The sequence below is a fragment of the Phaseolus vulgaris genome, chromosome 7, assembly GCF_051622355.1.
Source record: "Phaseolus vulgaris cultivar YP4 chromosome 7, ASM5162235v1, whole genome shotgun sequence".
NCBI lineage: Eukaryota > Viridiplantae > Streptophyta > Magnoliopsida > Fabales > Fabaceae > Phaseolus > Phaseolus vulgaris.
Genome location: NC_143504.1, coordinates 3,811,808 through 3,869,566, shown reverse-complemented (window position 1 = coordinate 3,869,566; position 57,759 = coordinate 3,811,808). Strand labels below are relative to the sequence as shown.

Here is a 57,759-nt window from a genome sequence, read left to right as displayed (position 1 = left end):
ATATGAAAGGGTAGTTTGTGGTGCTTCTTGAACTTTGTGTTGCCCTGTTAATTACAAGAGGCGATTGTTTTTGAAGCTGAAACGTGGAACATTGAATGTAACAGGAAAAATGCGTTTTCAATCATCAAAGCATTTATGCTAGATTCTATCGTTATCTATCTCAGAGTAGATTTCTTGCAGTGTATAGTAAAGAAAACAGAAGATGATTCACTTATTACACTCATTTTTTAGAGGTTGGTGTAGTTGGTTTTTTTCTTTAAACTTTAGTTGGAACATCATTTCAATGGTTAAATTAAATTTATTTATTTTATTCTCTATTTTTTATTCGAAAGAGTATAAGGAGCACAGGATAATTTACTTATATTAGTTTTTATTTTATTTTTCAAAAGGGTTCTGGGAGGCAAGAAAATGGCCATTTCTTGTAAGATGACAAATCAGTTTATTTAACTTGTCATTTCAATTAGAAACAGATTATTTAATCTTATTATAAGTGTTTTGTAAACAAGCTTTCAGTATAAATTTAACTTTATGCCACTTTATATTTTGATTACTAAATTATTCATTTTTCAAATTTGAGGATGAACTACATATAAATACTGTAAAAAAAAAAAAAAAACCTTCTCTTTCCAAATACATTAAAGAATAGTTATTGAACGTCAATAATCTAATCATATTGACCATGTTCGCATATAATATCCATATTAAAGTCTCTTTATAATCACACATCATTATTTATTTATTTTTTACGTTCACTTGATTGGGAGGTTTTTTATTGACTTTTATTTTAGTTTTAGGAGAATGTCTCAATCTTCTAAAGATTTGTATATATTTTTCTTCTTCACTTATTCATCTTCATCCATTTTTTTAGTTCATAACTCTGCAACCAAATTGACTTATTTTAAGAAAATATTAGTCGTAGATTCAACTATATCTATTGTCAAGATAGTCGGACATGACGCATGAACCTCTTGATCATCACTTAAAAGAGATTGAAAACAATTTTGTAAGACCAAATCATTACAAACAGTTTTAGAAGTAATTTGTTTAACAACAACAAATTTAGGAAGCGTTGCATGCATATTTGAGTTGAGAGAATCATTCAAGATGTCCTGAATTATCTTCAGACAAAGAGTTCTTTTATTTTAAAAAATCAACAAAAATATTAACATGGGACCTTTACTCATCTCTGTATCATCAACTATAACAATAAAATTATCAACAAATGATAAATCTTCGAAAGATTTATTTAATTTTTAACCTACAAAATATTCTTCTAAAATTTATCCCTTTTGATAAACTAACATCTTCAAATTTAGTTTCGTTTTAAACCGTTGTTGACTTTTAGTTTTTTTTTTATCAAATACATAACTCAAACTTTATTTTTAACCCAAATTATTCTTATGCGTAATAACTTTTTTTTATGCATAGAAACTTCAATTTCATATTTAACTCATGATCAATATCTCTATTTACCAACATTATTGGTTGTTTCAAGTCTTTTAATGAAGTTGTATAAAATTTGATTTTTAATAATGTTAAAACCAAACATGTTATAGAAAAAAAAAACTTATATTACATAGTTTTTAAAAATCTATTTATAAAAAAACTCTTATTTTTATGATAATTAATCCGTACAAAAATGGTATAAAACATCCTATATATATTATATTTCTAAATACGACTCTCCAATGTACTACCTACGCTATTTGCTATAACAATTTTATTATCGAAGAAAATACAAATAAAAAAAATAAAATACTTGTATTAAAATAAAACATTCTATATTGAATATACCTTTTAAAATATTAATATTGTATATTTATTTTCAAAACTAATTCTTATTCTAAAAACGAATTATTAGTCTCTACTCTGTTGGCAAGTTTCATGCAATTGATCTTTCAGTCATGATCAATGCCATAAATTTCTTTTCTTATATTTTATAAAAAAAATTAAAGAAATTAAGAGTTAAGAGTCAATTTTGCTATCTCTTTCGTCAACTGCAAAAGCTATTTAATTAATTAAAGTATAAAATATTTAACTCCACGTGATGGTGTGATAACACCAACTCTGACGATAGTTATCTTTATTTATAAGATAAAGAGTTTATTTTATTTTTTTCCCTTTGTTTTTATAATTTACCACAACAGCCTAAATATATTGATGCCGCATAGGATTTTTAAATATTAAAAGTATACAATAAAATAATTGTATACATAAATCAAGCAAGAAACATAACTAATTGAATACTAAATAACTATTTGATATCCGAAACATATTCTAATTATATTAAAAAAGAGAAAGAAAATTGTGTACTCAAACAATTAACCGTCAATTACTTAAATCAAGCAAATCACATTTTCTTATATCTTATTAAAACAAAATAAAACTTGTACTCAAAGCCTCACTCTAAAACCATGCCAAAAATGTACCATTTTAGAATATAATATTGAAGCATCAAGTTAGCTAATTTTAAACATATCAATATCCATTCGAAAGTGAAGGTTTGAATTAAACATATCTTATTATACATGGAAATCAAACAACAATTTCCAGCCATTTCAATTTCCCTTATATAATAACATTCTAAATTTTGTAACAATTTTTAACAAGATAAAAAAAACTCATTCCAAAACCAAATTAAGCTTTATCTTATAATTTTGTTAAAAATCTCACATCAACTAGAGACAAAAACAATTTATAATATATAAGTAAGTGCAATATAAACCGGTTTTATGAGGTTGAATTAGACTTAAAGTTCATATTTTATTATGACATTATAGTCATTTAAAACTTATTCTAGTAAGAGTTTGTTGGGTCTATCGTGTCCTGCAAACCTCACTTTCTAAACTGATTTTGAGGTAGCGAGAGTTTGTAAACCTATTATGTCGTGTAAACCTAATCTTATAAATCGATTTTATGAGATTTAGTTAGACTTTATATTTACTTCTTAATAAATTTATAACACAACTTTCTCCTTATCTGACCATTGACCACAATATGAATTTGATTTCCACATTAACTGCATGCATGAATATTATACATGTGTAAATGAGTGTCACCTAAAACCTAAATTGAAATATAACAGAAAAAAAAAGTTAACTTTCTTTACAGGTTAAAGAATAATAGATGGAGGAGAGGAACCAAAAACACTCATAGTTTGTTGAATACCGTCAAGTTAAGCTTAAACTCAAAATTTCACTCAAACCTCACATATACACATGAAACAAAAATAAGAAATGAAAGAAACTAACCAAAATGCTACTTAAATTTATTTAATTTAAAACTTTCTCTTCATTGCTATGCAAATGCAAATTACAATGCAAGGAAACAGATGGTATAACAGTTAGCTTTGGGAGGAAAGAAGAAAAGAGACTTAAAAAAGAAAATGAAAGAAAAAATTATATTTTAGTGTGGAGAAATAAATAAAAAAATTATATTTAGACACATGCCTACCAAGTTCATCCCTTCTCTCTATATTTCTTTGGGTTGTTTCTTCTTGCAGCTCCATAGTTTTTTTTGCACCCCATAGATTAGGTCAACCATTTTGTTCTTAAAAAAATACATTTTGATTCTACAATTTAGAAATGTTTTTTTTTCTATTTACACCTCTCTTTGAATCTGGAAGGTATTTCTAAACTAAAAAAACCTTTCAATTTTTACAATCTAAAATATTTTATTTTTAAAAATAAATATACATTATGAATTACAAAATCTAAAAGGTATTTTTAGATCTATAAATATTTTATCCATTTTGTAATCCAAAAGTATATTATGGATTTCATAATATATAATGTATTGTTTTAAAAAATACATTATAAATTATAAAGTATTTCCAATCTGAAAATACCTTTTGAATTTTATAATCAATAATTTTTTCGAATTATTTATTTTTCATATAAAAAATATCAATAGAATAAAAGATATTTTTGACATTTTGAGTAGTATGGAGGTGCCACAAAAAACTATGAAAATACAATAAGAAACAACCAATTTTTTACACAGTTAAAAAGGAAGAAGCAAGCCCGTATTTCAATACTATTTTCACCCACTATTGTTTCCATTCTCACCCCTAACTCCTAAACACAACTCTGGTCCCCATGAACAGTATAAAGATAGCTCACTTATATTACATACACATTGAAATACATGATTAATTAATTAAAACATAAATACATTATGTCTTAATTTATTATTTTTTAAACTATGTCTTTCACTTATTTATCATACAAAAGCACAAATCCTTATATGAACCTTCTCATAGTTAATTATTTACCACTCTTCTTTGGCTATTGTATTATTTAACTTCTCCCTATTTACACATAATATTAATATTTAAAAAATTAATATTAAATAGTAATACTGTAAAGAATAAAATAAATAATAGTGACACAATTAGAACAAAATAAGTGATAACATTGTGTCTTAGACTAAATAATTTTACAACATTAACTTTTTTTATTTTTATTTTTCAACTAACAACATTTACTTCTAATTAATATCTTACTTTTTTTAATTTTCTTTATCATTTATTTTCTACCAAACACATCATTTATTTTTTGCGAGGAAAAAAAATGATGTGTTGTTGAAACTTGAAACTTTATGTTATGAAATATTCGAAATTGCATGGTCCATTCGTAGTGTCATATCAGGCCAATATTTCCGACACGCAGCACAGAGTTTCAGAGAATTTCTCGTGTTTTTGACTAAAATAGGCATCCAAAGTGATGAAGACTCGTAAATAATGGCAACCTTTGCTACACTTATCTTCTAATAAAATATCTACAATCTTATCCTTTTCGTCCACGCAGAAAAATAATATATAAAAAATAAAAATATTTTATAATATATAAATATATATAAATTTCATCTAATAAATTAATTTTATTAGATTAACTTAACCTTAAACTCTACTTCTAAATATATTCATTAAATTTTTCACAAATTTAACTCTCATTTTATTTTTATTATTGTTTGCACAGTATATTATATTATTCATATTCAACTTTCACATTTGATTTGTGGTTTCAATTTTTAATTGTACATAAAATAACAAAAAAATAATTTATGTAATATTATATAAAAAAAATATAAATAGTAAAATTATTAAACTAAAATTTTATTTTATATTTATTTTTTCTGAATTTTTTTATATTTTTATATGTATTGTCGGTGCTAATAGTTTGTAATTTTTTCTATTTGGAATGTAGTAACTATAAATAATGTTTAATATTTATTAGGTTCTAAATTTTTATACCAATTTGATATTTTATTCAGTTTAATTTTGGTTAAAAAATTTATAATTATTGTTATTCAATTTTTTTTTTATCAAACTCCATTTTAATAATTTTAATATAACAAAAAAATCTCTTTGTTAATATAAATATAAAATGATAAAGTAAACGTGTAAAAAAAAACACGAGTAAAATCTTCAATATAGAAGATAGATATCTACAGATATATAGATTAAATATAAATACCAGTAACATGTTATAATTAGTAAAAAATTAAATTAATTTGATATAATAGTATTTCTATAATACTTTGTAATTATCAATCATTTTCATTTTTTTCAATCACACCAAATCTTAACAATAACAATATCTGAGTGTCTGAAAAGTTACAATAAATACACAAAATCATTAAAATACTATTTTTTTTTTCATTTTCTGGATTTAATCGACCGTTTTATTTTTTCTGTAATTTGTTTTAGCCTCTTCGAACTTTCTTGGAAAAAAGATTGGTGAGCGAAGAATCGCAGATGGTTCCGCTTCTTCATCGAACTTGCCATTGCCTTTGACCTTTAAAATCTTTTCCTTTCCTTTTTCTCCATCGCTCGTAACTCTTCATTCTTCATTCGCTCGCCCAAATAGGAACACTGAATCGTGATTTAGCTGTGTATGACGAGCGCTTCGGAGCTATTCCACACCAGAAGACATCGATTGGGACGAAATTCTCTCGATCTAGGGTTCGACACAGAACTCCAAGCCGCCGATTCTTTCCGCCGTCACTACCACGCCCGCCGCCTCCGTCACCACCCGGTATATACATTTTCCTTTTTTCTTGCCCTATTCCGCAATTCAATTACCGCAATTGAAGGTTGAAATTCCTGAAGGTTTGTATGCGTAGTATGTATTGAAGTATTATCAGGAGCGGAAAGTTGATATGATATTAGAATTGTGGTTTTGACGATTAGATTTTTGATGAGGTGAATTTTGTGGTCGTTAGGAGCGTGCATCTGATAGAATCAGTGCGAGGTCTCGGCGGACTTTCGTAAGTGATAGCGTTGATTCTGAAGAAAATGTAAGAGGCAGTCTTGTAGGGAGTGTCAGTGAGAGATTACCAGTGGGTGTGATTCTTGCACGGACCAGACTCCTTCAGAGGTTGAGAGGGGAACCTCTTTCTAGAAACAGGTGTGCTTTTTGCCTCTATATGCCATTGTATCTACATTATTTTAGTGTCCCCACCCTGGAATAAATATACTAATTGTTTGGGGCGGAATTTTTCCATTTAAGTAAGATTTTTTTCTATTTGAAAGTTTTTAAAATGGGGCATTATCATGTAATCTTGTAAGCATCATTTTCATCTATTTACCGATATGAATATTGGATGACATTGTATTACTCTCTCTTCATTAATAGTTGTCATGATTTACTTGTTAATTGAGTTCTATTATCCTTGTGACACAAAGATCAATTTAAATTATGTGTTGAGATGCCTAATCTCTTTAACAAACATGATCTGATTATTTAGTATTGGTAAGTGCGGCTATGGTGTTAATGTGACAATTCTTTCTTGATGCCGATGCTTCAATGTCCAGTTATCAACCGCTTGAGCATACATTAACTTATTTCCTTTTTGCAAAGCAACCTTTTGGAAAAAAATGGAAAATCCTGGACATTTGATTTTGTTGTCTTTGATGCATTGTTGTGATGTGTGTGCAGCCATGTTCAACTTAGTATTTGCTATAATATTGAAACATGTGGAGACTACTTTTTTGTCAATGTGTTGATGCCTACTTTGCACACAGAACCGATTACTCTGGATTCAATTTTATCTGTAGGGACCTAATTAATTTTACTATTCAAATGAATTACATGCAATTATTTGTCTCTTGGTTATTAGTTTAGGGTTTGGCATTTGTTAAGCTTGTCATAGCACACACTTGATTCATGTAGAACTTATATACCCCTGAAAGAGATGCTGCTCTAGTAGTAGCTAATAATAATAAAAAAAACTTCTTTCATGGAATAAATGCTCTAACTGATGTCGCGGTCGAAGTTCTTTGTTTATTCTTGGTTAAAAAGATCAGCCGTTACCCTTTGATAAGCTAATGGAATTTATGTTTGTTTTATTTCCTTAGGCAACATGGTAGAGATTCTGTAGGTGAGGATCGGGAAAGTGAATCACCAAATGAAGTTGCAACTGGGACTACTTTAGTTACTGACTTGACTTCTCAGATGGGAAGGTCCCAGTTCTTGCAGGAACTAAACAAAAAGCCACCTGGACTTACTCAGGAGGCCTTGGGCTGTTTGGATCAGGAAGTTTTTAGCAGCAGCGAGACAGGATTGGAATCCAGGATAATGCAAGACTGTAGTATATGTTTGGAAACTTTCACAGATGGAGATGAGCTGATACGTCTGCCATGTGGACATAAATTCCACTCTGTTTGTTTGGATCCATGGATTCGCTCTTGTGGAGACTGCCCCTACTGTCGAAGGCGTGTAGTTCTAAATACTCACTTACCATAAATACGACCATGAGTTGTTGGTTTTTGAATTAATTGACTGTCTTGTTCCGTGCTTGTTCTATGAAAGGATAAGAATGCTGTAATGGAGCTGTTTTTTTGTAAGCATGTTGTATCTTATCATGAAATTATGTAGTTTTTCTTTCTCTCCTGGTGACAATAAGGGTATCTAAATAGGACCCCTATTGTAAGACTTGTTCTTGTAGAACAATACCAGTCCCGTACATAGTGATGTTAATATTGTATTCCTGACCAGAAAGTTTTTATTCATTTATTTGAATATTCATTTGTTACGTTTAGTTAATTTGAATATGGTTTATTGTTACATGTTCATTTGACATATTAATAAAAATGAATATTAATATGGCAATAACAAAATTCACAAAAGTTTGATTATGAATTTATAACTGTATGAATAAATTATTTCCTTTTTTAGACATATTGTACTTTTTTTTTATAAAAAAAATCATGTTACATATTGTACATTTTTAATATATCTTTTGATTAATATAAAACTACGTTTTCTATCTGATCCCTTAATATATATCGAAATCTTGAAATCTGAAAATTTCTCATTCTTTACATTTTATTTCTTTGTTATAACTTTCAAAATCTCTATTCTCTCATCCAATTTATTTCGTCTCTTACTTTTAAATCTTTTAAGTAATATCTTAAATTTAAATAAATAAATAAATAAAATTAAAAATTAATAAACATATTAATATATAAAATAATAATAAATATTATAACAATTAAATTTTAATTCAATAAAATAAAATAGCATGATAAAGATGCTCACACTAGACTTATCAAAATTTCAATTAAAAATATTTAACAACAATCTTATTTTAATTATATAGCTAAGCAGAATATTTAGGTGACAATGAGAACCCTTTATTAGTCAACATGTATTGGTTGAAAATAATAAAAATTACTTATTATTTTATATTAAATGTAATATCATTTTATATTAATTACACAATTTTATCTTTTTTAATATATTCATACAAGAAAGCAAAATAAGAGGACAATATAAGAAGCTAATCTCACTAACTTGTTCTTTGTTTGCAGGTTTGTTTGGCGTATTTGTTGTCTATACTTTGAGTGGCTCGGTGTGTCGTTTGTATTTCACAAGGACCCTAAGTCAAATTTTGTACAATCAGTCAGGCTTCTGTTTCGATTGACGACGTTTGGAGTACAATTTGGGTTGACATAGTGAGCGAAATCTGGAATCTTAGAAACTCGGTCATCTTTAATAGCGGAGTGGCAGATATGTCTGAAGCGTTCACTTCGGTGCAAGTTAAGGTATGGTATTGGATTCATGCAAAGTCTCGTTCTGCATATTTCCCGTATTCTAGTTGGGTTTTAAATCCTATGGCTTGTATGAGGTTGATTCAGTAAGGTTTGGTAGTGTTGGTCTGGTAATCTCTTTGCTAAGTTAGTAGGTAGGTGATCTAATAAGAGTTTATTGTCAGGTATTTATGTATAAAGGCTGGACCACCCCTGAAGTGGTTCCTATTTATTTTTTTATTTTTATTGCTGAAAAAAAAAACTCTTCTCACTAACAAAATAATCAAATAGTAAAGACTTAATTAAAAAATATAATTTTTTTAAGTATTCAATACATAAAATATTTAAGAAGAAATTAAGGCAAAAAAAAAATCTAGTGTAAATAGTTTGTTAAAAGCATATGTATCCAAACTGGAAATTTCATAAATATAACCGAGTCATACATCTCTCCCACAATGGGCTGGAATAATAGTTAGCAAACTTGAATAAAGTTAAGTAAGCACAAATTTCTAAGTTTGATCATATTTTCATATTATATTTCTATAGTATTTAGAGAGTATATTTAAGATGGTCTTCGTTTACAAATAACTATATTTCATATCAAGTGAAAATATCACATAAAAAAAATATTATTATTTTTTAAAATAAGTAAAAGAAAATTATTTTAAAATTGAATAACTCATTCATATATAAAGTATGACTTCAGAAAAATTTAATATAACGTATATAATTTCAGTTTAATATAAAAATTGAGATTTTACCTGAAAAATACGACTTATCCAATTTTAAAATATTTATTTTTATTTAATAAAATATTAAATAAAATTACACAATTTGTGAAAAATACTTTAGTTTATAGATAAAGAAGAAAACTACAGGACCTAATAAGACAAATTTTAACCAAAATTATAAAACACCTTTTAAGAATTAAAAATACAAAATGTATTGAGATAAGTAAAAAATTCTCTTAATATTTTAGCCGGTGAGGATTCTTTTAACAAAGAAGATTGTTTCTAAAATAGAAACCTAAATAGAAAAACAAAATCAATAATAATGTTTAAAGTTATAATATATATTGTCGTAATAAGATAAATTTAAATACTTAATCAAACATTTGTTTTTAATAAAATTATCCAATAAGAATTTATATAGGTCAAAAATTTGAAATATACATTTAATAAAAAATACTAAATTTTATTTTAACGAATTTACTGACAACTCATTAGAGTAAGTTAAAAACATATAAAAATCATAAATAATCTTTACATATATAAATGAAGTAAATGAAAATTCTTCTAATGTCTCCGGTCAAATACAACTTAATTACGTGAAGACTGATTATGTTATGATGTGGACCTTATCAATATGTCCAATGCAATTTATGACAAATAGATATTTTTCAAAGTTTATTATTAAACTTTTTTAAAAGAAGGTACTTCTAGATAAGTTACAATGCGTAAAGTTCAACAAATTAAGAAATATGCAATGTTCATGTCACAATATTTAATACCATTACATCCAAATGTTTAATATGAGATGTGACTATTTGATTAGAATATTTGAAAACTACTTGCTTTCAATTCAAACAATTTCTATCTTTTGTAGATGTACACGGTATTTTTTTTTTCTCCTCACAATGTTTTAGGTTTAGGTTTCACAATCTTCAATAATCTTTTAGGGTTTGAGGTCAAAAATATTTTACCTATAATTTTTTATCTTAATTTATTGAGATAATTTTTAAAAATAAAATCGTAATAAATATTTATTTTAAAATAAACAATATTTTAGATGTGGTGATTAATCATAACGATGTCATCTCAGTGAACTTGAGCTTTGTACCTGAGTGGAGAGATGGGGCCCAAGCACGGTCGGTTGACGTAGTATAATTGCTAACGTGTCGATCTTCTTCTCCTTCGGTCGTTCCTTCTTGGTATTTCCTTCGGTCGGACGGGGGAGGGTACCTGCGAAGGCACTCCGACGCTCAAGTAAGTGAGTCGAAACAAGCTTAAATTTAAGTTGAGAAATTTTTTCTAAATAATTTCTAATTGTTTAAAAGTCAATACCAAAATGCATCTTTTTTTCCTTAATTCTTAGACCTTTTCTAAAGACGAAATCGTGACGGAACTTCAAGATCAAAACAGACAAAACACATGTGTTATGTCAATGAATTTGAGATCGGAACAATTTATATTAAAATAAAAATAACTTCTAATATACTTTTTAAGGACAAAACTCAATAACGAACAATAACTCAAATGTGATAGAATTATCAACCATAACAATATTATCTTAATAAATTTAATTTTCTAACAGTTTATGTTAAAAATATATATATATATATATATATATATATATATATATTATATAACTGAATGTTCTACATATGTTACACAAATCAGACTTATTCTCGTTTTAAAACTTTAAGTAATTAATAAATTTGCCTAATAAGATATTTTTTCTGAGAAAACTCTTTCATAAACTCTTTTGAATAATTTATTTGGTGTGCAAAAAAGTTTAAATAAGTTTAATAAGAAAAGTTATCAAAATCATGATAGATATATGGTAGGGCGACATACCTAGGAATAGGAAGTGTTGTCGGCAAAGGAGATTGAAGGCTGGTTGTTCTGTTATTGTTGTCATATTCGAAACCTAAAATCAAAACAAAACAAAAACAAAACCTAACTCCATTTGTTTAATAACTTATGACCTTCCAACAACCAGCATTAATCATCATCATTCACCCTGTCTACTGTTTACCCACACTCTTTAAACATATCATTCATTGTTCCAATAAACTACAACATTAACATATTTTTGGGAAGTATAGTAATAAGTTTTTAAAATTTATTTACAAAAACTATTTTATTAGTATGTTTTTAGAATTTTTATGGATAAATATAATCTATTTATGTATTTTTTTTTTAATATGTAAGCTTTGATTTAGTTTATCATTTTTTTTTGTTTTTTTAATAATAATATATTTTTTATGTGATAATAGATAATTGTTGTTAATTGAAAGTTTAGCTAAAATGTTAAGTTGCATGATGTAACATACAAACTTTTATAAAAAAAATTACATTAACAATTATTTTCAATTTATTCGTGAAAAATAAAAAACAGTAGGAAATATCCTTATATTAAAAATATATTTAGATTTAAGTAACATCTCACCTAGTTGTTTCTCCTTTGTTTGGTTGAGATACTTATAGAAGATAATAAATATTAATGATATTTTCTTAATTATTTTAAATAAAAACAAATAAAAAAAAATTAAGCAGCAAACATTTTTTAAGACATAAAAAAACTCTGTTTCAAAAATTATATGCTTTTGGAATTTACATTTATTTTAAATTCCTTATAAATTTAAAAAATTAAAAAATTATACTCCTTCCACCCATACTAAAAGTGTCGTATAAGAAAAAAAAAGTCACAAGAAAGTATTATTTTAACTTAGTATTTAAATAATATCTCTAATATTATTATGACTCGCAGGAAAAATAATAATATCTATAACATTAATAAAAGAGATTATTCTCTTTATTTTAATTTTGTTGTACACAAACTTTATCATTTTAAAAAAAAAATAACATAACTATCTATAAATGAGAAAAAACATTTTAAAAATTATAAAAATTGTTTATATTTCTTTTAATTGGAAAATTTTATTCTTTAATATTTATTTAATAAATAAATAATTAAATAACGTTTCTTTATTTTAAAATAACTAAATAATTCATCTTTTTAAAAATAACAGTTATGTAATTTTTTAATATTATTTTTACAATATTATATTATTTTTCAATTAATTATTCATAAAAGTAAAAAACTATAAAATAATAAAATTATGTATATATATTTTTTAATTTAATAAAAATGTAAATACACATGCATCTGTGTATATGTTTTGCTAGCTAGTAATAATGATAATTTTATTTATATATTATTTTTAATAAATATAAAAGAATCTTAGATGAGACTTTTTATGGGACGGAAAAATACATTTTTTTTCAACTATATTGAGTGAAATAAGATAAAACGTAAAAATTACTAAAAAAGTGAGTAAAATGTCCATAGAATAAAGGAGAAATTTAACTAAATATTCAATTTATTGCGAAAACGTTGTTTGGAAGTAGTTAGTATCTTAAATTTAATAAATTTTAGTATATTAAAAAGTATTTAATTTTTATAAATGATATGTATTCCTAGAGAATTCTTTCACTCATTTGTATAATAAACTTTCCTACAGTATGTTTTTATAATTCTTTATTAATAGGTATAGTCTATTTAGGTATCGCTTTTGTTAATATATGAGTTTTGGTCTAGCCTCTATACTTTTATATTTTTATATTTTTTTTAATAATACTTTTTTTTTGATGACGAATTGTTTGTCAACCTAACTAAAATGGCAAGTAGCATAATAATATATAACATGAAAGTTTTTTATATAAATGATATATACACATAGTTCAATAAAAACTATTTATTTGATTATTTTGTAATAATTAAGAATATTTAATGATCCTATAACTTTTACATGAGAAAATAAATATTAGCAAGAGTTAAAGGATACAAGATAAAATTTAAAAATGAATTATTTTTTATTAAAATAATTTTAATAATTTTACAAATTATCTAAATAATGGAAGGTGGGGTTGTGTTTCCTAATTTCAAGTTTGGAGAATAGACGGAAGTGTTGAACACGCGTTATGAAAAGAATTGACCAAACCCAAAGATGAAGTCAACTCGTGTTGGTGTTGTTTACATCTTATTAATGAGTAGACACAACACAGACATTCTAAGCTGCAGTTTTCTGATTAAACCAACAAACCAAATCATTTTTCGACTTTAAGGTACATTGTCACCTCCATACAAAACAAAACAATTTCTCACCTACTTCTTTAATCAATTTATTTATTTATTTATTTATTTTATATATTGTTTAAAAAATATATTATCGAATAATTTATATTTCACAATTTGTTCTCAAAATTTAAAACAGCTTAAAATAGAATGACCTTGGGTAAAAATAGTGAAAAACAGTCTTATAAATATTTTAGTTAAAAAATAATTTCGGTTTAAAAAGGATTTTGACCATATTAGTTATTTTTTTTTAACTAATGTTAATATAAAAATAACTCTAATATAAATTGATAAAATAATAATCCTAACAATATGAATTATTGTATACATTGATTGTGAAATAGTCTCATAAAAAATCTAATTAAAAAATAACAATGTTAATAGCGAACAATATCTTGACCAAACTAAATTAATAAAGTCTGAAATGTAACAATATCTTGACCAAACTAAATCAATAAAGTCTGAATTGATGTTATAAGCTGTATTAATTAAGACTAAGCTAGTGAGAGGATATAAATATATATATATATATATATAATATGAAAAAACTGTAATAAATTTGAATTTCTTATTTTTTTAATAAAATGAATCATTTCTTTGTATTATTTTATACAAATCCATTTATTTTAATATTTCCTTTAACAGTATAATTTTCTTATCTTAAATCATTTCAATTTCCTTATAAAATATAAACTAACCATTATTCAAATACATTGTTAAAGGATTTAATAAAAAATCATTGACAATATAAAAAATAAGAATACATGCTTATCTGATCATAAATTTACTATATAATTTTTAAAAAACCTTAAAAGTTATATATAAACTAATTGCTATAATAAGTTGACAGTGTAACTTTTTAAAACAGTAAAGTCTATATAAAACAAATATTTATTTTGAAACATGTTCTTGTATTTTTTAAAAATTTAATAAAAATGCCCTAGTTATTTGAATGAGTCATAATTCTTTCCATTAGTCATGGTTCTTTATTTTATAATAAATATTTTAATATTATTAAAGCAGTTCAAGTTCGATGGAAAGATATAATTACTTAAATTAGTCTGAAATGTTAAGCTCAACTATTTTAGCCATATCGGCTGGCACATTCACCTGACTTTTTTTATTATTTATTTTCTGTAATTGATAAAATCACATATGATAGACCTAATAATGATAAATCCATTTATAAGGTCCATTTTAAATTTAATATTCATATTTTTAATTGTATATGTAAGATTAAAAAGTAATTTAGAATAGACTAGTATAAATATAATAATATATGAGTATTTATTACTAAAAAAAAAATTGTCACTTATTTATATTTCATTTTAACATAATTATTATCTTTCTATAAACACTTTTTTTTTATCTAAAAAAATTGACTTCATTTTCATTAAATTAACAAATAAAATGTTTTATTTAGACTCCTTACAATTAATAGAGTAAAACTGTTTAATAAGAGTTTTTTTTAAAAGTTTTTTTCTATTTTTTTTTTCTTTTTAGTTAGTTTTGCGTCTTGCATATTTCTATGTACCTACATATACGTGTCTTGCATGCGAGGTTTATGTTTTTATGATTAGTCTATAATAGTTTAGGATCCTAGTGATGTGGTATGATCATTGATTAGGCTTTATGGTGCAAGCTAATTTATCTTTGCGTCTTTTAGAAGTTAAAGCTTATTTTTTTTTCATCCAACCAGGTAAGACAAACTACTTTTACCTTTTAAGAGTACCTTGTGTTTGAAAATCTAAATGTGAAGTGACGTGGTCACTTGTTGGAATTTTTTTGCACGAATTTAACCTTTGAATGAAATAGATGTGTTTTACACTGATAAGTAATATGAATTAGTTGGATGTTTGATGTCGGTAGAGTGTATTTGTTGAGTTTGCTAAAATTGAATTAGATAGATTGGAGAAATTGAAGTATTATTCGTGTATGGTTTTATTATGATCTCTCATTATTTGTTGTGAAGGGTGGTTAGTCACTATTGTTTGAATTGCTTGTATGAGTACTTGAGTAGCTATAGAATTTTGAATAACAAGTGACACAAGTTGAGATTAAGAGTTACTAACTCGTAAGTTAGCTATTTTTTCTTTAATTGTGTTCTCATTTAAAGAGATTTTCAAATTTCAAATTTATCATTTTCGTTCTATTTTTATTTTATTTGATTCAAACTTTGTGAATGCTATTTATATTTTAAGTTTAAAACCCATCAAAATTTTAATTGAGTTTACTTTAAATGATAGTATTTTTCTATATTTAACCAATACTATCAAATGTCACATTGTCATAGCTAACAAAATTATAATTAACTATACTAACATTTAGTGAAATTCTCTTGATATTTTTTTTTTTTTTACTTTTACAATAATATTCTTAATTATTTGAAACGGGTTATATCGATATTTCCAATACCCTTAATTTTAATGTTTATAGATAAAAACTAGTTTTTAATTACACATATGAATGATTTTTTTATATAAATATTGATTTGTATTTTGAATAATATAAAGTAAAGTTTAACTGTAAGTTTCATACGAAGGTAATTATAGATTTTATCTTAAGATGAATAAATGTTTGACCCTAAACATGTTATTTTTCAAATTACCTACGTTTTGAAATAGGTTTCAAAGAACATCAAGCACCTAAAATAATACTTTTTAATTAAAACAGACTAAAAATTTATAAGTCACGATTATACTGAATGTATGAAGAAATTCTTTAATTAAAGTTAAGGAAACGAGTTTTCAATTTTTACCTACAATACCAATATTTTTATGATATTTTGATAAGTAAGATAATATTAATAGGATCAATCATCGCATTCGAGATATTTCACTTTTTAACTTCTATAATTTTGATTATAAACTATTTTTATTGAAACCTTGTTGATTAATATTTGTTTATTATATTGATAATTATTTATGTTTATTTTTTTATTTACAAAATGGAAATTTTAGACTTTACGTAAAAGTCTTTAAATCAATGTTGAGTGGTTAAAGTATTATTATAAGTTGAATTAAAATTAAAATAAAATGTGAAGCAAAACGTTAAATATCGTATAAGAGGGGTTGGCTAAAGAAGTATTGTTCCCATTGAAGTCAATGACGATGCCCACACAAAAGTATTAAACTATCCTTACTTCATTATGCACGTTATCTATGGGTTGGTTACGATAACAATACATTAACATATGACCTTAAATTTAAACTATTTTTCAACAACCACTTCAATATATAACAAAATCATATTTTAAGATCAAATTCCATCACTTGCAGTATAATTTATTCTTTTTATTTTTTTACACGTATTCTCTTCAAACTTAAAATATACTTAATTGGTAATGAAACTTCTACATATCTGAGCAGATCTGAAACTTGAAATTATTAATTAGGGATGTAACATGAAAACAGTAGATAAAAAATAGTAGAGTATTAATAAATTTATTATTATTTATTATTATTGTTGTTGTTATTAAAAGCTTAGTTTTGAATGAGGAAAAAGGAAAAGGAAAAAGTAATTAATTTGAGAAAAAGGAAAAGTGAAAAAGAAAAAGAAAGTTGTAATTGTAATTTTGTAATGTGTGTAGTATACGCGTCAACTCAACCAACAACAACGACAACAATAAGCATATCAAAATCAATATATCATATCTTTCAGACTCTTCTTCTTCCAAACGCGCCATTCCAATTTCTCTCTCTCTCTTTCTCTTTCTCTTCTCGTTCATCTTTTTCTCTTCTTCTCTGCATATTTCAGACCTAATTTTCGGAACCTATCAAACAAATTGTGATCTCGCGCGCACTAGGATTTAGACAGATCATGCTGCGTCTGTGCTACGGTCCTCTCGATTGCTGCTTCCGACGCCGTGGTGGACGCGCCGCCGACGGACTACTCTGGCACACTGACTTGAAGCCCCACGCCTCCGGCGACTTCTCCATCGCCGTCGCACAGGCCAATTACAGTCTCGAGGATCAGAGCCAAGTCTTCACCTCCCCCTCCGCTACCTACGTCGGCGTCTATGACGGCCACGGCGGCCCCGAAGCTTCTAGATTCGTCAACAAAAGACTCTTCCCTTATTTGCACAGTAATCTATCTATCCATCCGTGAATCCTTCTCTTTTCTTTTCTTGAGTTTAAGATCCAGTTCAACCCTCACTCATGAGTTTGATTTTAAAAAAAGAGTATAATTATTAAATTTAATAGGCTTTTTTTATGAAGAATATTTCTGGGAGATATGATATTGATGTTCTGGTATGGAGTAGTGTTTCTTTATTATTATTTATCAATATAATTAGATAAAATATTAAATGTCTTTTGAGATGACAGAATTTTTTTTTAATTTAGTAATTTTCTTTATTGAGTAGGAAGAATATTGCTGGAATGTATACGTTGTAGGATATTGATATTCTGGTATTGATTGACAGTGTTTTCTTTTTCCTTTGTACTGTGATATTTAGAAACTAAAAAGTGATATGCTAAGTGTTGTTGTCTTCTCAGTTATGAGAAGCAAATGGTTTGTTTTGGTTTGGTCACTCGTCAGTAGGAAGAGACATTTGTAATTGATTGGAGAATTGCTATCAACAGCTGTCTCTTCCCGTCCTTGTTCCCCTTTTTAGTCTTTACCAGGTTTAAGATAGGGCATGTTAATTCGTATTGAATTTGTAAACAAAGAGTTTGAACTAAAATAGCACCATGCTCACTTGCTTGTTGTTTTTTATTTGTAGAATTTGCCACTGAGCAAGGGGGTTTGTCTGTGGATGTGATTAAAAAGGCATTTAGTGCCACAGAGGAGGAATTCTTGCATTTGGTGAAGCTATCCTTGCCCATTAGTCCTCAGATTGCTTCTGTGGGGTCCTGTTGCCTTTTTGGTGCAATTACTAATAATGTGTTGTATGTTGCCAACCTCGGAGACTCTAGAGCTGTTCTTGGCAGGAGGGCTGTAGAGAGAAAGAACAGTCCAGTGGTGGCACAGCGCTTGTCAACTGATCATAATGTAGCTGATGTGGAGGTGAGGAGAGAAGTTGAAGCTCTCCATCCTGATGACTCACACATAGTGGTTTATAGCCGAGGAGTTTGGAGGATAAAGGGCATTATTCAGGTATAAAAAACTTATATGGTGTAGCTTTGATATCATCGTTTTATTCTTTACAAATTTTTGTACGATTTTAAACTTCATGTTGAATATAGATAAGTAAGCTGTTAATATATCCATGATGTAGTCTATGATCGCGTTTGCTAAATGTGTCTGGTTGTAGCGTACTCTCTCCAGGTGTTATTTACAGTTATCACCTGAGTTAGCCCAATTCATCTTTTTCCCGTGTTTCTTCGTTCAACCTTTCTTTGTAATACCTACTTGCATTGTTATTACAAGCTTGATGTATTTCTGCAATTCTACACGAAGATGTAACTGGTTAGAACTAAAGACTTGGATGCTCTAACCTGTGATCCCCTTTGTTGTCTTTCATGTGTCTTTCTGCCTCCCTTGGAGAGAAAGACGGGGAGAGGTTACGCCTGGTTTATCTCATTTCACAAGCATGGGGTCAGGATAGCTAATCTAGACAGTTTTGGTGTTGCAGGTGTCAAGATCCATTGGTGATGTGTATTTGAAAAAACCTGATTTCTACCGAGACCCTGTTTTTCAGCAATATGGAAATCCTGTTCCTTTGAAGCGTCCCGTGATGACAGCCGAACCATCAATCATTATTAGGGAGCTTGAGTCGGAGGATTTATTCTTGATATTTGCTTCCGATGGCCTGTGGGAACAATTAAGTGATGAAGCAGCAGTTCAGATTGTTTTCAAGTATCCAAGAGCTGTGAGTTTCCACTGTTGTTCGGGTGCTGCTCATAACGATAAACTTGGTACATTCTTACAAGGATTTTGATTTGTGTTCCCTTACTTGCAGGGAATTGCCAAGAGACTGGTGAGAGCTGCTCTTCAAGAAGCTGCAAAGAAGAGAGAGATGAGATATGATGACATAAAGAAAATCGACAAAGGAATAAGACGACACTTCCATGATGATATCACTGTGATTGTAATCTATCTTGACCACCATGCGGGATCCTCTAATAGTAGATTCAAGCAAACTGCTGTCGGCTATACAACTGCCCCTGTTGATATTTTTTCCCTAAATGTGGACGAAGCAGAAGCAGAAAAGAGAATGCTTGGGGCAGTTGCCTAAAGAGTGAAATAGTTTCAAAGGATCATACACTGACATTATTTGGGTCGAAAATATTTATAGGTGACATTAATATTGTTGGTAAACAAAGGAAATTATCGAGAGAACATACAAATTACTGCATAGATATAGTAGCTTGGAGTGACTGACAGATTCTTTGTGATGCAGATATGCATATGTATAGTTTTGAAGTCTCTATTTTTTGGGTTTTATGGTATCAATTTTGTTTTTCTTTGGAAAGAAAGAAAATAAAATTACATTGATTGGTTAGTCATGATATTTATCCCTCGGTATTGTTCATGGTGAATAATGGAGTTTGAGGCGGCAGCACAGGTGAGTGGATACTTTTCACAAGCAAGCACATTCTTGTTGCCACGATATGAAGGTTCTTTTCTAATGTTGGTTGTGTCATTTCCCACCTTAAACAGGCGGAAAATTTGTGATTGACGCGTTCTAAAGTGTGCTGGAGCAGACTGCATTTTATTCATCAGAGGCATTGATTTTTATGAGATATTTGACTTCTCCTTTTGAGTTCTGAAACCAATCTTCACGCGTTGAAAAAATACACTCTCTGATAATGTTAATGTTCGGTTGTTATTATCTTATAGAACGTTGAGTCGGCATTTTTTGGGCTTATCCGGAATAAGAATGAGTGTGCCCAACAATGAATTGAATAACAAAGCTTATATTAAAACCAACCTAATACACAGACTGCTGAAATCCTAAAATTCTCAATAAACCAATCCTCTCGTCTTCCATTTCATATAAAGAAAAGTTAATTTTATCAATTTCATATCATTATTTATATATTTTTTGTTAAAACTAAACAATAATAATCAAATAAATTATATTTAAACACATGGTGAGAAATTTGTCCTTTAATTTTGTAATTACGCAGATGCAATTTAATAATTGGTTTACAGTTTTACTTTTTATAATAACCAATAATTTTCACGTTTGGTACTACTCGACTATGATTTAAATATTGATCTGTAATTTTCAATTTTCACGGTAAGAAACTTGCCTAGGTCAACAATAATCCTGATTTGATATGCTCTTAGTTAACAAAATGATAAGTATTTAAACTAAATAGGTTAAATAAAACATATTGTGATAAGATACAATTAAAAGGTTTCGTAATCCACATTGTGTGTAGTGATCTCAAAGTGAAAATTTCCAAGTTATTGTAGTATGTGATAATGTGGTATGACTAGTAATTTGGGTTTGTTAGCAAGTCAATTGTCAAATTGGGCCCCAAAGTCAATGCGGGTCTGGCCTCAATCACTTTCGAAAGTACTCGTTTTCATTTCAAGTGGTCTTTCTCATGAGTGTGTGCATAAACTTGGAATGTAGTACTTCTTCCTTGTGTCACATCATAGGCAAGTATTCCTATTTTCAACGTTTGATAAAGCACTTTTTTTAGACCACAAATTTGGCTCATTTAGACTTTGAAGCTAGACAGAAATTTCCCAAAAATTAACCGAAAGTTATCTTCCACCAACTGATTGATGATTAGTTTGGAAGGGAGAAAAAACAGTGAGAAGAAAAATATGTAGGTTAGGATAGAAGGGGAGATAAGAGAAATATTTGAGAAATAAAAATGACTTAACTAAAATGAAATAGAATAGAAAAAGAACAGAAATAAGAAAAAAATATAATAATTCATTTTTGTAAATATATAATCGGTTATGTATGTACACACACATATATAAATCAACTATATATAAACTTATTTGTAATATTTCTTATAAACAGTAAACTACATGTATATATACATAATTAATTATATTTATATTGTTGTTTGATATTTATTGATAAATTAAAAGATAAGCAATTATATTTTTATATTTATTTTCTAAATTTTTTTAGAAGAGAAAATGAAATGAAAATTTCTATAAATTAAAATTAGTTTATTATAAACTAATTTGTAAAAAAAGATGATTATTTATTTATTTATATATAAAGTAGTTTTAACTTGAGAAAATATCAAAACTTTTTTCATATTGTGAAACTTCCTTTTCGTATTTTTCTATTTTGAAAGTCCTATAGAGGAGAAGTTCATCTAGTCTAAACATGTTCATGAGAATAGAAATAACCGTTATTTTCATGCTTTTCTTCTAACAAAAAAAACTGATTTTTTTTAGCCCACACTGTTTTATTCAAATTTTAAATAGCTTATTAATTATGTTCCAAAAAAAACTGTTACAAATCCTTAATTTAATATTTCCTTTGGACTCAGATATAAACAAAACTAACAATTTTACACTTACAAAGAATGAAAATTAAATTAAATTAATATTTTTTATTTCGTAAAATGTAATAAATTACGTTAGTAGTATGTACTTGGAAATTGTTCCTAGAATTAATTAATATTTGGATAGTTTTTGAAATAGCAATATTAAATAGAGATTTGGAAGTTGAAGTTTGCTTATATTTAAGTATAATGAGGATGATTTTTTTTTTCCTTATGAGTTTAGAGAGATTATATGTTATAATATGTTGATTAGTTTTATTTTTTTACCAAAATCAAGAGACACGTGTATTTTCAATGAACTTTTAAATAACTTAACTATTATATCTTTTTCTTTATTGTTTTCCGAAGCAATTTTCAATGCATAATAAAAAATAGAAACTAAAGGTATAACTAAAATAATAAATAAAAGTCTTAAAAACACTAATTTTTTCTTCAAAGAAACGAATATTATATAAGATAACTATGCAAGTTTATAACATTTTGTAATTTATTTTAAATTTATAGTGTTTCCTTATTAGTTGTCGATATAAAATTAACATATTTAAGTTTTAATTGCATTTACTGATATTTTTTCAATATACAAACAATTTGTGCCATAATTTCATAAGCTAAATTTTGTTTTATAATTACTTTCAAATTATATAATTTATTATAAAAGTGTTAGCGAAAGGCATCAGTATATATTAAACATTTTTTAAAAGTAATACTCCTTTTTTTTTTAATGGTCGATTGTTTATAATTTTTATGACTTTTTTAAATTTTAGAATAACAATTTTCCAATTATATTCTTAATTTAATTAATATAGAAAAAATAGTTAAGATAACAGAAAAAATACAACAACATTGAAATAAAAAAACTAAAAAAAATAATAAATAACTTATTTAAAACCTGTAAAATTAAATAATTTCGCTAATTTTAATAAAAACACCTTAAATTACTATCATAAATAAACATAGAAAATATTATTTAAAAATTAATACAAAAAAAAGTTGCAACACATGCCACCAACTTGTTTGTTGTAAAGTCCTGTGTTATGTGCCAAGAGTCTTCTCGTAACACACGAAGTATTGTTTTTTGTCTTCTAAAAATGTGTTCTACATTTTACCAATCTTCAAAAATCTAACCAACCGTTGTGACTTAGCACACCTGCAACTGACTTTTTCTTCAGATAAAAACAACCAGTTATGACTTCACTAGGTGCATATGCCAACCTTCACTAGGTGAATAAAACTTATCATATAACTAAAATTAACTTATGCACTTTATTTTTTATAAACTTCATTTTTTACAAAACTCTTCATGAGGTGCAGAAATTAACTTTATATTATAAAAGAAGTCAGATTCATTGTTATATTGAATTTCTTTCCTGAAAGTATTTATTGAAAAAATTATCTAAATAGAACCTAAGAGAATTGACAAGAGGATCAAGAAATTCATGGCTTAACTTGTGACCATCTCTTTGCTATGCGCTCAAGTAATCTGCTCTTTTCATCCTCAGCAATATGTGGATCAAGGTTGCCAAGGTCTTGAACAAAATGGCATGCCTCATCTCGCAACTTGAGCTTACAGTACCAATCAACTATGGAGTTGTAAGTATTCTGGTTTGGCCTACATCCTTGCTTGATCATATGCCGAACTACATCAATAGCCTCCACAAACATTGAGTCAGCTGCGTAAGTTGCTATAAATGTATTGTAAGTTACAACATCCGGAGCAGGAGCAGGATCTTTCATTTCTTCAAATATCCTTTTTGCCTCCTCCATCATCCGATTTCTGCAATATGCATAAATAACTACGTTGTATGAGATAACATCTGGTTCAATACCTTTATCCGGAATTTCCCTCAAGATTTGCTCTGACTTTTGAAAATTTTCCGTGCGGCTATACATATACATCAAGCCATTATAAGCAGTCAAACTTAGAGTCAATCCACTCTCATACATGTAGTTTAAAATCTCATTGGCTTTGGGTCCCTTCTTATTCTTCCTCCCATAAATGGAAAGCATTGCCTTCATAGTAGTAATATCCGGCAAGATTCCTCTCTTCATAAACTCCAAAAATGCACGTTCAGTTTGCACTACAAGATTAACCTTGCTATTTACTAGAACAAGTGTGCTCAAAAGAACAGCATGCGTTTTAATTCTTCCAGAGTATATTTCCTCTGCTAGAGCATTCATCCTTTCAACCTCTCTTCCATTGGCATAAGCATGGAGCAAAGAAGAATATGTTGCCTCGTTGGGTTTACATCCACCATCTTTCATTTCAGCAAGGACTTTCTCAGACTGTTCCCAAAGCCCTCCTCGAGCCAATGTTGCCAAAACAGCATTGTAAGTAGAAAGATCAGGACTCACTCCAGCCTCCAGCATTCTCTTATAAACAGACATAGCTTGGTCAAATAAACCACACCTGCCATACGCACTTATCAGAGTGTTGAAGGTGTCCCTCTCCGGCACAAACCCAGCTCTCTTCATTTCTTCAAAAACTCCTGACACTTCAGAGTCCATTCCCTTTTGTCCAAAAACTGCCAAAAGTGTATTCCAAGTAACAATATCAGGGGAACACCCGCACACCTTGATCTCCTTAAAAACTCTCTCCATTTCCTCAAACTTTCCTCTGTCACCATACATCTTAATAAGCGCATTAAAGGTGCATATATTAGGCTTGCACCCCACCTCTCTCATTTCCTCAAACACTTCCATTGCAAGCTCATCTTTCCCAGCCTTCACAAACCCTGACAAAAGCGTAGTATAAGTGTAAACATCAGGCTTAATCCCTTTCTCCACCATTTCCCTTTTAAGCTCCAAGGCATCCTCCAGAAAGCCACCTCTAACATAAGCCGACACCAAAGAGTTGTAAGTAACAACGCTAGGCCGAAAACCATTAATCTCCATCTGTTTCAGAACCTCCATGGCTTCCTTCGGCCGCCTGGACTTACCATAAACATCCAACAGCACGTTATAAGTGACCACATCAGGCGCAAATCCAGCCACCTTAATCTCCTTAAAAAGATCAAGAGCCTCTTCATACAAAGAACCTGCCCTACAACAACTTATAAGGGTATTATAAGTACACAAATCAGGGGCAAGGCCACGGGACTTCATATCCTGAACAAGAGCAATGATCGTAGTCCAAGGGACGCCCATCTTCCCGTAAACATTCAAAATTGCATTGTAAGTAATCAAGGTGGGTTCACACCCCTCTTCTTTCATTTTGCCAAACACCTTGAGTGCATCTCTGTATTTTCTATTATTTGCATAAGCAGTTATGAGGGAGGTGTAGCCGTACACATCAACCTCAACCCCGTCGGTTTCTAGATCGTGCAGCAGCGAGGCTGCGCGGGAAACCCTACCCGTTTTCCCAAGAAGGGTGACAATAACGGCAATGACGGAACCGTTCAAGAGCGAAACGAGGTCGTTTCGGGTTCGAATGAAGTCGAAGACGGACAATGCGAGGTCAAACTTGTTGTTAAACCCTAAACCCTTGATTATGCCGAGAACGTCGAAGGAGAGAGTGGAGGAAGCGGGTTGGTTGAATAGGAGAGAAATGATTTGGTGGAAGCGATTGGAATCGAAGGAAGGGTGGATTAGGGTTTGGAGAATCCGGTGAGCCTGAGGGGAGAGGCGGGGCGTAGGGTGGGAGGAGGTGGTGAGGGGTAGACGAGTCGGAGAAGAGGGTTTTTGGTTAAAAGAGAGGTTTCGAAGAAGAGGGGTTATGGTTATGCGTGTGGGAGAAGGGGGGTTCGGGAATGCGGTGGTTGACGGTGTGGGTGTGGGTGGTGCTGGGTGTGGGAGGATAGGAGAGAAAGAAAGCTTTTGTGCCATGGAATGTGATGCAGTGATGCAGTGATTTCTGTTTCTAAAAGCAATCAAATCTGAGTAACAGAGTTGAATTTTGAAGGCAGGGCAGAGAAACTTTCACAATCACAGAGCTGAGCTTGCAGCACCAAACAATTCCAACGCTTCATCTCTTCTTTCACGAAGGACCTATGAACTCAACAAAACACTTCATCTCTCTGTGGCTAACACTGCAATTTAAAACATAAAACACTGTTTAAACTTTCGCAAAATCACACATTATATTATTAATCTTCTGATTAATAATCTTCCCTTCCTTCAATTCCTAAATTCGGCTAATTCTCGCAGCACCATATCCCCAATTCATTTAAAATGGCAAAAATAGTATTCAAAAGTACGAAAATAACCTTAAAAAAAGGTGTAAATACAAAAATACTTCCGAAACTCCATTTTCAGAATATATTTGCAGATTTGGATTTTCATAACATAATAAGGTTGAAATTGATATGGTGCATATTTTTATTTTGGTCCAGCACCCAAATAGAACAAGGCCCGTAGTGTAACAAAACTCGGCCCAAATAATACCGGGCTTTGCTACATTTAGGACTTTCTAGTGACAACTATCTTTGGGCAGTTTCTTCCTGCACCCCATAACGTTGCTCAAAGACAAAACTGTCCCTATAGAAAACTGTACATTTATTTTTTTATATTCTAGATTATGAAATCCGGTAAATTTTTGGATTGACACGTCTCGTAATCTCCTAGATTAGTGCTTTCGGTAGTACATGAATGACAGTGTTAATCCAAAATAAAAAAAATGCAAAACATCCATAATTGAAAAAACCATTTCGGATTCGTCAATCCGTAATTCAAAATATACATTCTGGATTCAGAAATTCATAACTGAAAAAAATCATTCCAGATCTACCAATCCGTAATAGAAATTAGGCTTCTGGATTCAACAATCCGAAAATCAACAATTTATGCAAACTTTGCTTCCGGACCACCCCCTCATCTGGAAAGTAACATGATTCACTCCTGGATTGATGAATCCGTGGCACACTCCCAGATCTCAAATTGAAATAACAGGTGAAGGTCAGTTTTGGAATTTACAAAATTGTGAGGGTGCAGTAAGAAAAATGTAGGGTGCACGAAGAAACTGTCCTATCTTTGACACTTTCTTTCTGCACTTCTATAAAACGCTTGGATACCTTTCATTCATTTTGAAATTAGTTTTTAAAATGTATTTTTTATATTCTGAAAAAATCATTCTGAAATGAGTGGGATGTCGTTATGGTTTTTTTATTTATTTTTTATTTAAATGAGCCTTTAACAATTTACAATGGATGATGATGCTATTCACACCCATATTTTAACTCTTTACTCTGACGTCCATTTTTGTTATGTGATGATAGCCCATAGTTTGAAATGCTAAGTGAGTGGGCTTTTGTGGGATGTAATCCAGTACCTGCATGACGACTGTTTCTTCCTGCACTTCCATATCTTCTTCTGGCACCTCCATACACAAGATGAAAATACATTTTTGTCCTTCTTGTGTCACCTCCATATAGTTTCCAGATTATGTAGTTCGGAAACTCATTTGAAAAAAGACTTCCGGATTACATAATCTGGAAGTTAAATAAGACTTCCGAATTATGTAATCCAGAGAATAATCATACATCTGAAAAATAGCTTTCAGATTATGTAATCTGATAGCTAATTACAAATTTAAAAAATGACTTCCAGATTACGTAATCTGAAATATTATAAAGGTACATTTTTGGAAATTTGAAGAGGTGATGGAAGAAGGTACGGAGTTGCAGGAAGAAAGAGTCCTGCATGACTAGCTAGCCATTAGACTAATACAATGATTTTGAATCATCAAACAAAAATGAAGTTGCTCCATACCTTTGAACATACACCCGATAATAATATGAAATGACAAAAATATTTTTCTAATTTTTAAATAAGAAGAGACGTAGATCAAAATATATTTTGGATTTTTTTTTTCAAAATATGTTTTATGATTATTATTATTATTATTATAATAATAAGTTCCGAACCTGCGGTCCTAATTCGCATCTATGATATCAAGATGTAAATCAATACAGAACTTACAGATGGAAACCCCCATCAAAACTATTTATGTAATTCAACGCTATCAGCCCATATTATAATAAAGACAAATCATACATACCTATATTGATATCAACAAATATAGAATTTTACTTCCATTTTCTTAAATTTATAATATATTATTAAGATAAAACTATAAATATGATTTCAAAATAATACTTATAATGCTTTTGATATTGTATAGGTAAGTTTTCTTCTTATAATATTCTTATACCTATTTACTATATTCCTCTTCATAATTAAAAAGTATTGTATTTGTTTTTTATGATTTTAATATAATTAAAAAGTATATTATCAGAATAATTTATTAACATCACAGAGTTAAATATTTTATAAACTATTTTTTCTAACGTATTTTTATATTTTTTTTTCTAGATCCAGGTATGTAAATATCATATTGGCATTTAACTGATATAAATGGGGAAAAGTAGGTGAGTAATAAAGTATCACTTTTTGAAATTTCAACTATTCAAACTAATTTATGGTTCTTGATCTATTTTGTAGTTTCTATATTTTTTTATTTAACCTGATTTTAGTTTGCCAGTTAATATTAATTAATTGAACTAATTCTAAGAAATTCATTATTTATTTATTTCTGTTGCATATGTTACATTGATTAAAGATAAGACAAACTTAAAATATATTAGCAACTTTTAAAAAAATTAATTACGTGAGATTGAATTTAAGTTTTCTTTTTTAATATTTCAAAGTCTATATTAAGTTTTTTTTTTCTTTCGTGCCACTGCCAAACAACCCACATGCTAAAAACAGGGCCGAATAAGAGTATAGTATTATCCCTGTTTCGTTGAAATAAAATTTAGTAAAGTTAAGAATGACAATATTAAATAAATTAAAATTAATTAAATTTACCTTACATTTGATTGCTGAAATTATCTAAGTACCGTACATAGAGTTATTTAGGAGCCATGTTCGAAGCAGGTACAGAATATGAACACACCCTGTTCTCCCATCGTGGACAATAAATGATAACACACTCTGCACGTGCAAATGCCCACTTCACCATCCTCTCAACGACATATATTGCCTACTGAATTTTCTATTATATATCACACACTACAGTCAAATCACCATATATTCACTAAAATATCTCACCGCTTTCGGCCGATCACTCTACGAGTTGTCACTCTCAACGTGAAGAAGTGTGTTGAGATGAAAATATTTTATTGTATATAAGTCGGTGCAAACTCAATCCATAAATCGATTTTATGGGATTGACTTATGTGTTAAAATTTTTAATATAGTGAAATAAAACATGTATAAAAAATAATAGCTAAAATATTTGATGGAAAAAATCCACGCGAAAACAACACACACAATCACGAATCAACTGCAGAAAAATAAACGACACAATATTTAATGTGGTTGGTCGTCAATTGCAACCTATATTCACACGGACAACTATTATGTTTCCATTATGTCCTGTTGCACACCAATAACAAGTACAATGATCTCTTTAAATAGATATTATAAAAGGGACATAATGATTAAGCTCACTCACTAAATATGGTGCCTAGTCAGTCCAATCCAATTAGTTCTGGCTTCATCCCTAGTCAGTCCAACCCAATTGGTTTTGACTTCATACCCAACAATATTGTTAACAATGTAACCAAATTTATGATGATGAAAATAAGTTAAGTTTTTGATAAATATTGTAAAGAGTATATGAGTATAGGAAGGGATATAAAAGTATGGTAGTGATAATGTTAAAAGTATGGTAATGATTTATGAATATGGGAAGTATTTAGTGCATATGGAGGTTCTCTCCCCTGGTGGGAAAGGCAATAATAGGGTATAGAGATTAGTGAGAGTGAAATATGATGTTTGGAGTGGGATACTGAATTTGTGTAATGGGGAGCAACGGTACCACATGGACAGTGTAATAAATATGTATGCATCAATTGCAGGTCTCATCAGCAGTATAATAAATTTGTCTCCATCTCCGTGCAAACCAAGCCTCCTCTGCCGACACTCCTTCTACAATTTCACACTTATTATTTTAAGCTGCAACCTCGGCACTCGCCTTCACCCTCTGCACGCATCTCTTTCACCCAAATAAATTACACCTCCTAAGACCCTCCTGTTATGCAGGATTCTGCTAAGACTGTCAGAGAAACCACCCTCACAAAAGTCAAGCCAATTGCCTCACACTTCATAATTCTATTCTTCACTAGCATCATGCCTCTGCACCATCTTTTAAATTCTCCCAACAAATATTTTATCATCATGTTTCAACAGAATTCATTTTAAAGGAATGCATATAAGATGCCAATACTCACAGTATCTTAACACCGCCATTAATGTATGTATTATGGCATTGTGAAATATTGTAAAATTATATGTTACTATGGGTTTGGTCGGAAGGCTCCAAGCATGTTCATGGTTAAATAAGAAGTTGTGTAAGTCAACCTTGGAATCTAACTTGTTCATGCAAGGAAGGAGACGTGTTTAAGGAAGTCAAACAAACATTAATGAGGCACTGACATCTAGAATTTAGTGTTTTGAATTCTGGCACTCTGTAATTTTTAAACATTTGGGTCTTATAGGAAGATAAACAAAGTAATGTGGCGTTAAAAATGGCAGGCCAAAGGAAAGCATCAGTAACAGCAACCCAGTATCCTTAAATAAAGTTGGGCAATAGTATGTATTGAGTAAAATTTGAATGTCCTACCACTAACGAGCAGAGTAGGTGTAGTCGTTGTATTTGGTACGAACTTTGGTCCAATGTTGCACGAGGTATTAAAAATTGAAACTCGTTTATCAGAGGGCTAACTAATTTTCAACCTTGAAATCCATTTGACCCTTGGCTAGGCTATCCATTCTTATCCTATTGCAGCGCCACGGTAACTGTGTGTGCATGTGTACACAAGTACCTATACACTAGGCTTAGGATTCACCACATATTTTCCAAATTAACCGTTTTAGAATGTACGCGCTGTAGGGACCAGCTCGTCAAAACTTGGTTGCGTTCTCTGTTTCACTCGATGGTGAGAGTTTAAAATCTAGAGGAGAGACGTAAGAGAGCAGAGACGAGGGACCAAAGTTAATTACATTCTCCAATCTCACAATCTTCTTCTGTAATACGAGTTTTTCTTCTTTGTTTTTCCTTTTTAACTACTGCAATGTTGCTAAGTAAGTTGATAGAATTCAGAAAACCCATAATCCAAACATGAGTCACATCCGAGTTTCTCTAACCACGGATAATTAATTTAGCAAGCATGGGGATGGTGATGGCCATAAATGTGTGCACATTTGACCTCGTCCCCACAAAGATGTAATGATGTACTGGTAAAAAAAAAAAGGATATTAGTATTTTAAAGCGAGGTTTTCTATGAAGTACAGAAGCAAGGGCATATACTCCCATACTTAATCTATAGTTTAATGTAGTTTTGAAGTCGTTAAAATTTAATGGATGTTACTACTCTCTTAAAGGAACTTTTTCTTGAAGGTAAAACTATTTACCAAAAGAAAACGAAAGATCGAAGAGTTTATGCAGAAGAAGATTACATTGGCTTAGACTATCAAAAACACAAATCAGATGCCACTGAAAATGGGCAAACAAACATATTAATGCAACATTTGCACGTTAGAGGGTAGACAACACGACTCAACCAGGTTTCACCAAAGAGAAAAGAGAGGAATAGAGATGGAATAATTAAAATTAAAATTAAGAATAAGAAACAACGCTTAACTCGTCATATTGACTGCTTTGAGAATCTTGCTCTAGGAATATTGTTGAAGAGGATAAAGAAGTAAAAGACGGTGTCTGATAAAGCAAAAGAAAACCATAAAGACATCCTGTGAAATGAGCAAGAAAGCGAAAGAAGCTGGTAACATCACTTGGGCTTTGGAAGCACCAAAACTCGTGGTTGGTTGTTCCATAATCACGTTCAGACACACAATGAGACACGCGCGGGCCTTTCATCAGAAACATAACCAAGTTTCGCTTTATTTATTCCCTACTCACTGTCTTCTGCTCCCCATATTTAAAAAATTGTTATATTTCCCTTTAGGTTACCATTTTCTTCCCTATGCTCGATTCGTTTGACCAAGACCGTCGGAAAAAGAGCGTAGCTTCCACACATGCAGTAACATGACGAAGGAGAAAACTTTGTAACTATCCCTCGCACTGACACTGAATATTTTGATATGGTTACAATTTAATACTTTGGGAGTTATAAGATGCACATTCACTCAGTTTTAACATACTAGTAAACAACGAGATTACAACTTCCCGAGTCTCACCTTCATAAATGTAATTTGATACGAACATTTAATTAATCAATATATGATTGATGATGTGACTCAGAGTAACAGACACACTGGACTGATGTGAATACAAATTAGATAGAATCCCAGAATTGCAATTAACGATTCATTTTTCTTTCGCACATAATTTTACCAGATATAAATAAAATTGGGAGAATACCCAAGACCATACTCTCTAATGAGAAATTGAAGAAAATTATGGTTACTACTTACAAGCACACAAGTCCCTAAAAAATAATGTAAAGAGTGACATATTCATCACGAGCATTCATTATCTGACAATTTCATTATCAGGAGCACTGACAAAAATAACATCATAACACAACCGGAAACATACAAGAGATGTTTGGTACATCAATATAGACTGGGCATTGTCCCTGTAACCCTACTCCATTATCTCGGCAAAACACCCACGTTGCCTTTTCAAGCACATAACTTCCACACCATGTAGAAGCTGTTAGCGCCAAACTGGCTGAGGTCGATGGTAGACTCTTTAATATTACCACCATCGACGCTTAGATATGTTGCTAAGTAACAAAAGTTTAATGGGTCCACTATACCAGAGTTTCGCCACCTTACCTCGTTTATGGAAGGTAAACTAAAATTAACCTCCGATTGCTCTATTCCGAAGTGGAAAAACGAGCTCCAACTCCATAGTTGGATTCTGCATTGAGTATAAACATTCACTCGGGTGTGCATAATACCCGTGAATTTTTATGCTCTATTTACAGAACTATATAGAGGCATGAACAAACTTCCACAAAAAGAACCAACTGAACCCGCTACTCTAACATCTAAACGTTAGTAGTCAAAAACTAGTGACTGCTATTAACAATTGCCTTGAATTGATCCTACCCCCATCGTTAGATTTCCATCTTCCAGATCATGTTATCAATACTGCAATTATGTGATTTCTCCAGTGCAACAACTTTGGCTCGGTGTACTGCTAGTGAGTTTTTTCCTCTTTCGTCCTGAGGAAGTTCACAAGCTTCACTTACAGAACCTGTTCGCAAATCAGCTGGGGGAATGAAGCAATCTAATGAAAGACCTGGTACATTGAATGCAACCTCTTCAATCGTCCAGGCCTCTTCCATTTTTGTTTTAGTGTGGCTCATGGCCATCTCCCCAAACCTGAAAAGGGTTACCACAGAATGCCCAGAGTGGGCAATCATTATACCTTCCACGGGCTTGTAATCACTAAGGAATGAATTGATTGTGGTTTCCCAATAAACTGCATCACCCCCGTTAGATTGGATGCGCGTCAGATGAGAGTCCTCAATGTGCACAAGAAGACCAGTCTTCTGGCTAAAGTAGCCAAACAAGACATGCCTTATGATCTCAGCAGGACCCTCACTCCGAGCCTTCAACGTTTCAGGGTCAGTACAAAGCTTCAGGATGAAGCAATCCTCACCATTGATGTTTTTCTCTCCTATGCATCTGGCATCAGCAAACATACTTGCAGTGGTTCTAGGATCAATTCCCTGATTAAACAAACATTATGAGCACTTTGAAATTTCAGAGAAAAAGGGAACAGACAGCACATGTGAAAATGCAAATTAAAAAATAAAATCAACCTGAAGAGCACGCCGTAAAGGCCTCACGGGTCCCTTGGCCGTATGAGCACCGAGCCAAGGTGTGTGCCTCCAGACAAGCTTGCCATTGCAGCCGGCATGAACCTTGCTTCCCCCAACTACAAGCTCTACATACCACATGTCGGGATTCATCTGCCAGAGCACAAATCCGCCAGACTCCGCGCACCTAGACGCATTACGGTTCTTCACTACCTTGGTCGCAGTTTCAAATTCAGAAGCCACCATTCTAACCTTTCCCATCGCATAAGCATTTCGTATAGAGTTCTGCAACTTTAGCCCCCCAGACGCTGCTAGATACTGCTGCAATATGTACTGGGCAGAAGAAGTTTCCTGCAAGATTACCCATAAGGAAAATAAAACCCAAAAAAGAGTTAAAAATATTTACTTATCACGATTGAACTTCACCATTAACAATAATTAACACTTTTTATACTTTAATTTCTAAAAAGAAGACGGTCCATTTCCCCCCTGTACTACAAAACAGTTGAAAGCATCAATTTAAGAGCATTATTTGAGTTATTACTAAGTCAAACCATCTCAATAAACATAACCGGATTTAAAGGCTCTTGTTTCGTCCCTATTCTAACTATTTTCATCCTAAATTTTTGTTCTCAGCAAAAGTGAAATTACAAAGAGGAGGCACGTGACTGAGTGTGACCCTGGCGAACGATTTGAGCCAAACACTCAGAACAAGAGATAAAACTAGAAATCGAAAAGTGAATCTTGCACGGGATCAAAAGACGACAAGGAGCATAAAACGTTACATAATTTACCAGAAAAGCCATATTCTGAGTTGAAGAGAAAATGACCAAAAATCCAAAGCACAAGCATCCAAACAAGAGAGAGAGAGAGAGTGAGAGAAGGAACGAATTCATTCACTGTAAAGTACCGAAGAAACAGCAAAACACCAAAGCTTGTTTGAGAAAAGGAGAAATTGGAGTGAGGACTCACAATGGGAGTGTCTTTGATGCTGAGGTGAGGCAAGGGGTCGGTGGCGCACACGTGAACGGGAGCGAGTGGGGCGCCCATGACGCCGAGAAGGAGTCTCAGATCAGACCTCTTGTAAGACACGGAGGGGGCACGTGACAACTGGCCCTTCATCCAGTGTCCGAGCCCCGACCCGATTCGCTTAGGATCCCCGTTCTCGGTGGCGTCCGGGTCAGGCCCCTCTATAAGAGGCGTGAGCGTCTCCCCCAGCGGGCGGAGACTGACGGATCTCGCGACGGAGTAGTCCGGGTTGTGCTTCTTGCGGCGGAGGAGAGCCGAAATGGGGGAGGCGGTCCGGGCGGGGCTCTTGGAGCGAGAGCGCGACGGGGAGAGGCCGCGCACCACCTCGTCTTTGAGAGCGGCGAAGAAAGATTGCTTGTTTTCCATTTGAGCGAGTAAAAAGAAAAAGAAAATGAAAAAAAAAAAAAAAAAACTGGGAAGAAACCACTCCTAGGAGGCTGAGGAAGAAGTGGTGAAAGGTGAAGAGAAGGGAAAGAGAAAAAGAGAGAATTTCATAGATATAGAAAGAATCAGAGAGAGAATGAGAAAACGGTTTTGGAAGAGTGGGAGGAAGTGAGTTTTGTTTGCAGCAGTGTGTGTGGGTGGGTTTGTGGGCGTACGGTTTTGCGGAGAGAGAGAGAGAAAAGCGAAACAGAGAGAGAATGGTATTTTATTTGCTGCTTTATGGGAAGGCTGAAAGGTTGTGATAATATTTTATAGCTCTTTTTGGTCAGTTGCACTATCAGTTACAACCGCGGAATATTTATCTTTTTTATTTTTATTAAATCCTATTACTACATTTTATTATTTAAACCCACTTTCTTACTCTAATTACAGCTACCTCTTGCAAACCCAGTTCCCTCTTTTCCCTATCTTTTTTTCCAGAATTAGATTTAGTTGTACGCAGATGAATTAAAAATAAAAAATAGCAGAGACACGTAAATCAAAATATTATATCAATATTAATTTTCGGAATCAATTAAGAACTAAGTCATACAAAAAAATATACACTAATTTAGTTAAAATTGAGAGAGAGAGAGTATATATATAGTAATTTAGTATGTTTCTCTTCTACCATACGAAATATTTAAATGAGTTTGTTTTTATGGTACACAATTCATTAGTATTTGATATTTCTCTTTTTAAACATATATTTAACTTTTTTAGGTGCTAATGATATCAAACATCAGTGAAAAATCAATGAGTTAATATACTGTAATTCATGATTCTCAAATGAATGCATATAGTTTTCGAGTATTTTGAAAGAATAATAAGTTAATTTTTAAGCAGGATTAAATAGCTTTTACACTGCTTGCGCAATTGTGGCAAAATATTAAATAGGATTAAGAGAATCTGAAATATATTAAAAAAAATTGTAGAAAAATCTGAAGCTGAATAATGACATCATATAATGTAGCAAACAAAATAAGTAGCTGGTAACGTGATCTTTCTCTCCTATATTAGTATATTTAGAATTTAATTCACGTGTGGTGAGAGACTGCAAAACAAAAGAATAAAATCTCTACCAATATTCAGAACCAAATAAAAAAAAGATCAGACCAAACACCTCCATAAAGTTTGCTCCCGAAGTTTTCCTAAAATATCAGATTTTCTATTCCTGTTCATGATCCAATCAAATTATTTTTTTAATTAGATATACCAAACATTATCACAAGTTTATAATTAACTTATACTGAAAAACAACATCTATAAATTGAGCATAATAAATTTGGTATAAAATAGTTAGAATATTCTCAGCTAATTTGTAGTCCATTTATTTAAAAGAATACTAGCTATTTCGTGGTTAATTTTGCAATAATATTTGTTTTTCTTACTTTCAGCTATTCATGAGTAAAGTGTAGCAAAAATGATTATATATTTATAGTCATTCTCATAGCTAATCCATATTTAACACGTACTTAGCTATTAATTTATAATAATTTTCAACCTAAAGTCACCGTTTAAATTTGTTACTTTTGGAGGTGGTGGGTTCCAGGTTAAAAATAATTACATAGTGATTAGTCTTCTGGTTGAAATTATAGATTGACAAATTGAATCAAGTATAAATAAATGAAAAATTCACTGATATAAGGTTTATCACTTACTTCTCTCTTAGAGATATTAACAAGTTTTTCAAGTATTAAACATCTCAATGTTTGAGTTATGAAAAGTTTATTTATTAATTTATATTTTCTATGAAATCAGATATTTTATGTTAAATAAATAAATAGATTAAAATAATATACTCGTGAAAATATGAAATTAAGAGGTGACAATAAATATAAAAATAAAAAAAAAGTAAATTGGTAAAATGGAAAAAATCAACTCTGAATTTAATAGATGTTGAAATAATTGAGAACTTTATGTGATAAACTGTGATAGGATGACGGCTTCGGGTAAATCTCTGTTACATCATCATCTCATTAAATAATTTAATTATTTAATAAAGTAAACATAAATTAATTTATTATAATTTCAATCTTGTATAGACTATAATGAATTAATTAACATTATAAATAATTTATTTTAAATATTTAATTAAAACTAATTTATTTTCGGTTAAGTATTGTTTTAAACATTTCTATTATTATAGAGATATTAACTAATACATATTTACAACTCTTCACTCATTCTCTCTCTCTCACACACATATATATATATATATATATATATATAATCTTTTACAGTTTGTAAACAAATACACAAAATAGAATAAGTTAAAATTTTTAAACAAGAATGTGTATATAAATTCAATCATGTACACTTACATACACACATCAATCATATTTCTTCCCTATATATATTTTAATATTTTAATGGACATAATTTTAATTTAAAATATTTATAATAGTGTTCTCTAAACTCAGTTCACTACTTCTCATATTATGAATTCAAGACATAAACATCAATAGTATTTGATTATAGAAATTTATGTAATCCTTTACAAATAAATAAACTCTATTATAAAATACTTTTTAAATAATAAAAGTCACAGAGCTTAGGATAGAGGTTCAATAATCACGAAAAACACAATTACTAAACTCTGGTACCATATACAAATTAATTAATTAATTAATATTTTTACAATGAAATAGCAAAATAGAAAGTATTTACACTAGAAGAATATATCCTTTGTAGACACAAAAACATATTTATTGTTTCATATTACTCAATAATAATACAACAGGGTATTAAAAACTTTCATATTTTTTAAAAAATAATTGCAGACAATTCAAAATTCAATCAATCAAGCAGTGGACTAGTGAAGTTAAAGTATAACTTTCTTTTAAAACTTAATCAAAAGTTATATATTTTATTGTTTTTTTTTGTTATTTTATTTTTAAATATTACTTTATATCTAAGAGTTTGTTAGTTGTAACTAACTGTTATATACCTATAGAGTTGTTGGATAACAGAAAGAAAGGGATGTGGAGATTTTTTGTTGAGAGGCAATTTAGGTAAGAGAAAGTTGGAGTTTATAAAATATTTAAATTGGTTGATAAGTCTCTAACAGTTGTGAAAATTCGTTTTTGTTATTAAAAGTGTATAAATATAGATTAATAATTAAAATAGATAAAATTTTAAATTATTTTTAATTAAGTGAAGAGTAACTATTTTGAATGGAGATTAAAGATAATTTTATATTTTTCCTCCTCTAATTCATCGATATATTTTAATACAAACCCAGAACACTCACCTTAAAAAAAAAACACGTTATACACTATGTAGCAAAGACACGAAAGCGGATACTGATATATTATATAATTATGAGTTATATAAATTTGACAATAAAGATTTATGTGCACATGTATGTTTCGGTTTTTTAGCAGAAAAATGTTTTTCATGGCTAGTTCAAAATGATTTGTTCTTTATTTTTATAATCATACTACAAAAATCATACAATAAATTTAATTTTTTAAAAAATTAATATATTTATCTTTTTTAAAATTGTATTAGAATCGTGTTAAAATTGTTAGAAATCCAACAAAATTTTTTTTAAATGGGATATTTCACTTGTATCCTACAAGTGTTTGATATCCACTATCACACCATTTAAGAGAAGTGTGTGGTGGTAGACTATACCTCAATTTCAATCAAAAGTTAGAAAAGTTATTGAAGTTTGAAAGGGCGATGAGACCCACAAGTTGAACCCTCATGCTTCCTTCATCTGTTCCATTCCATTGCTGCGAAATGAGGGACTACAGAGATCAATCATGCCGATTCTTGTCTAATTCTTGATGAAGACACAAGATGATCAAAGGACGCCACGGTGGGTCCCACCCAAGCTTCTTTCTACATGCTTCTCCCATGGACTAATCCATCCATGCTCTTCTACTCTCATCATTCATTCAATGCTGAGATGTTAAGATTATCACTCATTTTTAACAACTGTTATCCTTTAATATTATATGCTTCTATAATTAAAGATACCCAAAATAAGTATTCTTCCTCAAGACTCTTTTCAAATAATAACTACGTAGGTTAGATTCATTTCGAATAATAACATACCAGTATAACTAAATCAATTTAAATACAATAAATGGTCTTTAATTAATATTAAATATCGAAGGATTTTATCATCCTCAATAAATAATCAAATTTAAAACCTTACAAATAATTATTAAAGAAATATGCTAAAAAATAATTATTCTCAACCAAGTTACCTTACAGAAGTCAAAGAAATCATAATGTAACGTGCAAAATTCCACTCCTTCGAGTGACATGTAGCAAAGAAAATTATGACTATTTAGAAAAAGCATATATCACCTATAGTTGAGGCATTACATGACCAACATTATTTAAAAAAAAATACATAATCAATATAATAAAAAATAATAGACCAACATCTTTTATATACAAAAATTATTTTAAAAAAATGCTCCCCGTATTATTAGTTAGCCTTTCATGTAAGTTTTCTCATTTGAAAGAGTAAAATTTTATAATGAACTTTGTATAAACTCTTTTTTGGCATATCTCTACTCTTAACATGTATAAGCAAACAACAACAACAACTTTTCTAAATCTACACCCTTAAATCTGCATAACAGAAGCAAACACGGATTAAAGGAAAGAACATGAAAATGAAAAAAAAAAGTGGGAAATTTATGAGAAATTTAATTAATTAATAAAGTAAAACATTTTTTTTATAAATTAGTATATTTAGAAAATAATAAAAATTTAAATTATTTATTATTTAATTTTTGTAGTTTAATTATTTATGTTGTTATAATAAAAATGCAATATTAATAAAATATTGTTAATTATATTAAAGTATTATATTATGTTTATAATATATAGATATTAATAAAATATTTATGAGATCATCAATATATATTATCATAAATTATGTCGTGAATATTATTTATTATATAATCTATTGTAGCTATATTTCAAACTTAATCAATAATATCATAAATATTTTATTAATATATTTAGAATATGATATTATGTATTAAAATTGATTATACAGAAATTTTACGCGTAAATTTCTTTAGCAATTTGGAAAAAGTTTATTTTTTATATATATTTTGAAACCTTTTTTCCTTTTTTTATGGTGTCTCTTCTATTCGTGTTCTCCGGCACAGTATTAATATCGCTCATTCATGTCAAAGTTATTTTTTACATTTTTTTAATACAAACTATTTTATATATAAAAATAAGCAAATTCTACCTTATGAGTGGAAAGGCAGAAAAGAAAATAAAGATGCAATAAATTTTACCTCATATAAAAAAAATTAATAAATAGTTTAATGATAAAAAATAAATAAATAAACCATAATACAATATTTTAAATAAAGTTAAAAAAAATACTAAAAGCTAATAAGAAAACTTACTTATCAAACACTATTAATAAAGTTAATGAGTGAACTTACCTTCCAGATACTATTAATAAAAGTTAAATAAGTTTTTTAGTGAAAAAAAAACTTGAAATCCAGTTAAACATGTGAAGTATAATGAAATTGTTAAAAGTTATTCACATGGTTGTAGTAGTTTTGTGGGTAGAAGATATTTTGTAAGATTAAGAAAAAAATGGATTAAAAACAGAGCATCAAATCCCCAAAATCTGACTTAAACAATAGAAGTTTGAACCAAGACTTTATCCAAATAAAGAAAAGAGAAAGAACAATAGATAAGGTTGTTTTTTGTTATTTGTTTTATAATTTTAAATGCATAAACATATTTGAAAAAACAATATTTTATACACTCTGTTCTATATATATATATCCACCAACTATTTAAACAATCATATATTTTCAAACTAAAAACTGCTTTTGAAATTAAAAATGAAAGACAGCACGTATTGGTAGAGTTTGAAATGTGAACAGAGATTTATGGCATGGAAAACATCAAAACACAAGAACAATCAACAATTAAGCATTGTTTTCTATGGCGTTGGGGCCCAATAAACGCGTTTCAACTTTATGCTTTTTTCGGTGCATCCAACTAATCAGAGCCTCACCAAAATCTTCGCATTCCCAAAACCTAAAACTAAAATATGCATACACACACAAAATTCACCTATTTTTTATTCCCTAAAAACCACTGTTTGACTCAGTTTAACATTTACCATTTTTTTATATATATTCTTCGTTGCGCTCTTTTGAAGAAACAAAGTTTTTAAAAGTAACTTTTATTTCAGCAACGGTAATGATTTTGACATTGTAGTGTTGAATATGACTATGAAACAACAATTGATTGTGATTAATGAAAATTGTTCTTGAACTATTACTCCAATTTTTATGTTGACACAAATTCAAAACAAACAAAACTCATGAGGGGACTATGGTGTTGTTGTGTATGTTGAATTAGGATATTCTGTATGTGGTTTCTGAGTTGAGATTCAGTTTTGGATTTTGAAATCTTTTCTACTACTTCCCTTCAGTGGTAGGACCAGTTAGTTTAATTAAATATATTAGTTATGATTCCCCATCACCCAAAAACAGAAACTATTGGAACCCTTAGCTACTTTGTTAACGGAACACAATTAAGAAATTTCATTAATGAACAAGTGTTTTATAGGTTAATCATATCATTTAGTTATATATACCTCATCTAGAGAAAGTAGAGAAAAAGGGAAAAAAATAATATATTTTATTAATTAAAAATTGTTACTAACAAGTACTATATTTATATAATACATAAAAAAATAAAAAAATAAAAAAATAACAGAAACTGATAGTTACAATTGATATTGATATAGTAGTTTAGTTATAATTAAATAAAATATTACAACTGAAATTTTAAAATACTATATGATATAATGTTTATCATCTAATAATATATATATATATATATATATATATATATATATATAAAGTTAGTGTTTTAGTTTTATCATGGTTGTTATATTTATAGTATATTTTAATTTTATATTTTACATGTGAGAATTAAATTAATTATGAGATTAAGCTAACAATAATGCGTTATATGTACTGGACTAAATTAAGAAATGCATGATATGTATGAGATAATATTAAAAATGCGTTATATACAGACAAGATATAAGAAAAGTGTGTTTTGAATATACGGACTGATTTAATAATATTTATTTTAAAAAATACAATATGCAAAAAGTATAACATGTCATGCTCAAATTAATTTTCAAACACGAAAAATAGTGTTTAAATGTTTAAGTAATAAGTGTTTTATCATATTGAGAGGATAATAAAAATTAATTACTTTTATATTATATAAGGTTGAGATATATTTAAAGTCTATTTTAGTCAGAATTTGTTCCATCATGATATATTAAGCAGTGAATTTTTAAGTCTAATTTAATATTATAAAATAAATTTATAAAGTAAGGTTTACATCTACTTATATATTATTATATGTTTTATTTTTAGTTGATCTTCTAACTATACATAGATAAATACAAATTTCATCTCTAACAATATATAAATAACTACAAATTTTATATTACAAGTTAATTTTATAAGATTGAGTTAATCTAATTAGTCTGACATCACTTTAAAATTTAAATTAAAAATAGCTTAAATATATTTTTTTAACTTATTTGAGATCCAAAACGTCAAAATCATGATAAAACTTGAAGATCTAAACTGAACAATACCCTAATGTACTGATAGATACTAATCATATTATTTCAACTTACTTGAGCAGGTAGAAACATTATTATACTATTTTTTTATTCTAGTTATTGGGACGGGTTGAAGAAAATTATATCCAACTAAATATAAAATAAACAACTCTAATTAATTTTTTTTCTGTTCCTTTTTAGTTAATAAGATTTGATAGGTAATGATTAAATGGTGATTTTTGTATATAAGGAAAATTGAGATAGGGTATGTTTAAAATGTTGGAAATGCAGAGTATATAGTAATTGAGTATGACGTTGGCATAATGTTGAAAGTTGCAGTATTATAAAGCGCTTGTGGGGGCTTGCAACTAAATAAAATGATTGCGATTTTGATTTATGCAGTAGACAAAATTGTTGTTCCTTATCGACAAAGGCATTCTCTTCCCAACAACCTTTTCCTTCTTCATCTTCTATATATTTTTGTTTATAGCTTTCAAAAAGTAGAAGAAACATAACATTTTTCTTTTTTCCATTCCCCCTTCACTTGGATTTGATGTTGCACCCTTCTGCTTTTAAAGCTGCATTAATACTTCCCACTTTCCTCATAACCTTATTTTAATTAGAACCCTCTCACTCACATTGTCACTGTCAATTACAACCCACATAACCCATAAGTGATCCCAGTGAGGCCAGCTTAGGCACATAACTTTATTCACTTTCAAACACTTCTTCAAATTCTCACTTAAATAACTATCTACCACAACTACAATGCAACATCTTATGCTTTATAATTAATTCAAAGCTAACTCTCCTCACTTTCTCACCATAACATCATATACTCAGCCTTCAACCACCATTGTTGCCCATTAATTTACTTCTCAAAATAATTACAATTCCTCACATATATCATACATGCAATGCAATGCAAGTTACACATTTGTTATGAATAAAAAAGTGTTACAATTCGTCACAGATATGTGACGTTTATGTTGGAGATTCCACATCGATTAACGATTAGGACATTTCATTGTATATAAGTAAGTGCAAATCTCATTCCATAAGTCAGTTTTATGAGGTTGAATTAGATTTAAAGTATACTTTGTAATATGGTATCAGAGTCATTTCGAGCATATTCTAATGAGTGTTTGTTGGTTTTATCAGACCACTAATGGGTGCAAACTTCATCTTATGAACTGATTTTATGGTTTTTAATTAAATTTAAAGTTCACTTCGTAATAGTTTATAATGGTTTAATTACACTACATGTTATGTTAGGCATAAACAATCATTGTGTTGGTAAATCATGAGGAGAAATGCACGTGAGTTGTGAATTCAATGGGTATGTTGGTGTCTTTATAACAGGGTCTAAGATGGTTAATTAATGGGGATTTTTTCTGGAGGTAGATTTCTGAGTCTAGTACTAGTTTCCACATGGTTACACTTAATTTTTATTTTTTGGAAGTGATGCATGTTAGTGAGTTCTTTCTGAGTCCCATGTTGAAATATTCTTTCCCATCTTGTTGCAACTGTGTTTGTTGGTTTTGACTAGAATAGTAAAAGGAATAATCCTTGTTGTGCTTCTTCTATTGTGCAGTGTGCTATGTATCAGAGTAGCGTAATAATTTAAGATTCAGCCGGAACGTTAAAGCAGAGAGTCTTCCATTTGGGTCCCAAAACCATATGCTATAATTCTTTCGTCTTGCCAGCAACCTTCCTCTTTACTCTCCACAACACCTGCAACTTAAAAGAAAAATATAATGGCGTTTAAGAGAAGATTAAAGAAAAAAATATTTAAAGTATTCTTAATCTCAAATTTTAAACAATATTAAATTATTAAAACGTAACATTATATATATATAGAGAAGAAAATAAATCTATAAATCCAATAACTTGAGATTTTGAAATAGGCATGCCATTAATTTGATTGTATGGTTTTCTAATGATGATCGAAAAAATTAGTGTCACTTAACTTGTATTCCCAATTGAAGGTTGAAACAAGAACTTAGTTGTTATGTATGAAACTAAGACCAATTGAGTTTGACTGACTAGATACTATGTTTAGTGAGTAGGCTTAATCATTATGTCTCTTTGTAATTTCTATTTAAAGAGATTATTGTAATTGTAATTAGTGCGCAACATGACGGATATAAAATCTAATAGTTGTCCGTATGAGTGTAGGTTGTAGTTGGCAACCGAATCACGTTAAATTTGTGTTGTTTATTTTCTTGCATTGATTTGTGATTATGTATGTTGTTTCTAGTTTTTTTTTTCATTAGTAGTTAAAGTGTATTGAGTGTGAAATGTCTGCTAGTTTTTCTTCAGGACTGGTTTTTGGGCCTTGGGCCCATGTTATATTTGATGTCTTTTTCCTGTATTTAAACATGAGGTCTTGATATGCATTGTGTTTGATAGAAGGATAATAAAAAATAGTGTATTTTGGTTGCATGGTGAGTTTTGTTTTGGTGTGAAAGCATGGTTTGGCAATAAAGAGGGTGATCTTCTTGATGGGTGGTGGGCTAGTCTTGGAAGAAGAGGAAGAAGAAAAGATCCCATTAAAAAGTGAGAGGGTGTGGTCAACTTTTTCTTCTCTCTTTTTCTTATTTTTTCCAAGTTGTGTAGCTGTCAAGTCTGCTGCATGACCAAAGTGAGGGACCAACGTGGTTGGGTTTTTGTGTGACACACATTTTCGTATTTCTATTTTGAACTTTTAATCTCACATTCAATGATGGCTAGCTAGGGGAGATAAAAGCATGATAGATATCTTGATATTTTTGCACCTTACTTTGCTTTTTAGATATTGTTTCTACACACAGATATTTATGTAACAATTGTTAAGAGGTTTCTCTATGTGGTAACTTACTCAGATAAGTGGTGTACGGCTGAAACATTAAATGGATTCCTTGTAACACTTTTAACTAAAAATACCAAATTAAAATACTTTTACAAATGTTTTGGGACATTCTCTGTCTCAAACTGTCACCTTCTTTCCTCTTCATTTTCGTTTCAATTTTACCACATATTTACACTCCCTTCACTCAGAAATCATCTCTTTCATGTATCCATTTTAATTTGTGGAACAAACAGTTGTTAGAATTAGATCTTTCATGTATGTTAAAATAACTAGTTCAAGAGAGACCAGTTTGTACACATACATATTTTTTAAAATTATATTTTTATTTTAATAAATTATCTTCACTATTCTATATGAGTAATGTAAAATAAAATAAAAACGAGGATATGAAACTATGAATTTTTTTATCACCGTCTAATTGGACCGGTTTTGATAACGGTTTTTACAAAAAATTAATCTTAATAATTTTAAGGTGGAAATGAGATGATTTCAATGTAAATTGAGATTTATAAAGTTGATCGATCATAAAGAGAAGAGAAAACTTCACGACATTATCCGATCCTTAAATGACTACGAAGATTTTAATAAGTATATAAAGCATGTGAGTTGAGATACCAGAGAGTTTAAAGAGACATTAAATAATATTTTATGAGATATAATGAATTTTTATAATATCATTATGTAACTTGTAAAATGTGAAAAATAAGAATCAAAATAAAATATGCATACAAATTTGTTTTAAGCAATTAACGAGATTCAATTTCTTTTATCAATTTCCAAATATTTTCCAAAACCCTAATCACCTCTTTTTCTCTCTCGTTGGGAACTTTTTCTTCTCATAATAACCAGTGTAAATTAAAATAGACAAAAAAATATAATTAGATATGTTAATTAAATATTGAATCCATATATAGATACATGTCTGACTCTAATCTGACTTTGATGAAAAAAAGTACAAAGTAATATGGTATTTGTACGAGAAGGCAAAATTAGAAGATAAAAAACATATAAAAGTTGAAGTAAAAGTTATTTAATGATTATATAGGACTTCAAAAAGACAAACAACCTCTGTATTTGAAATCTAGCCCTTTAAAATTGACTTTACCATGTCTTTTTTTTTTAACAAACAAAAACATTGTAATCTTATCCTATTTATAAGATTCACTAATCTGAGGTTAATTTTTTTCATCATGTCACAATAAAACTCTTCTCATTTGATATACTACGTGTGTCACATTCTCATCTCCTATAATTATTAAAAATATGAAGTAAGTTACTTTAGTGACTAGTAGTAAAATTAAAGCTCTATGTTTTCCAAAACTAAAAATTCGTTCTCGAAATTCTTATTCTGTTTTTGAATTAAAATATGGTTATTAGTTTACTACGTTGTACATTTAAAATTATATATACTTGATTTTTTAAAATAAATATATTTTACGCATGTTTTTCCAACTAATGAAAATATAATTGAAATCTTTAATTTTTCTTTCTCTAAATCTCTTTTAAATCGGTCTCGTCCTTCTGGTTTTTATTCCTAAATATGACATTAATTGATTTAAAGTGTGTTTGGATTACCATTTAGAAGGCACCAAACATGTATTTAAACACAATTTTATACCACTAGAAAATCATAATTTTATCTAAAAGATAAATACTGTTAGTTAATGCGAATGATGTGTCTCCATTTATAATTGGGCTTAAGGTATTTTTTTGGCAATTACTTCCTGCATCACATCACTGCACCCAATTTTAGAAGAAAAGACGAAAATGTCCTTAAAAAATGGGTACATATAAAAATACATTCTGGACCCCTTTTCCAGAATATAATAATCTCTTTTGGATTTATTTTTTCAAAATGTATTATTTTCAAATCTAGATTTTCTTATATGGAATGAAATTTTGATTTTTGTTCCAGATTTTTATTTTCGAACACAATAATCTTTTCTGGATCTACTTTTTCGTAATGTATTATTTTCAATTTCAGATTTTCATTTCTGGAATAAAGAGCATTTTCGAAATTTGAAAATTTTGTTGGGTGCAGATAAAAAATGTTGGGTGTAGGAAGTCTTTGCCATTTTTTGATAACATTCTTCAATATTGGGCCTACATGGACTCACCGTTGATACCTTATCTTTGACACTATCTTTCTGCACCCCCGGAACTTCTTCTTAGATCTCCTTATTCTCATTTTCCCTTGTGTTTATACGAGTCTTTGGTTTGGATTTCTTGTGCAATTTGAAATCCTTTTACATTAAGCAATCCATGAGTGAATATATAAACTTAAGTGCTTTATATACTTAAGTTTAACATTTTAAAATTAGAAAATATATTATATAAAAACTTTTAATCATTAATATATGACGCATTTCCATGTTTTATGACAAACGTATTATGCTCTTGTATTGTTTGAATATTGTTACCATTAAAAAAGTACTTTTGTATTAAAAAAATTAATTTTATATTAAGCAGATTAAAAAAAATTAAATTCATAAATGATATATTAGTTACGTTTTAGAATACAAATTTTAAAGAGTAAAATTGAAATTTTAATTAATAGGGGTGCGGTTTGAAATCACGGGGTGCAGAATTGAATGCCCAGAATCGATAGCCATTAGGACCATAAGAGAATCTTAAAAAATAAAAATAAAAAGTAAGAAAGATAGAAAAGAGATAACTGTTTGAATCAGAGCGTGGTTTGCATTGTGACATACATACTCTAATCTATTTTGGTTTGTAAATTTTGGGTTTCCGCTTCGGATTCCATAAGCTTTGATCTCCATATTCTCCAATCACTTTGTGCTGTGCGATCACCATGACCGTCGACATCCAGACCTTGGAAGACAGGTACACTTCATCAACTCAACAAAATGCGTTCTGATTTTGGTGTTTGTCTTCTTCAATCGTTTGTTATTTTCGGATTTCTATTGGTTATGTACAATGTGGCTGCTGGTTAGTTTCAGTACTTCGCTCTTAATTTCCATTGAATTGGTCGTTGCTAGGTGAAATCAGGAACTTCATGTTCTCAAAAGAATTCGCTATTTTCGGTTGTATTGTTTAATGCACTGAATAATCATTCCTTCTCCCTTTGCATTGTCTTATCGAATAAAAATATTTGGGCTGTAAAGAGAAAATATGAGCAATGGCAAACTTGCTAGTAATTTGTTTCGCGCTTCTTGCTTAAATTCATTGATAGTTTTCGCAATTGCGAGTGAAGTCACTGTTTACTCTTTTTGATGGTTTCTCTGTGCTGTTGATTCATTCTAATTAGCTAATATTGATTTTGGTTCTAGGTATATTGATTCTTGCAGGAGACAGGGTGTTTTGCCTAATTCTTCTATTTTGTCAAGTCTTTTCAAGGTCAGTTGTCATTTTCAATCACAAAATTTACTGCTACATCACTGGAAGCATTTTCACCATTTTTTTTACATTCAAATATATGCAGCTTTGCTGTTGTCCTGGTTAGTACATCAACATAGACCATACTAAATCTTATTTGAACAGGTTAGATTAAAAGAAAAATGCATATAACTTTTTTGACTGGTAATGAGATCATCAATTAACTTATAATATTGATCATCCATGTAAGGTTATTAGTATGTTTAGATTTCCCTTAAACCTCTGTTCAACGTGAAAGTCACACATTCCAAGGTACTAAAGTAAAATCATCAAGGCTGTTACTTTTAAAATTAAGTTGGTTATGTTTAACCCAATTCAATTCCAAACATGCCATAAGTGGTCCAAATTTGTAGTTCTATATTCTTTCAGTTACTAATCTTTTCACTTGAGTCAACCCTTTATATACAGCAGTGTGTATATTTGTTACTCCATTTCTCTCTGTGTTTAATCTCCCTGAGTAGGGAGCAGTGAATGTATTAAATTTTCTATTTATTACGGGGATAAGAATCTAAACCCCACCATGATCAAACAGGCTGAGGTAAAAAAGTCCAATCATGAGCTGTGCAAGCTGGAGATTTTAATTGATGACCTAAAGGATGTTGATATTGCTCCACTTCTTAACTTGTGCATGAACTTTGATGCTTCTGAAATAGAAGCTGTTGATGTACGTAATGAATCATCGTGTGTATTAAATGGAGAATATGCATTATCATTGATGCGTGCTGTCAATAAAAAGCTTCGAGTAGTCCATCTACAGGATCTGTCATATGGAAAAGACTTCTTACGGTATATTATGGTATTTATGATGAATTATCTTTGTATAAATGACACAATTTCTGATTGTTTGTTAACTTTGTTTTCACCTTCTTAACAAATTTGAAAGGGTAACTAGGAATTCCTTGCCTTTGAAATTCTGGCAATTCCAAACCATCAACAATCTTCATGTTATTGAATATGGGAGTTAGGTTTTTAAGAGATTAGAAAAATACCTTGCAAGGTCTTTTTATATCAATTCGTCTGACATTATTATCCTGGTACTGGCTCTTTTCTCACTCAGGATTACCTTTTGCATTGACAGTAGCCAATTAGCATAAATTGCATGAGGTGCTTTGTTCCTATTAATGATATATACCAATCTGGCTTACGTTTGCCTAAAAGTCTAAAACATGAATGGATAATTCATCATTGGGAGAACTGGCTTTTCATGATTGTATTTTCTGGTGTGATAGGTTTTTGTTTCATATTTTCTTTTTCATGACTATGCTGGATGTTACCATTAGGGATATTTCACAAAGAGGTTTGGCATGCCAAGTTTTGACATTGAGGTGCTCACGTTTCCGGAAGCTGAACTTAACGGGGGAGTTCATGCATATGCATACCCTAAATCTTGATTTCAGTTCTTCCCTTACCAGTTTCCAGGAGGATTGTTTTAATTGTATGCCCAATCTAATGCGTCTCTCAATGTGTGATACAAGGATTACAAATCTTTGGACAACTGTTGCAGCTCTCTCTAAGCTTCCTTCTTTAATTGAATTAAGGTTTCAATATTGGCAGTATTGCAATGATGCTGGAACATCTTTTATCTCATGCAGTGGGAAGTCTGATGACACTACTGATTTTAGCCTGCTTGATAGAATTCCTTTTATTGGTGAACCCTTCACCAGTACAACTGAACTGACAGATCCCAACTTTAATTCTGAAGATCCACTAAGAAATTTTTATTCCTTGGATGAAGAAATTATAAATCATGATGTTCAAAGCATGGTTGAGGATTCGTCAGATGACAGTGAAGTTGACTTTACTAGTCGTCATGATAGATACTGGTTGTCAGATGTTTTTCCTGGGTGGAGTTCTGAAGTGCCTCTTCTTCATGAGGTAGTCAACTTGGCCACTTTTTCCCTGCTAGTAGATTTCCTTTACACTCTGTTTCTTTTGGATGAATTATTGTTGAAAGAATTAGAGGGATGAGATAGTCACTTCTCTGGATTGGATTGTGATACTCTCCCATTGTGGAGGGATTTTTATTTTTCTTTAATTTCTCACTGTCTTCTTTTATTATTTATGAGTGTTTATAATGTAGTTTTTTTCTAAAAAACTTAAAATAAATACGTAGATAGGATAAAATGTTTGTAAAAGATTTGAGATTATTATTGTTTGGTCAAATAAAAAAATTATATAAAAGGTTATTTTATATAAACTATTAATTTTTTCACTCTGTTTACCACTTGTCCTCACAAGCTGAGGTAAAAGTCTTTGTTTTACTTTTTCATTTCTATTCATCCAAACAAAATATATTTTCGACTCCTTCTCTATTTTATTTCTTTCTTCCATTTATCCAAACAAAGTGTTATTATAGTGGTCTCAATAATAGAATAACAGTGACAAATCTCTCTTCCTTTCTAATATGTTTTTAGTTATTTTAAGTGATAGTAAATTTTTTGCCATCAGTTAGTGAAAAAAAGATAATAGTTTGGGTTCTATAGTACTGGCGGTCATTTGAAGTTCAGGCCTGTGAGGTTATGGCGTCACCTTGCATTAGTATTCCTTTAGCTATTGTTTAGAATTGCTTTTGGTTGTGGTAATGAATATGGCTTGGATACTGAAATAGTAATATTAATTAAAAGTAGGCTTTCTGTTTAGCCTATATCCACATTGTTTTCGAGGCATGCTGTATTTTGAAAATTTAGTAAATGACTCTATTTGTTGGATTTGGACTATTATCATAATATGCATGGTTTAAGGAAAGCATAAATGAAATGCTTGATATTGAATTGCATAGAAATGATTCATGTTACTGTAAAGTTTCTTCTGTTCACATTATCTAAGTTGTGGCTTCTTAGTCCTTCTTGATCTTTAATTTTAGTGTTTCACGTTACAGAATGAAGATGAAGAAGATTCATTGCAAGGCACTTTTATGGAACCTATTGCTGATGTTTCTATGAAGTACATGTCTCGTCATGCATCACCAATATGCTATGAGAAGCATTACAGGGAGTTCATGATTGCTTCATTGCCAAATCTGAAAAATTTAGATAATATGCCTATCAGAAAGATTGACAAGGAAAGGGCTACTGGAATATTTTCTCAATACTTTGAATATCTTCCGTATAAATGGAAGCACAAAGAGAGCGTTGTAAGTATCTTACAAAAGAGAGAAATAAAATCAGGCCATAATAAGGTGCACTCTTCCAAGAATAGGACATCATATCCCTCTGGACAATCACAATATTTTTATACTAGGTCTCTTTCAGCTGCTAAATTGGGGTCCTCAACTTGGCCTTTCTTGCATCCCCTTTCTCTATTAGGATGTGAATTGGACAAGGGCTTTCATCCAAGACAGTTTGAGTACCATCCATCTGACTCAAGTTTGATGGTCTTTGGAACTTTAGATGGTGAAGTAGTTGTCATCAACCATGAGAACGAACATATTGTTAGTTATATTCCATCACTTGGAGCAATGAATAGTGTTTTAGGTCTCTGTTGGCTCAAAAAATATCCCTCTAAGGTATGTGCTAATTGCATAAAAATTGATTTTGTAGATTATACTTATTATGGTTATTAACTTCTCCAGTGGTTCTGGAAGCAACATATATTGGCAATTAATCAAATTTTACAGAATGTGTTGTTTACATAGCCTTCTAGAGACAAAAGTACTTTTAACTAGAGAGATACTGTATTCTGCAAGAATGATAGTGCAGCCTTGGCACCTGTAAGGATAATTGGTATTTAGTCACGGTTATCACAATGGGTGTAAAGATTTAGTTAAAGTATTCCATTCTGCATTGTTAGGTTTAGAGAATTTACTCCAACATTTTTTTTATTTAGATGTCAGTTTTCTTATTCTTTATTTTCTTTTTATTGTATGTCAAATTTCTTATTCTTTATTTTCTTCTTATTTTATGTCAGCTTATAGCAGGATCAGACAATGGTTCCTTGAAATTGTATGACATCCACCACATACCAAGAAAAGTTACTGGCATACATGGGAATTTTGGTTGTGTTACGTTTGATGAATTTGACCAGTTGACATCTGTTCATGTTAACTCTACGGATGAACTATTTCTTGCAAGTGGTTACTCAAGAAATGTTGCTTTATATGACATCAACAGTGGGAAACGTTTACAAGTGTTCACAGATATGCATCGTGGGCATATTAATGTAGTCAAGTTTGCTAATCATTCCCCATCAATTTTTGCCACTTCATCATTTGATCACGATGTGAAGATGTGGGACTTGAGACAAAAGCCAATACACCCATGCTTTACAGTTTCAAGCTCCAGAGGTAATGTGATGGTTTGCTTTTCTCCAGATGATCAATATATTCTTGCTTCAGCGGTTGATAATGAGGTAATTTTCATTCAGTAGTGTGATTAGTTACTGGTGGTGACTGCATTTGAAGTGCAATTTTTTGTTATCTATTTAGGAATTGTCAGTGGCAATACAGTAATGTGATTAGTTAGTAGTTAGTTACTACTTGATGGCTCAGTAGAGTAGGCCTTGCAACAATGCGAAATCTGATTCACCTCTAAAACTAGGAACAGTTTCCATTAAATTCTTGTTATCTATATAGTACAGCAACTTAAAATGATTCAGTACTTGTCAGTCTTTCAATTTGAATTTTTTTTATCTCCAGAACACATTTTTTGTGTCCAGACTGACTTGTGAGTTTTTGCAGGTTAGACAATATCTGGCTGTTGATGGTAAGCTTCACTTAGTTTTTGATATAGCTCCCACTGAAAGTTCCCAAAATTACACCCGTTCTTATTACATGAATGGGAGAGACTACATCATAAGTGGGAGTTGTGACGAGCACGTCCGTATTTGCTGTGCTCAAACAGGGAGGCGCCTGAGAGATATATCCCTCGAGGTAAATCATTCTTCTATTATTTTTTTCTTTATACATCAACAAAATGGAGTTTAGCGAGTTTTACATTTACAGGAGACAGGGATAGACATCTAAAGCTTTTTTAAGAAAATTATTTCTCTTTTGAAAAGATCCTTAGAAAGCTGACAAAACAATAAAATAAATCTGAAATCAACCACTACAAACATGCACTTACATGATAGGGCTGGACCATCTTTTGAAGCTACACTTCTCTAACTTACTTGTCTGTTTATATTCCCTCCCATATATATTTTTTTTCTATTAAACAAGCAGTGTATCATAAGCCATCAAAAAAAGGAACACGAATAACTAATATCTGATTACCGTGTTTTCATTTTATTGAATTATCATTTCATTGTGGTAAGATTACTCGTTTACTTGTATGCAGGGAAGAAACTTAGGAAGTTCTGTGTTTGTTCAGTCTTTGAGGGGTGATCCTTTCCGGGTAAGTTATTTTTGAAAGCTTTTCCCAGCCTTTTCTTAAGGAAAAAGAAAAGGCTTAAAGGGGTTATAACGACCACTGTGTGGCTTTTTATAGTGAAATAATGTATTCCACTCTATACTTTTTGGATATTTTATGAATTTTCTCTTTCGTTTTTTACAACATTTTTTCTCCATAATTTTTTCCTACTTTGCTTAATTGTTTTCGGGGTGAAAATTTCAAAATCTCAAGTAGCTTTTATATAAAATTACATTATTCTTGTGGATTTTTGTTTTCTTAACTATAGATGTCTTCCAGTTGCTTATTAATTATTATGGCATGGTAGCTATTTTAAGATTCCTTATATTGTGACAACCACCTATATGTATGACCCTTCGACATGAGTTTTTCATGCAACCATTTTCTAAAAATCCGATCACGGCATGAAAATTGAAATTGCTGATTTTTGAGTAATTTCTACTCGCAAATTACTTATGGTGCAAAAGTACGTGGAGATTGGTGACAACCCGTATAATTTTTTGCCTTCTTATTGTGAACTTCAACATGATTAAAGGTGATTGTCTAGTTGGGAAATGCTCTTCAGGAAGGAAACAATTATTTTATAATTTTATCTTTATGAACAAACTAATGTCTTGTGCATCATGTATTTCTGTTCTTTTTCCCTTGATATTATGAATAGGATAGAGTACCACGTTGATTTTTTTATTTCGTCCTGTGATAGGTTTCTCATACTTCACTAGATTGGAACTAAAACTGTCGCTGATCCCACAAATATTAGCGACATGTTTCTGTAATTTGAGTTCTCCTTGTTTAATTTAAATGGTTTGTATACAGGATTTCAATATGAGCGTGTTAGCAGCTTACATGCGGCCAGGCTCCAAGTCTAAAATTGTCAAGGTTGTACCATATTTTCTTGTTTCTTATATGCATTATTCTATAGCACGACAGTCTCAATTATATGTTCATCGTTCTCTCTTTTTCTCTTGTCTGGAGTATGAATATAAAAGAAGAAAAAAGAAATTGAGGTTGGTGGATCCATTATTTACGAGCATCTGAATCTGGGAAGGAAATGACTACAATAATAGAAGAATGCTACATTGCGATTTTAAACTGACCAAGTTTCATTTTCTAGAACTAAATGTTTTACATACATAATAATCTTTCTAAAAAAAATTGTTTTTGTAGTCATTTGTTACCTTTATTATTAATTGATAAGAAGTACTTCTACTATATTTAAAAGTTAAATGCATTTTATATCCAAATGTAACAAGGCTACATTATGAATATAACAGTTAAGTTTTTCTTTCATTCTTTTTGTCACAGGAATATAGTAAAATGTTATTTTTTTCCATGTTCATTTTTCAATTTACACTCACTTCCATATATTAATACAAGCTTTTCTTTACATTCGTTCTAATTATGTCTTCCTCATTGGAAGATTCCAAATGAGAGGAATGGGAGATTCGGTTTGAACTTCACTAAGCTGGAGATAAGTTTTCTCAAATTTTTATTTTTGTAGATCAACTTACTAGCATCTAGTGGCCATGCCAACAAGGATGATTCTGATGATTTGCGCCCTTGTCCATTTCACAGTATGGGAGCTTGATGTACGATGTTGTACTTGTTGTATAGAGGTTACAGTGTGTTTCATAGAGTCATAATTTGGAGCTAGCATGCCCATAGTTTTTTGCGTTCTTGTAATGAATAAAAAGCATGTGTAATGATTCAATAGTTGCAGTGATCATATATCACTGTTTGTAAAACCTTTTGTTGTTGTATGATGATGTTGTTCTTGCAAGGCCGGATATCTCCTATCCTAGGTCTTTTTATACGTCTACAGGTCATTTGCTCTCATCTGCTCTCATCTTCTCGATATTACAAAATACTTCGACATTCAAGTCAGATAGTTATGTTTAGGTTACAAGTTTAGGATTTAAACATTTACTTCCTTTTAAGTATTCATTTATTTATATTGTCATGAAATATTTCCTTTGAAAGGGATTATTTTAGCTCCATTCCCAATTCTTTTAATTGTCCTAGGAAGTAATCAGGTTTTATTTGTAATTAATCCCGTTGCAGGTTTAACTTAGCGGGCCAAGAGGCCGATCGGTCGTGACAAAGATGTGACTCATTGGCTGGTTTGTCGAAAGGTCTGATGACCCAAAAGGGTTTATTTGGTTGAAAGGCCAAACTGTCTGATGTTTGATACTAACGGTTGCCTTAGCCGAATGGTCGAGGTATGAACTAACTATCAGGTAATACAAATGTGATATGAAGAAAGTTAACACCACATGTGGTTGTTGAAATTCCTTTTAAATCAATGTCAGCTGGGGATACACTTTTTAAAAAATGGAGGTAAATTGACTTTGTATATTTTACTCTCGCAGTGGGCTTCAAGATTTTAACGGTATAATTTGAAATAATTGATTTTGGTTACAATTTTTGTTTATAAAAATTAAAATTAATATTTTTAGTCTTTGCAAAATTTGTAAATTTTGGTTTGGTGTCTATAATTAATTGAATTAATTAGTTTAAATCTCTAATATATGTTTTAAGATAAATAGAGATAACATTTATTTTGTGGGTTTTAAGAGTTTTTTTTCTCTAACTTGAAATTGAATCTTGGGCTATTTCCTGTCCCTTGTTGGTCCATAGATTTCCATCATTTAATGCTCTAAAATAATTACATTAGTATTAATAAAGATTTGACAACACACTAATGAAAAATGAAACTATCAGTCTCACATGCTTTTTTTTTTCTTGTTGCAAGAGCTTCTTTATTTTCCACTTTCTTTTATTACTGCAACCGAATCCAGTGCTTCAACATGTTTCGTCTTGGCACCATTTTCAAGCAACTGTTGCGTAATATTTGGATTCTAAAGCTCTTTCAAAAGATAGCCCGTACAACTTTGTAAGTGATTTTTATTTTCTATCATTTGCATGATTTTTAAGTTTACTTTATGTTTTTTATTGTTATATTTTTACAACTTATAACGGTAATGAATATAGGATTTTTTAAAAATA

The 57,759-nt window shown here is 30.0% G+C and overlaps 5 protein-coding genes across 11 annotated transcripts; 3 read left to right on the top strand and 2 right to left on the bottom strand.

Moving 5' to 3' along the window:
* Positions 1-5,651: 5,651 nt before the first annotated feature.
* LOC137828034 (RING/U-box superfamily protein) lies at positions 5,652-8,048 on the top strand. The gene is made up of 3 exons (XM_068634433.2): positions 5,652-6,038; positions 6,226-6,410; positions 7,361-8,048. The coding sequence occupies exons 1-3, from the start codon at positions 5,898-5,900 to the stop codon at positions 7,746-7,748; spliced, it is 714 nt and encodes a 237-aa protein (XP_068490534.2). The 5' UTR covers positions 5,652-5,897; the 3' UTR covers positions 7,749-8,048.
* A 9,463-nt stretch (positions 8,049-17,511) lies between these two features.
* LOC137827868 (putative protein phosphatase 2C 63) lies at positions 17,512-20,346 on the top strand. Its single transcript, XM_068634223.2, has 4 exons — positions 17,512-17,978; positions 18,618-18,991; positions 19,470-19,706; positions 19,797-20,346. Exons 1-4 carry the CDS (start codon positions 17,714-17,716, stop codon positions 20,070-20,072), a joined length of 1,152 nt encoding a protein of 383 aa, XP_068490324.1. The 5' UTR covers positions 17,512-17,713; the 3' UTR covers positions 20,073-20,346.
* A 3,025-nt stretch (positions 20,347-23,371) lies between these two features.
* On the bottom strand, positions 23,372-26,454 carry LOC137828540 (uncharacterized). Its single transcript, XM_068635157.2, has one exon. It carries the CDS (start codon positions 26,143-26,145, stop codon positions 23,758-23,760), a length of 2,388 nt encoding a protein of 795 aa, XP_068491258.1. The 5' UTR covers positions 26,146-26,454; the 3' UTR covers positions 23,372-23,757.
* Positions 26,455-32,769: 6,315 nt separating this feature from the next.
* Positions 32,770-35,815, bottom strand: LOC137827910 (uncharacterized). Its single transcript, XM_068634285.1, has 3 exons — positions 35,085-35,815; positions 34,116-34,463; positions 32,770-34,022 (listed from the first exon to the last, which is right to left on the bottom strand). Exons 1-3 carry the CDS (start codon positions 35,505-35,507, stop codon positions 33,405-33,407), a joined length of 1,389 nt encoding a protein of 462 aa, XP_068490386.1. The 5' UTR covers positions 35,508-35,815; the 3' UTR covers positions 32,770-33,404.
* A 12,837-nt stretch (positions 35,816-48,652) lies between these two features.
* Positions 48,653-57,321, top strand: LOC137828197 (transducin family protein / WD-40 repeat family protein). 7 transcript variants are annotated; one of them, XR_016523217.1, is made up of 10 exons: positions 48,653-48,856; positions 49,303-49,369; positions 49,941-50,194; positions 50,689-51,283; positions 52,287-52,913; positions 53,315-53,690; positions 54,084-54,275; positions 54,682-54,738; positions 55,570-55,632; positions 56,255-56,586. XR_016523217.1 is itself a non-coding variant. In XM_068634665.2 (10 exons), the coding sequence occupies exons 1-10, from the start codon at positions 48,825-48,827 to the stop codon at positions 56,818-56,820; spliced, it is 2,334 nt and encodes a 777-aa protein (XP_068490766.1). In that variant the 5' UTR covers positions 48,653-48,824; the 3' UTR covers positions 56,821-57,321. The 7 variants fall into 7 exon arrangements, 6 of the variants coding, with proteins under 6 accessions (XP_068490766.1, XP_068490767.1, XP_068490765.1 ...); XM_068634665.2 differs by lacking the exon at positions 56,255-56,586 and adding an exon at positions 56,815-57,321 and having other exon boundaries at positions 53,315-53,755; XM_068634666.2 differs by having other exon boundaries at positions 51,001-51,283; positions 53,315-53,755.
* Positions 57,322-57,759: the final 438 nt, after the last annotated feature.

Bases quoted from the DNA above. Each gene is read 5' to 3' on its own strand.
- LOC137828034 (XM_068634433.2), top strand. From the start codon at position 5,898: ATGACGAGCGCTTCGGAGCTATTCCACACCAGAAGACATCGATTGGGA. The intron at 6,039-6,225 runs GTATATACATTT...TGTGGTCGTTAG, and splicing joins GCCGCCTCCGTCACCACCCG to GAGCGTGCATCTGATAGAAT. The intron at 6,411-7,360 runs GTGTGCTTTTTG...TTATTTCCTTAG, and splicing joins GAACCTCTTTCTAGAAACAG to GCAACATGGTAGAGATTCTG.
- LOC137827868 (XM_068634223.2), top strand. From the start codon at position 17,714: ATGCTGCGTCTGTGCTACGGTCCTCTCGATTGCTGCTTCCGACGCCGT. The intron at 18,992-19,469 runs GTATAAAAAACT...TTGGTGTTGCAG, and splicing joins GGATAAAGGGCATTATTCAG to GTGTCAAGATCCATTGGTGA. The intron at 19,707-19,796 runs GTGAGTTTCCAC...CCTTACTTGCAG, and splicing joins TTTTCAAGTATCCAAGAGCT to GGAATTGCCAAGAGACTGGT.
- LOC137828540 (XM_068635157.2), bottom strand. From the start codon at position 26,145: ATGGCACAAAAGCTTTCTTTCTCTCCTATCCTCCCACACCCAGCACCA.
- LOC137827910 (XM_068634285.1), bottom strand. From the start codon at position 35,507: ATGGAAAACAAGCAATCTTTCTTCGCCGCTCTCAAAGACGAGGTGGTG. The intron at 34,464-35,084 runs GTGAGTCCTCAC...GTAATCTTGCAG, and splicing joins GCATCAAAGACACTCCCATT to GAAACTTCTTCTGCCCAGTA. The intron at 34,023-34,115 runs GTTGATTTTATT...TTGTTTAATCAG, and splicing joins CTTTACGGCGTGCTCTTCAG to GGAATTGATCCTAGAACCAC.
- LOC137828197 (XM_068634664.2), top strand. From the start codon at position 48,825: ATGACCGTCGACATCCAGACCTTGGAAGACAG. The intron at 49,370-49,940 runs GTCAGTTGTCAT...ATGATCAAACAG, and splicing joins TTTTGTCAAGTCTTTTCAAG to GCTGAGGTAAAAAAGTCCAA. The intron at 50,195-50,688 runs GTATATTATGGT...TGTTACCATTAG, and splicing joins TATGGAAAAGACTTCTTACG to GGATATTTCACAAAGAGGTT.